The sequence below is a fragment of the Oncorhynchus mykiss genome, chromosome 9 (assembly GCF_057628025.1).
Source record: "Oncorhynchus mykiss isolate SJ-2025 chromosome 9, ASM5762802v1, whole genome shotgun sequence".
NCBI classification, from domain to species: domain Eukaryota; kingdom Metazoa; phylum Chordata; class Actinopteri; order Salmoniformes; family Salmonidae; genus Oncorhynchus; species Oncorhynchus mykiss.
Genome location: NC_143030.1, coordinates 60,746,128 through 60,818,216, shown reverse-complemented (window position 1 = coordinate 60,818,216; position 72,089 = coordinate 60,746,128). Strand labels below are relative to the sequence as shown.

The window sequence follows — 72,089 nt, the reverse complement described above, 5'->3', positions numbered from 1 at the left end:
TGATAAGCAATGCCCACTTTGTCAAAGCCAAATATTTTGATTGTCCATTCCCGCCTTTCCAGGGTGCTGTTGGAGAGACCCATCACTGTGGTGTCCACCAACGTTTAGTCCACAAATGATCTAACATAAATGGTGTAGCAGATACTGTATAGGATATGGTATAAAGAGTAGGTGGCTTTTTCTGTAGCCTATTCTGTAGGAGATAAAATGTATGGCAATTATTTGTTTTATTTTCTTATTTTTTTTATTGCAAATAGATTGGGGCTTCTATCAATTGAAATTGTCTGCATCATTTCCAATCCTCCAAATATATATATATATATATATATATATATATATATATATATATATATATATATATATATATATATATATAAATAAATATTATTTTAAATATACAGTTGAAGTCGGAAGTTTACATACACCTTAGCCTGACTCAGTTACACCAGCTCTGTCAGGAGGATTGGGCCACATGGATAAGCATTCATAAAATTCTATTTCGGCTGACATGGTTGCTACACCCACAAGCCAATGTCTTTTGGACGTCTTAATTTGGTCCTGTACGGACGTCTTTTTTTGGTGTTTTACAAATGGTAGGCTTACCAAATAGACGGGCATTCCTAAAATTATATTTCAGGGAACACTGTAGGCTACACCTCAGTAAGCTTGGACCGACTCCAACGTCTTTTTTGGTGCACTCCGGACTGGCCTTGATTTCCACATTGTTTTTTTAGTCCAGTCCGGACCAAATCTTAACCAATCATAGATGTCTATGTTTGGATCAGATTTGGTTCGTTCCAAACTAGAGCTTTGGCGGTCATGAAATTTTGTCAGCCGGTTATTATCAAAAGACTGCCGGTCTCAAGGAAATTGACCATAAATTAACATAAACACGTTTAGCATCTCCAAGGTCTCCACACATACAAGCTGCATACAGTGCCTTGCGAAAGTATCCGGCCCCCTTGAACTTTGCGACCTTTTTCCACATTTCAGGCTTCAAACATAAAGATATAAAACTGTATTTTTTTGTGAGGAATCAACAACAAGTGGGACACAATCATGAAGTGGAACAACATTTATTGGATATTTCAAACTTTTTTTAACAAATCAAAAACTGAAAAATTGGGCGTGCAAAATTATTCAGCCCCTTTACTTTCAGTGCAGCAAACTCTCTCCAGAAGTTCAGTGAGGATCTCTGAATGATCCAATGTTGACCTAAATGACTAATGATGATAAATACAATCCACCTGTGTGTAATCAAGTCTCCGTATAAATGCACCTGCACTGTGATAGTCTCAGAGGTCCGTTAAAAGCGCAGAGAGCATCATGAAGAACAAGGAACACACCAGGCAGGTCCGAGATACTGTTGTGAAGAAGTTTAAAGCCGGATTTGGATACAAAAAGATTTCCCAAGCTTTAAACATCCCAAGGAGCACTGTGCAAGCGATAATATTGAAATGGAAGGAGTATCAGACCACTGCAAATCTACCAAGACCTGGCCGTCCCTCTAAACTTTCAGCTCATACAAGGAGAAGACTGATCAGAGATGCAGCCAAGAGGCCCATGATCACTCTGGATGAACTGCAGAGATCTCTGCAGAGATCTATGGACTCTGTCCATGGGACAACAATCAGTCGTATATTGCACAAATCTGGCCTTTATGGAAGAGTGGCAAGAAGAAAGCCATTTCTTAAAGATATCCATAAAAAGTGTTGTTTAAAGTTTGCCACAAGCCACCTGGGAGACACACCAAACATGTGGAAGAAGGTGCTCTGGTCAGATGAAACTTTTTGAACTTTTTGGCAACAATGCAAAACGTTATGTTTGGCGTAAAAGCAACACAGCTCATCACCCTGAACACACCATCCCCACTGTCAAACATGGTGGTGGCAGCATCATGGTTTGGGCCTGCTTTTCTTCAGCAGGGACAGGGCAGATGGTTAAAATTGATGGGAAGATGGATGGAGCCAAATACAGGACCATTCTGGAAGAAAACCTGATGGAGTCTGCAAAAGACCTGAGACTGGGACGGAGATTTGTCTTCCAACAAGACAATGATCCAAAACATAAAGCAAAATCTACAATGGAATGGTTCAAAAATAAACATATCCAGGTGTTAGAATGGCCAAGTCAAAGTCCAGACCTGAATCCAATCGAGAATCTGTGGAAAGAACTGAAAACTGCTGTTCACAAATGCTCTCCATCCAACCTCACTGAGCTCAAGCTGTTTTGCAAGGAGGAATGGGAAAAAATGTCAGTCTCTCGACGTGCAAAACTGATAGAGACATGCCCCAAGTGACTTACAGCTGTAATCACAGCAAAAGGTGGCGCTACAAAGTATTAATTTAAGGGGGCTGAATAATTTTGCACGCCCAATTTTTCAGTTTTTGATTTGTTATAAAAGTTTGAAATATCCAATAAATGTCGTTCCACTTCATGATTGTGTCCCACTTGTTGTTGATTCTTCACAAAAAAATACAGTTTTATATCTTTATGTTTGAAGCCTGAAATGTGGCAAAAGGTCGCAAAGTTCAAGGGGGCCGAATACTTTCGCAATGCACTGTACAAGCCACTGATGTGTGCCTTTGGAACATATACACTTAAAAAAGTATAATAAATACATTTAATATACACCATCACAATAAATACATTATTTATTTTGTCAGGTCTGAAGAAACATGATATGACAAAAATGTATTTCAGAAGAATAGAATATGAATTGTTATCTCGCTCTGCTCCATGCCATAGGCTGTAGGCTTGTTAATTTAGCAGACAAGATATGCTTATAAGTCCCGTGCCCTTGTTTTATTTTATCTGATTTTATAGTAAGAAGAACATAATTGAACTTAGCTGAATAAAAAATCAAGTATATTTTTACCATTCTGGAGCGAGTGCACATATGAAATGGTTATGTTTGAGCGTAGAAGTGATCATTTGAAATAGGTCAATTTAAAGTTATTTGGCAACTTTGGTTGTGAATGATACAACATTTAGAATGTCTTAGAACTCAAAAAATATATGGGCTGCATGATGTGACAATAGGCTATTGATGGTTTGAGAAAGTAGCAAAAAAAAGCTTGGGCTCTGTTCCTTGCCTCTGGCTGCACAGCTGGTCTCTCATCAAGGGATCATATTTTCACCCATCATACTATTCTCAATTGAATCTTGTCTTTACTAATACAGTAACAGTCAAAAGTTTGGACACACCTATTCATTTCAGAGTTTATCTTTATTTGTACTATTTTCTACATTGTACTCTCTGTTCATCATATATGCATAGTCACTTTAACCATATCTACATGTACATACTACCTCAATCAGCCTGACTAACCAGTGTCTGTATGTAGCCTCACTACTTTTATAGCCTCGCTACTGTATGTAGCCTCGCTACTGTATATAGCCTCGCTACTGTTATTTTTCACTGTCTTTTTACTGTTGTTTTTATTTCTTTACTTACCTATTGTTCACCTAATACCTTTTTTTGCACTATTGGAGCCTGTAAGTAAGCATTTCACTGTAAGGTCTACCTGTTGTGTTCAGCACATGTGACAAATAAACTTTGATTTGATTTGATTAGACTAATAGTGAAAACTATGAAAAAACACACATGGAATCATATAGTAACCAAAGATGTGTTAAACAAATCAAAATATATTTTATATTTGAGATTCTTCAAAAGCCACCCTTTGCCTTGATGACAGCTTTGCACACTCTTGGCATTCTCTCAACCAGTTTCATAATGTAGTCACCTGTAATGCATTTCAATTATCAGTTGTGCCTTGTTAAAAGGTCATTTGTGGAATTTCTTTCCTTCTTAATGCATTTGAGTCATTTGTGTTGTGACAAGGTAGGGGTGGTAAAAGACCAGGTCCATATTATGGCAATAACAGCTCAAATAAGCAAAGATAAATGACAGTCCATCATTACTTTAAGACATGAAGGTCAGTCAATCAGGAAAATGTCAAGAACTGTCAAAGTTTCTTCAAGTGCAGTCGCAAAAACCATCAAGTGCTATGATGAAACTGGCTCTCATGAGGACCACCACATGAAAGGAAGACCCAGAGTTACCTCTGCTGCAGAGGATACGTTCATCAGAGTGACCAAACATGAGCAATTGACATTAGGCTGGTGGAAATTTGTCCTTTTTTCTGATTAGTCCAAATTTGACATTTTTGGTTCCAATCACCTTGCCTTTGTGAGACACAGAGTAGGTGAATGGATGATCTCTGCATGTGTAGTTCCCACCGCAAAGCATGGAGGAGGAGGTGTGATGGCGTGAGGGTGCTTTGCTGGTGACACTGTTTGTGATTTATTTAGAATTCAAGGTATACTTAACCAGCGTGGCTACCGCAGCATTCTGCAGTGATACGCCATCCCATCTGGTTTGCACTTAGTGGGAGTACAATTTGTTGTTCAACAGTACAATGACCCAACACACCTCCAGGCTGTGAAAGGACTATTTCACCAAAAAGGAGAGTGATGGAGTGCTGCATCAGATGACCTGGCCTCCAAAATCACCTGAACTCAACCCAATTGAGATGGTTTTGGGATGAGATGGACCACAGAGTGAAGGAATACCAGCCAACAAGTGCTCAGCATATGTGGGAACTCCTTCAAGACTGTTGGAAAAGCATTCCAGGTGAAACTGGTTGAGAGAATGCCAATGATTTGTTTAACTCTTTTTTGGTTACTATATGATTCCATATGTCATTTCATTGTTTTGATGTCTTCACTATTATTATACAATATAGATAATAGTTTTAAAAAATAAAGAAAAACCCTTGAATGAGTAGGTGTGTCCAAACTTTTGACTGGTACTGTATGTGAAAGTTTTGATTTAGAATGGCCCATTATCAAATGGGCAGGAACCGGGCAGGGGGAAAAGTACATGTCATCTGTATGCACTCCAATAGCAAATGGAGGCTGCGCACTTTCTGCTGGTCCATTTTTGCCAGGTAGGCTACTTCGGTTTTATACAGTAGTGGAGCATGTGCTTAATATGAGCAGCTGAGAAATAAATATAAAAACACTTATTTCACTCCATGCATCAACCACTGTTTGAGGAGCATTCTCTCCCTGCGCGACAGGTGATATTCCCCCCAAACTCTGTATGTCATGGGCTCTCAAACCTTGTTGTTGCAGCTACCCAATGCTTAATTTGGGAAACGAAGTGAAATCTGTTCGGGAACATCGACACTAACATGTTTTCACAACAAAAAAATATTTAACTCAAGTGTTGGCAGCCGCTCTGCGGGCTCGAGAAAGGAATAAAGTAGAGAGAGGAGATAGAAATGCATAGTGGTGAGATACTCTGTTTTGCTAAAAATGTGTCACCCAATTAATTATGACAATATGAAAAAAATCCCTATTACTAGGCTATTCAAAATTGCCCTGCACAATCTATGAACCAACAGCATGGCCTAGGGCTACACATTCTCTCCAAGACTCCTAGATCGACATTTTGTAGCGTAGCATATTGTAACCAGTCCATCCAGTATGCATAATAATACAGTCCACACTCAAAGGCAATTACTCAAATTAGTTTAATTTTGGAGTATAGGCTAGACCAATTATGTACCAAAGACATATTAAATCAGTTTTGTTTTATGTTTTAATTAAATGCGTAATGGAGGGACAATAGAGCCCTGAGTACCAGGCCATTAGGACCTAATGGACGGACAATAGAGCCCTGAGTACCAGGTCATTAGGACCTGATGGAGGGACAATAGAGCCCTGAGTACCAGGCCATTAGATCCTGATGGTTGTTAGCCTGAGTACCATGCCATTAGGACCTGATGGAGGGACAATAGAGCCCTGAGTACCAGGCATTAGGACGTGATGGAGGGACAATAGAGCCCTGAGTACCAGGCCATTAGATCCTGATGGTTGTTAGCCTGAGTACCATGCCATTAGGACCTGATGGAGGGACAATAGATCCCTGAGTACCAGGCATTAGGACGTGATGGAGGGACAATAGAGCCCTGAGTACCAGGCCATTAGAACATGATGGTTGTTAGCAAGTTGGGTACTACCAAAGCATGTCCAGAGTGCATAACAGCCATAGTCCAGACAGCCCTAGTCCAGACAGACCTAGTCCAGACAAACCTAGTCCAGACAGTCCTAGTCCAGACAGCCCTAGTCCAGACAGCCCTAGTCCAGACAGCCCTAGTCCAGACAGACCTAGTCCAGACAGACCTAGTCCAGACAGACCTAGTCCAGACCGGCACTTACATATTTTGTCTTGCCCATGAATGGCACACATTCACAATCCATGTCTCAATTGTCTCAAGGCTTAAAAATCCTTCTTTAACCTGTCTTCTCCCCTTCATGTACACGGATTGAAGTGGATTTAATAGGTGACATCAATGAGGGAACATAGCTTTCACCTGGATTCACCTGGTTAGTCTATGTCATGGAAAGAGTAGGTGGTTTAATAGTTGTACACTCAGTGTATATCAATATGCAAACTAGACCAATATCAGATCTATGCTTGTCCTAACGTCATCCCCACCACATGTCGTTAAAGATCAAAGCCATGTTCACTATTCAGACTGTATATTTGTCTTGGACGGAACTGTTATCAATGGTTTCAACCACTCAACCACTGCAGAGATTATGATCTCCCTCCTTTCACTCAGCTGCTCTGTAACAACATGTACAGTGGTATTGGAGCACCACTTCACAGGCAGGTCGTATGCCAATATCCATTCTCAGAGTGGTAAAGCACAGCTAAATTGATTGTCTACTCTACACTCATGAAGATCAATGACGCTGACAGGCTTCCATGACGACCGTGATGTATTGATTAGGAAGAAGAAAAGGACAGCAAAGAGAAAAACATACACAACAGCAGCAAATATCTTAAGAGATGTAAATGTAATTTCATACACCCATTTGAATATGTGACCTGGAGCTATATTGAGTAAATAATAAAGAAAAAGTATTCTGAGTGCCAAATAGATATGCCAAAACCCCTGAATCCCTAATACCTTGGCAAACTGAAAGGGACTTTGACATCAGTGCGCTTTTGAAGGCACATATCAACTCTGTGAGTAGATAACAATACTGTAATAGCACAACAAATACCACGGCTGTCTAGACAAATGAATGCTCACAGCCAGCACCTAAGAGTGAATGTGATGAGATGAGTGCCAAAGTGGGAAAGGACTGGCCATGGTCCACGATGATCACAGAGAATAGAATGTTGTCTCCACAATAGTTGCATTCTTCTTCTGCGGTGTTCTTAGGGTGGTCCAAGCCCAGAAAGCTGAGCAGGAAGAAAAGCACCATTTAAACAGATATTTCCATGTGGCTTCATATGTGGTTACCAGGAACCATTACCAAGAGATCACAAGAGATGTCGGTATTTGACATCTTCATTAATTGTACAGCTTTGACTTTCACAGGTGAATGCCTGCAATATTTGCTAAGAAAAGCAGTGCAAATCTATTAACTTCTTCACCTTCCACGACAGAGAATGTATGAGGACCAGACAGATCTAATGATTTACAACTAGAGGATAACAAAATGAGGAATAGGAGCCCCATTAAATAGAGCTTGTGCATGCCTGTAACACACACACACAGCCATAGCCTATGGCAGACGGTGGAATCAGACATGACTAATTAATTTAGTATAAAGGAAAGAAAAAGAAGACAAAGCAAACAAAGAAGATGAGGGATAAAAGCAGAAGGGGGGGGGGGGAAACCTCTGGCCATCCTTCCATCCCATTCTTTGTGGAAGACACACCACTTCTAGGCCTCCCTCCCTCGCTCCACTTGGGCCTCATTTTGCTGAGTCGCTCCCTCCAGGCCAGGGCTGGTTGGTTCCCACATTGTGGCTCAGGGCTGAGGGCTGCTGCCTCTGGCTCCCTCCCTGGCTGCAGTAGGAGCTCTGCCTTCCAGAGAGACCCTCGGGCCCAGGAGCAAAGGTTACACCAACACAGCCAACGCTCTGCACCGCACCACAGCATGTCAGGACATCACCAACGGTTGCCTTGGCGCTGTATTAGCTAGCCAGGAACTTCCGACTTGAGGTTAGCTCAAAGACTCAGTGATTTGCCTTGTCCGAGGCCCTTCACTATTTTCCTTTTTCCTTTCTCGCTCGCTTTCTCTCTCTCCACCAGCACCTCTAACCAGTCTAATTTCCCTTCTTCATCTTCCTCTTTTTCTACCTGTTCTTCACCATATCCTCCACAATATTCCTTAGTTCATTTGATGAAGGACAAAGGGGCTTGTCACCAACATCTTTGTTGAATCAATATTGACCTGACAAATTGTACCTTTTATTGTTCCAGTATCTGTCTCTCTCTCTTTCTCATCTCTCCTCTCTCCTCTCGATCTCATCTGTCTCTCTCTCTTTCTCATCTCTCATCTGTCTCTCTCTCTTTCTCATCTCTCATCTCTCTCTCTTTCTCATCTCTTCTCTCGATCTCATCTCTCTCTCCCTCTCTCTCTCTTTCTTTCTCTCCTCTCGATCTCATCTCTCTCTCCCTCTCTCTTTTTCTTTCTCTCCTCTCGATCTCATCTCTCTCCCACTCCCTCAATCTTTCTCCCTCTCTCATCTCTCATCTCATCATTTCATCTCTCCTTCTCCATCTCATCTCTCCATCTTATAGATGTCTAAAGATAAAAAGCCATACAAATATTACTAACTGCACATTATTCATAGACTATCCTCCCACTCTTAAGACTTCTGTATTCACAGAGTTCATTCTCTGCCAGGCTACTGTATGTCACTTAGGCTGCAAACAGGTGCATGCCATTACTGAGTGATAACACTGTTCCGGTAACATTCCACATGACAAGCAAGTGTGTAATCGATGTTGTGGGAAATTAAGTTAGAAAAAAGTAATTATAATTGCAAAATGTAAATATTCGGTTTTCTCACAAGTGGGGGCCGACCACCCAGGATGCTAAATAGTCCCCCCCCCCCCCCCCCCCACACACACACACACACAACACACACACACACTCCTGGCCCAGGGATGTCTTTTTGTGTCTATCTGTGTGTGAAACATAACCAAACATAATCAAAGCTGCTGAGGCTTGCACACACACACTGTGCTCTGTCCCTGGCATATATAGATGTGGTTGCTACAGATTGACGTGAGTAAGCATATTCTTATTATTCTTATTATTTAAAGAGAGAAACAGACAGAAGAGGGGAAATAGTAAATAGGTAAGAAAACAGCACCTAGGCAGCAACTTATTTCAGCCCTTTTATTGTGTGGATGGATGACTTATAACTGCAAGTAAAGTGTTGTCCTATGATCTGCATCGTGCTCGCATTTTCATTGACTTTCATTACCCTAATCCTCAACATCTTTAGTCTGAGTGCTCAATGAGGATTTGGAGTTTTTCACCTTAACGCCTTGAGGCACAATCTGTGTATGAATCAAACAGAGGAGGCAGGACATGAAAGCATCCTGGGTGCAGTACTGTAGCCTAGCTCAGTGGAGGCTTTGACAGAGAGACTAGGGAGAGCCCTGCTGCTCCATGTGAGTGTTACAGAGGGTTTTCAAATACTTGGCTTGGTAGTGATAAATACATATTGATGGTCTCTCTCTCTTTCATTAACAACTATTCTGTTCTTGAAGTTCTCAACAAACCTGTTCTGTTCACACTGTTGCTGTTTGAAGTGTCGCCAGTTTATCTCCATGGTGAGAAAATGGGAGTGTCAGGGGGATTTAAACATTGATTAACGGTTTTGGATCAGACCTATAAAACAGGTTAATTTGCCACTTTTGTGCCAGTCTCAGAAAAGTGCAGCAGTAGCTTAACCATCATGGGGAGACAAATATAGTCTGGGCATGCAACAGAATAAATGATTTCCTGATCTCAGGACACATGCCAGTATAAAACAATATTTAAACAGAGTGGAATTTCCTAGGTACTTAATACATAAACATATTTTGCATCAGCCTTCTAAAATAGTTTTCCATTTGCTTACCAGTGTGCCTGTTCATTAAATATAATATAATGCTGAATAGGATTAATGAGGCATACTTTGTTTTTTTTTATATTTTATTGTGAGATGCTGAATTTATTGGTGTGTGTGTGTGTGTAATCTTTAAAACATTAACTAATTTGTAACTCAATGGTCAGGCATTAGCTTACAAATTCACAATGCACAGCGGATTGAGGTAATGAAATCTGCACTCAATAACCATAGCTGCTCCCCAGGGTCTGAAAGATAAAGCCTGGAGAAATAAAGGTATTTTGATGGGAAAACTTACCTTGAGTGGATTTGCCTCCTGAAGCGCAAGCTGGCTGTTGGACAAAGGCAAGCAGACAGAAACCGACTAATCCAATGCTAGCGCGCATTATAATGTGCAAATGCATGGCTATTTTATACTGTAGTTGGACTGTTATAGTTAAACACCCACTTTAAAACGCTTAACACGCACAAACGGACGGTATTTTTTTTTTATAAGAAAAACGTGTTCTACCTTTAAAAATATATTGTGGTAATATGTCCTTTCCTTTGTGTCTGTTTATTGTGTTTCAAGTGATCGGGTTTTGCGGAATGCCCGACAATGTGCAGCAATAGAGAAGCGGTGTTCTGTGATCCTGTTCGACCCAGACCAATTTCAATATAAGAGAGAGGCAGAGGGACGTTTGAGAGAGATGGAGTGAGGCAGAGAGGAGGAAAGGGGTGGAGAGATGAGGATCCGCGCATTGCTCCTGCTCTCGCTCTCCCACACGCGCACTCGCTCTTTCTCCAACTACTTGCAAGTATTTATTTTTCTGCAGGAATTTACAATCAGCTGCTGGTTGGAACGAAGTCGCGGGTTGTCATGGAGGAGAAAGGTCAAACTCTGGGTGCAATCTATGGACCGCGCGCCACACCACAACCAACTTGGACACTTTCCCCACAGACAAGGAAAAAGAGCGGTGCGGAAGAAAAAAAATGAAAACCTGCAACTGACACATACAATGACAAATATAAGGAGTTGTGTTGATAGCACCCGATGCACAATGATCGCGAACAGGTTGTAGTCTCAGCGTGTGCTACGCGAGCTTTCGTGTACACTCTATCTCCCATGATTGCTTCTCATACAAACTTATTATTACCTATTTTTGCCATCTCACAAAAAGCCAGGAGCAAATCGCATTCAAAAAGATCTAGAGAGCAATAAACACCATGACATGATCTGCTATTTAGCAATAGCTTGCAGGAGATTCAGTTTAATTATCACACCTTTCTCATATATTTATTCTGCTGGACTTACATGCTGGCTTTACATAAATGAAAAACACAAGTCATAGGCCTACTCCTTTTTCAAATGAGTTTGTAATTTGTCTGCACCACCACTTGAATTTGCCTATTGCTGTACCCATGTGTAGGCTACACAAGGCAGACACAGAACAAGTATTACATTTCCCTGGCCACACCTCACACATAGGTTTTCACATCTTCTAAAACCCAGCAATGGATATCTCCAAGCAGCCGGCATTTCACATCACCTGCCTGTTAACATCCCTCAAATGATACATTTCCTTTTTATTTACAGCAGGCCAAGCCTATACTGCTTGCCTCCTAGAGGATAAGTGTCCCATTAATGAATATGTCTTTGTGTTGTGCAGCTAGTCTCTACCTCCTTGTCTCTTTTAAATAATCAATAAAAGCTGAACAAAAGGAAATGCAAACAAGAATCAGCATGTTCCTGTTCTTTCGTTGTGGCAGTGCATCATGGGTGCTTTTCAACTTGAGTTAAAAGAAGCCTGGAGATTGGAACATGGAGATTAGATTCAGCACTGAATCAGTATTAGACAGAATATATGCTTATTATATTTCATCTCCTCTAGGATTTAATCTGCTGTACTGATGCATTACGCTTTCAGTTCACTTTTGTTTTGAGAAAGATAATGCTGAATAATGATGTTCTCTAGCTCCCCTGTTTTATTTCTCTTTAATCAAAAATGCAATTAGGGTCTCGCATTAAAATTGATTTGGAGATTTAAAAAAATCTATTTTCTACAGGCTTAGTAAGATAACGGAAACTTTTGATAGCAAACAATCTGATAAAAGCTTTGCCCATAAAGATGGATATCTCTGTGGCTGATAAAATGAAAACATTTTTCAATTGTTCAAAGGTACAGAGGAACATTAAGGTTTCTTTCTTATTCTTTTTTTTTTTACCCAAGTTTAATCTTCGATTAAGTATTTGTTCTTTGTTTTTGTCTTGCAGGATGGAAGACACTTTCTGGCAATGTCTAATGCTCCATATTAATATTTGGGTGGTAAAATGAAGCCTGATCATATACTATTTTATGGACGTGCATCTAATTTTGAAGAAAAAAATCAACATGGATGGTACTCCTCTGTTGTGAACCTTCATGTCGTGAATCTTAATGGTTTCCCTAGAGTTGTTTTTATAACCAGGAATAATCAGACAAAGTATAAAAATGCCATTTAAAAGAAATCCCTCTTGGTTTGTAACATACATAATTTGAAAGGATTCATAGTAATGACCATTCAGATCCAAATTATGAAGTCTGGCAGCCTGGCCTGTGTAATTATAATAACATCTGTCAGAAGAAATATGTAAATATCCATATCCCAAACCCCAAATCTCCAGGTAATTGTGAGCCCCTGTATAACCAAATGAGCTGAGAATCACTGGGGAGCCAGAGAAAGTCAGGCCACAGTGGCAGGGGGGCCTGAGCCTGGGAGCTGTAAGTGATGCATAGTTTTTCAAATAGGTACAGCAGTAACACTTACTTCATTAATGGTAGAGGGGTGTGCATGGGCATCACTCTACACACAAACATACCTATTTTTACTTGAACAGACGCATAAGAGAAGCCCAGGTAATGTTTAATTTATGACCCTAGTTGTCATGAAAGGACTTCAGTTACACTGTGAATCCGGAGGAAAAGGAATGAGTGTGCCGGTAGGGTAAAGAAAGAGACTGGGAAAATACAGCTGCAGGCTGCAATACAGGCTTCTCCTATTAGATAAGCACACAGCCACACTATGTAACCAAATGGCATCATATACTTCAGCAACGGGACTCACTCCACCATACCATTTTACATGTAGTAGTGCTTGCTTAAATTTACAGTAATGCTTGCTTACATTTTCCTACAACACTGATGTTGCAAACGCCATGCTCTAGCAATTGAGCCACACAGGACCAAGATGGTACATTACTCATTCCCCATCTTCTCCCTCCAAGCAACACAGCAGGGTATTTGGGCATTGACCATGCTAGCTCCACAGGGGATCAGATGGGGGGAGGTAAACTTAGAATCGATTGAGGGTTAGATGATTTGGAACCTTTGCATGAGTAGGAATGTCAATCTCCCACATGTTTTGGTGGTGACCTATTTGAAAGAGCTAAATAGGCTGGGTAAGAGCTGCATACTCAGTAGTGGCTTTACTGTACAGACTGCAGAGCATCTCCACGAATCCCCCTATGATCAACTAAGTTCCAGCCTGAGGCAGACCTTCCACACAGGTACAATCAGAGGATGAGACCTGCCAATCTCCCACACAGGTACAGTCAGAGGATGAGACATGCCAATCTCCAACACATATACAGTCAGAGGATGAGACCTGCCAATCTCCCACACAGGTACAGTCAGAGGATGAGACCTGCCAATCTCCGACACAGGTACAGTCAGAGGATGAGACCTGCCAATCTCCAACACAGGTACAGTCAGAGGATGAGACCTGCTGCAAGAGCGACCAGGGATTATGGGGAAGTACCATGACCTCAGTGTCTAGCTATACGACACAACGTGTATGCCTTTATCCCAGTCAGCATTTAACAAGGCCTACAGTAGATGAGGGTCATAGATTTCTGCTAGGTTTGTATCTTAACCAAGTAGAAAAGCTCACAGTAGAATGACATGAAACTTTTCTCCTTTTGAAGAAAGACGTTATTTGAAAATACATCTCTAAGGCGTTCATTCACTCCTCTCCGTCTGATCCCTAGAACTTAACCTTGACAAGCAAACCGACGAGAGAAAACACAAATGCAGAGATGGTGCAGAGATGCTTTGTTGAGTAAAAGTTGTCATACAAAACATTCAGACTAAGTGGCACAGGTCAAGATCAGTCCAAACATCTTTTTTTTACTCTGGAGAAAATAAATGATTCCTCTGAAAGAGATTTAAACAACCATGCCACTCTGAGCTCTCTGGGTCACTCTCCCATATGAAAAAATACTATAGGTGTCACGCCCTGATCTGTTTCACCTGTCCCTGTGATTGTCTCCACCCCCTCCAGGTGTCGCTTATTTTCCCCAGTGTATTTATCCCTGTGTTTCCTGTCTCTCTGTGTCACTTCGCCTTGTATGTTTACCAAGTCAACTAGCGGTTTTCCCGTTCTCCTGATTTTTGCTATTCTCCTTTTTTTGGTCCTCTGGGTTTTGACCCTTGCCTGTTTCTGGACTCTGTACCTGCCTGCCTGACCGTTCTACCTGCCTTGACCACAAGCCTGTCTGCCACTCTGTACCTCCTGGACTCTGATCTGGTTTTGACCTTTTGCCTGTCCACGACCATTCTCTTGCCTACTCCTTTTGGATTAATAAACATTGTAAGACTCCAACCATCTGCCTCCTGTGTCTGCATCTGGGTCTCGCCTTGTGTCATGATAATAGGATACTATGGTATAAATACTATAGTATTCACTGTACTGTAGTATTTACAGTTAACTATAGTATAAATACTGTAGTAAAATAACTGTATTATGTACTATAGTAATTAATGTGCTGTTTTTGCAGAATGTAGGGGGTTTCTAGAGTTTTTCCTAGCCACCGTGCTTCTACACCTGCATTGCTTGCTGTTTGGGGTTTTAGGCTAGGTTTGTGACATGAGCTGTTGTAAGAATGGCTTTATACATTTACATTTGATACATACTTAGTATATACATAGTATACTATCAATACATTTGATTAATAGTATACTGTTGTATTTACTGTAGAGTTTTTGGAGAATGTAGTATCCTGCAGTATTTACTGTAGTGTTTTTGCAGACATTACTGTATTTACTGTAGTTTTTTTGTTTTACTATCTTTGACATGAAAGAGGAGGCTTCCTCCTTCAGAAAACCTACTGAAGAAATACTAAAACAGAACATTTCCATAACCTGTAGGTAGGATTGGAATCTGAACAGAAAGTTCAGCACTTCTGCTCTTTTCTAGGGAACACAATATGGTCTTGTAGGTTTCTCACTTAGGGGTGGGACAAATTACAACATGGGGGAGGGGAATGGGCAGGGTACATGCAAATGATGTACTGTAGTATTTACTATAGTTAAAAAAGTGTAGGGTTTTTGCAGACTGTAGTGTTTTTGCGGACTTTACTGTAGTATTTCGTAGTTTTTTTCCTTCCAGATAATACTGTAGTATTTACTGTAGTATTCAACAGTATACTACAACATTCTATAGTAAGTACTACACATGATAGAGGGTTACTACAGTGTGTAGTATAGTATTCTACAGTAGCTTATACTACAGTTCATTATAGAATTCCACAGTAAGTACTGAAGTATTCTACAGTATACTGTAGTATTTTTTCAGGTGGGCAGGGTCAGCCAAGGTTTCACTTTTTGAGGCTGCAAAACAAATTGGTTTTTGTTACTCAGCTTTAAGACTTAATTTTAAACCTCCAGTGGAAGCAGGTTGACGTTTATACAAGGCAAAATAAAACACAATTCAACAGTTCAACATTTATACTGTTAACTGGATGCATCTGTTAATTTAAGTGGAGGCAATTCCTCTTATTAATGAGGTACAAATTACCAACATTTTGTACACAATTAATTACTCAATGGCTTATGATAAATTGTATGGAATATGAAACACATTAAACACATAATATTGACATTACATTAGTGGACATTAGTCATTCATTCACTACTCATGTATTGCTCTGTGCAATCGCCAACAGCCTACAGACGGAGAATTCTAATGGCATTATATAAATATAATTCTAATGGTATTATATAAATATAATTCTAATGGCATTATATAAATATAATTCTAATGGCATTATATAAATATAATTCTAATGGCATTATATAAATATAATTCTAATGGTATTATTGAAATATAATTATAATGGCATTATATAAATATAATTCTAATGGCATTATATAAAATATAATTCTAAAATATAATTCTAATGGCATTATTGAAATATAATTATAATGGCAATATATAAATATAATTCTGATGGTATAATATAAATATAATTATAATGGCATTATACACTGCTCAAAAAAATAAAGGGAACACTAAAATAACACATCCTAGATCTGAATGAATGAAATATTCTTATTAAATACTTTTTCATAGTTGAATGTGCTGACAACAAAATCACACAAAAATTATCAATGGAAATCAAATTTATCAACCCATGGAGGTCTGGATTTGGAGTCACACTCAAAATTAAAGTGGAAAACCACACTACAGGCTGATCCAACTTTGATGTAATGTCCTTAAAACAAGTCAACATGAGGCTCAGTAGTGTGTGTGGCCTCCACGTGCCTGTATGACCTCCCTACAACGCCTGGGCATCCTCCTGATGTGGGATGGCGGATGGTCTCCTGAGGGATCTCCTCCCAGACCTGGACTAAAGCATCCGCCAACTCCTGGACAGTCTGTGGTGCAATGTGGTGTTGGTGGATGGAGCGAGACATGATGTCCCAGATGTGCTCAATTGGATTCAGGTCTGGGGAACGGGCGGGCCAGTCCATAGCATCAATGCCTTCCTCTTGCAGGAACTGCTGACACACTCTAGCCACATGAGGTCTAGCATTGTCTTGCATTAGGAGGAACCCAGGGCCAACCGCACCAGCATATGGTCTCACAAGGGTCTGAGGATCTCATCTCGGTACCTAATGGCAGTCAGGCTACCTCTGGCGAGCACATGGAGGGCTGTGCGGCCCCCCAAAGAAATGCCACCCCACACCATGACTGACCCACCGCAAACCGGTAATGCTGGAGGATGTTGCAGACAGCAGAACGTTCTCCACGGCGTCTCCAGACTCTGTCACGTCTGTCACGTGCTCAGTGTGAACCTGCTTTCATCTGTGAAGAGCACAGGGCGCCAGTCTTGGTGTTCTCTGGCAAATGCCAAACGTCCTGCACGGTGTTGGGCTGTAAGCACAACCCCCACCTGTGGACGTCGGGCCCTCATACCACCCTCATGGAGTCTGTTTCTGACCGTTTGAGCAGACACATGCACATTTGTGGCCTGCTGGAGGTCATTTTGCAGGGCTCTGGCAGTGCTCCTCCTGCTCCTCCTTGCACAAAGGCGGAGGTAGCGGTCCTGCTGCTGGGTTGTTGCCCTCCTACGGCCTCCTCCACGTCTCCTGATGTACTGGTCTGTCTCCTGGTAGCGCCTCCATGCTCTGGACACTACGCTGACAGACACAGCAAACCTTCTTGCCACAGCTCGCATTGATGTGCCTTCCTGGATGAGCTGTACTACCTGAGCCACTTGTGTGGGTTGTAGACTCCGTCTCATGCTACCACTAGAGTGAAAGCACCGCCAGCATTCAAAAGTGACCAAAACATCAGCCAGGAAGCATAGGAACTGAGAAGTGGTCTGTGGTCACCACCTGCAGAACCACTCCTTTATTGGGGGTGTCTTGCTAATTGCCTATAATTTCCACCTGTTGTCTATTCCATTTGCACAACAGCATGTGAAATGTATTGTCAATCAGTGTTGCTTCCTAAGTGGACAGTTTGATTTCACAGAAGTGTGATTGACTTGGAGTTACATTGTGTTGTTTAAGTTTTCCCTTTATTTTTTTGAGCAGTGTATAAATATAACTAATGGCATTATATAAATATAATTATAATGGCATTTTATATATATAATCCTGACAGTAACAGGGAGCATTCTTTCCCATGAGAGAGCAACGTTACAGACTGTTTATCCCCCCGTAGCTTTTGTTTTTCGATGACTGTGCTCACATCACCTCATTCCTCGGCAACAATAGAAAATACATAAATAAATCCTCATTAAATCCGCACCATATGCAGCATAATCCTGTTTGAAACACTCTGAAGCAATTTGGTCATTATGAACATCTAACAGGGGGCTATGAAAGAGGATGACGGTAAAGCCCATCAATTTGTTTTGAAGTCTGTTTGTTCTGCCTGCCTGTTTGTTCTGCCTGCCTGAAATTATTTCAGATCAGTGCTTGTCGGGACATTATGATTACAACAGGCAGTTAAGTGCAACAGCTGTTAAGTGAGTGAAGTGGTAAAGCTGTAAGTAGACCTGTGTAGCTGTGCACATGAAAATAAGGGCAACGCCAGCAGTCCTTCATAAAGTGGTCCGTAAACAGTACGTTGTCTTCTATCAGCACATGCCGTTACAGCCTCAATCATGACTGTGCATTACCGCATCCCTCTATAGTCTCACTGTACCAGTCTGCATATACATCTGCTGTGAGGAGAGACTAGTCTGCATAGGTTTACAGACGACTGCCTACACAACTATTCAGCAGAAACCATCCAGCACAAACCTGGACTGCCCTCTAGTGGCAGCATGGTGCTCACACAAGCTCTGAAGGTTGACCACCTGTTTCTGACCATGTTCAATATGAAAACGTTCTTTATTAACGTTGCAGACAGAAATATCAATAATAGAGCTGATGGGATTCCTTATTCTACATGTCAGACATGCATGTTTGTTATAAATAGCATATTTCGATCATCATGTCACCATCATCAAGGCTGTATCACATTCGGCCGTGATTGGGAATCCCATAGGGCAAAATTGGCCCAGCGTCATCTGGGTTTGGCCGGGGTAGGCTGCCATTGTATATAAGAATTTGTTCTTAACTGACTTGCCTAGTTAAATAAAGGATATATAAAATAAATCAAACATAATAATCATGTCACAGAGAAGCACGAAGCACTCTTATGTCTGCATTTGCTCATCAATGATTCCCTTTAAAGCAGCAATCAGCAGTTGAAGCAATAAAGTGTACAACACTGTTTCAGTAAAAAGCTGAGGGATGGGGTTGGAGAAATGTAACCACTCTTACATTAATAGACAGAGCTCTGGATGCAAGGACTAACCATCCATTGATATAACATGTGTAGTTTAACCATGTTTTGAGGCTATATCGTGTTTGTTTACATTTACTTCGTTTTCAAACATTGGAGGAAAACAAGCTTATATTTTGGGTTCTGATGGGGTACAACAGATGAAGTATGCTCATAAGGCATTTACAAGTTATATTCTTTAAGAATCAATGGGTACATATCGTTAATTTATAAGTAAAACAATTATGTAGCAACCCCAGATTACCCCTTTATCTGGTCCTCCTGCTCTAGGCCTGAACAGTGAAGGGAGGAAGTGCCTTAGGCTGGGCTCTCATTGGCACAGAGACAGACAGTGCCACTGCATACTGTCAGTTTGGCACGGACTCACTCATTCACTCCTGAAGCAACATGCACATCAAAGCTGCCCCACCTCTCAGGGAATGTGAGCCGAATTCCACAGAAAAAGTTTAACAAACCATACAACTCTATGCACAAGGACTACTTTGAACAATTTACACAACACATTTCACAGAAACACATTTACTGGAAGAACTGTGCAGATGCAACGTTTGGATACAGAATGACGGTCAAATCTCCCTCAGGTTTTTATGTGACCACGTTTTCCAAAAACTAAATATCTACTCCGAGTTAAGATTCAAAGATGTCTGCAGAAAGAATTGGATGTCAGCTACAGAAATGCATAATTATGGATATGAATATCGTTCTCTTCATGGTGATGCATCCCGAAGGGCGGCAGGTAGCCTAGCGGTTAGAGCATTTGGCCTGTAACCGAAAGGTCGCTGGTTTGAATACCCAAGCCGACAAGGTGTAAAATCTGTCGATGGGCCCTACAGCCAAGCACTTACCCATAATTTGCTCCAGGGTCATCCCGATACTATGGCTGACCCTGTAAAACAATCCATTTCATTGCACTTATCTGGTGTATGTGGCAATTAAACAGATTTTAAAACACTATAACTAATTGGTAAGTTTACCTTTACTTGTTACTTCTTTTAACTTGAATTATCCTCCACACGAGGGAGAGAAATGAGAAAATATATTAAAGATGTGTGGGTTTTTAGTAACAGAATTACAAGTTACAAGGCAATGTTTCTTAAACTTTCTTAAACTAAATCATTTCTCCAAAACTAAATATGTGTTTATATTAGTTGGCAGGGGTCTTCAGTTCAATATTAATGTGTTTGATGTATTTCGAATAACTTTTAAGACTTTTTCTGGTAGATGTCGAAGACCCCTTTTCCATATATTGTACCAAAATTCAAAAGGCACTCGCACATCTGAGCTATCTTTGGTGCAGGTTCATGGTCACAGTTGAACAAGATGAGAAAAAAATCAGAAGCCTGCACACTGCTCGTGATCCTATCACTGCTCTTTAATAAGCTTTATATATCAGACTCAAGGCCTTCGTCAGAGCTTTTGTGAGTAAAAAAAAAAGAAGAGCACCCTTGTGTAGACATAGCTCCACCCACATCCGTACCATGCTTCGAATGGGTTTGGAGTCGATGGAGAATAAGTAAGTGTTACCAAATATAACAATGTGAATGTTATAAATATTCTACTAGTGTACATAAAATGTATTAAACATGTCCGTAAAACCACAATGAGGACATCGAACCACCAAGCAAGTTTTCATAAATCATTGGGTACAATGCAAGAAAAAGGTCAGAGTAATTTGAAACGGGGGTATTCATTCATGTGTTAACTAACCTCCAAACGAGCTTCAATGCCATACAACACTCCTTCCGTGGCCTCCAACTGCTCTTAAACGATAGTAAAACCAAATGCATGCTTTTCAACCGTTCGCTGCCCACACCCGCCCGCCCGACTAGCATCACCACCCTGGAGGGTTCTGACCTAGAATATGTGGACAACTACAAATACCTAGGTGTCTGGCTAGACTGTAAACTCTCCATCCAGACTCATATTAAACATCTCCAATCCAAAATCAAATCTAGAATTGGCTTTCTATTTCACAACAAAGCCTCCTTCACTCACTCCGCCAAACTTACCCTAGTAAAACTGACTATGCTACCGATCCTCGACTTCGGCAATGTCATCTACAAAATTACTTCCAATACTCTACTCAGCAAACTGGATGCAGTCTATCACAGCGCCATCTGTTTTGTTACCAAAGCCACTTATAGCACCCACCATTACGACCTGTATGCTCTAGTCGGCTGGCCCTCGCTACATATTCGTCGCCAGATCCACTGGCTCCAGGTCATCTGTAAGTCTATGCTAGGTAAAGCTCCGCCTTATCTCAGCTCACTGGTCACGATAACAACACCCACCCGTAGCACGTTCTCCAACAGGTATATCTCACTGGTCATCCCCAAAGCCAACACCTCCTTTGGCCGCCTTTCCTTCCAGTTCTCTGCTGCCAGTGACTGGAATGAATTACAAAAATCACTGAAGCTGGAGAATTACATTTCCCTCACTAACTTTAAACATTAGCTATCTGAGCAGCTAACCGATCACTGCAGCTGTACATAGTCCATCTGTAAATAGCCTACCCAATCTACCTACCTCATCCCCATATTCTTTTTATCAATCCAGTGTTAATCTGCTAAATTGTAATGAATTCAATTGTAATTACTATGGCCTATTTATTGCCTTCCTCCTCACGTCATTTGCACACACTGTATATAGACTTTCTTTTTTTCTATTGTGTTATTGACTCTATGCTTGTTTATTCCATGTGTAACTCTGTGTTGTTGTTTGTGTCGCACTGCTTTATCTTGGCCAGGTCGCAGTTGTAAATGAGAACTTGTTCTCAACTAACCTACCTGGTTAAGTAAATGTGAAAAAAAAAATGAAAAAAAAGAATGTTCACATTTACAACATAACATAACATTTCATCATTAAGACCTTCAGGAAAGAATGTCTGGAGGGTGAACATCCCAAAACATTCTCTTTTGTTCAGAGTATTATTTATATCACCTCCCCTGCCTGATATCATAACTTTATTCATGCCACAAAATCTAAAAAGGTAGAAATGTCACGTTTTTGGTCATTAAAATGTACTGCAATTGTATAATCGCTGTCATTTCTCCTGATTGAACTTTAATGTTCACTAATTCTCTGCTTGAAAGAACAAGAGGCTTTACCTACATACCACAGCCCGCATGGACATTTAATCATGTAAATAACATGGGTGGTAGAGCACGTAATAATGTAATTAATTTGGAACCGTTTTCCTGTATGTGGGTGGCAGATATATTCACACTTCATCATGTTGTTACACTGTGCGCAACCTCTGCATTTATGGCTACCATTCGGGCTAATTGGCATGGACCAATTTGATTTATTTTTTTACCATATATTTGACCAGAAATCAAAGCCTTTGCTTATATTACATTTTTAAGATGGAAAATGGCTGTATATATGTCACAATGTGAATAATAATAATAGACTCTTAGCTTTCATTTGACACACAATTTGACATGCTCCTATGAACTTTGTACTCATGGGTCCTTTTACATGGAAATGCCCTAAAGTAAAACCAGTGGTGGAAAAAGTACCCAATTGTCCTACTTGAGTAAAAGTACAGATACCTTCATAGAAAATGACTCAAGTAAAAGTGAAAGTTACCCAGTAAAATACTACTTGAGTAAAAGTCTAAAAGTATTTGGTTTTAAATATACTTAAGTATTAAAAGTACATATAATTGCTCAAATATACTTAAGAATCAAAAGCAAAAGTACAAGTATAAATAATTTCAAATTCCTTATATTAAGCAAAACAAATGGTCAGGTACACACTCCAACACTCAGACACCATTTACAAACAAAGTATGTGTTTAGTGAGTCCGCCAGATCAGAGGCAGCAGGGATGACTAGGGATGTTCTCTTGAAAAGGTTGTGAATTAGACCATTTTCCTGTCGTGCTAAGAATTCTAAATGTAATTAGTACTTTTCAGGTTCAGGGAAAATGTATGAAGTAAAAAAGTACATCATTTGCTTTAGGAATGTAGTGAAATAATAGTTGTCAAAAATATCAAAAGTAAAGTACAGATACCCCAAAAAACAACTTAAGTAGAACTTTAAAGTATTTTTACTTAAGTACTTTACACCACTAGATAAAATGGATTGAGTTGAATTATTATGGTAAAGTTGTTGAGTTAGTGCCATTCAGGATAATGATCAATTGTAGCTGACTTTCATTTCTTCCGGTCTGTAAAACAAGATTTTTAAAAATACAATTTTATACAATGCACTGGAGTTATGTATCAACCAAGCCTACAAAGTGTTATATTGTCAGTGAATAGAACATTCAGAATTACTCACATTTTCATGTGGTAAGGGCAGGAGTCCATTTCCCTTCCAGGCCACATGTGATGGTGCCTGGTCCATCCATCACCATGCCCCTATCACAGACAAATGCCACAGTCACCAAACTTAAGAGACATTCTTGCTCCTCTTCTCAATTGAGCATTTAAATGACAACATATGTTTTCATTCTATTGTTTTTAAAGGGGATGAGCGGTTTGTTCCCTAACATTACTCTCGGGGCCAAGTTCTCAACACCTAAGGGGTGTTCCTAGTTTGCTAAAAAACATTGCAAAATAGTGCAGCTGGAGAAGCTATAGACTTGAAAAGGATTTGGAACCTTTGCACTCTGGAGGTGGATCACTCCATGTCCCATCTTTGGTACAGTAGATCTCTCTCGCTCCAATCAGTTTCCCTACGCGACATCGATAGCCAATCACAGTGCTGTACAAGTAAGGTGGTTCCAAATAGCCATTTGTTACTCCATTTACCACCGTAGGAGGTTCAGCACACTGCACAGCTGAAAGACACACATTTACATGATTTTACATGATTACATTACAACAATTTAGAAAATATTATGGTGACAGTATTGGAAGTTCAGGGATGTTATAAACTAAAACAATGATACCTAAAGCAATTTACCTATGACCCAGATACTGTGTGGTGCAATAGGGCGATTCGGTTCCACGCCAGCGAGAGCAGAAAATATTTTTGGTATCTCAGACTGTTCTGGCAAATCTCACATAAAAACTTCATTGGGAGGAAGGATGCTTGAAAAGCTTTTTCCATTTGTATCACATACCATTTTTGAGAAAATCATAATGAAAGTGGACATTTTAGGCCCTTTTTAGAGCTATACATACCTCCTGTAAGGCCCTGTGATCTGTGAACCGTACACAATACAGACAACATCTTGGTGTCATTATACTCCTTACAGTGTTCTCTACAATATGGAGTATGTCTAGATTCTGAAATACACATTTTCACATTCATTTATTCAACATTTTGCTTATTTGTAGACATATTGTTTGTAACAATATACTCTTCAAACATGTCAAATTTCTAGAATGGTCTCTCTGGTACTTTTAATGACATGACCCATTTTATACATAGAAATGTATATTATAGGTAATTAACCAATCACAGCCCTCCTTTAGGATTGCACATTCAGCAAGTCACCAGCAGAGGAAATTTCCCATTCACTGTGTTGATGGTGCTCATAAAATGTATAATACCTTCAGAATTAGCAGAGTGCCAACTCTGGAAATTGTATGTATATACTTGTACAGTATATATTGTTACAAATAATATGTCTTAAAATGAACAAAATCAAAAAGAGTAGTTTTGAGATATTAATATTTCAATGTTGAATAAATGAATGTGAATCATTATATTTCAGAATCTAGACATACTCCATATTTTAGAGAACACTATAAGGAGTATAATGACACCAAGATGTTGTCTGTATTGTGTACGGTTCACAGATCACAGGGCCTTACAGGAGGCATGTATAGCTCTAAAAATGGCCTAAAATGTCCACTTTCATCATGATTTTCTCAAAATTACTTTGTGATACAAATGTAAAAAAAACATGTCAAACATTCTTCCTCCCAATGAAGTTGCTATGTGAGAATTGGCAGGACAATCTGAGATAGCAAAAATATTTCCCGCTCCCGCTGGTGTGGAATCGCCCAGTAGCCTATGTAAAAAATGTATGTGACAGCCTACCTTCACAGACCGGAACACGCCCATCCCAGCCATCAGCCATGCAATTTCTTACATCCCGTCCAACCAGTTGATACCTGGTTAAAAAATGGGCACAAAAAGTGATTTAATCTGGCAATGCATAATTTTATTTGTACACTGTAACAATGAGGGTTAGGTAGCCTCGAGAGAAAATAGACATAGTAACAGAATACTTACCCCTCATTACAAACCCCTGTAGCTGTATCCCCAAACTGTACACCGGTATAAATGAAATCACCATAAGAGATCTCTCCAGCAGATCCACATGATTTGCCTTTGGACAAGAAACTTTCACAATAAACTTTTTGGGAAAGAACAAAATAGACAAACCTTCACTCCCACAGAGTGATATAATATAGACTAGCTATGGATCTGCTGCCACCTAATGGTTAAACAAGATAAGTGCAACCTCCTTAACACGCTACCTATGAGACAGAGCAGTTGCATTTTGTTGCATGTTCTTTATGTACTATATACTGTTTATATACATTTAATATATTCTGAACATCATTAATACTTCTCCTTATGGGTTCTTACGTTCACATCTCAGAGTTACTGGCGTCCACTTCCCACTGACACAGGTACTATAGTAAGCGCCTCCTGCTCTCACGTATCCCAAGGCACAACTGTAACGGACCCGTTCACCAGGACCAAAGTCTGTCTGTGTTATATAGCGGTCAGAAAGGTGTGCGTTGGGGAGGTACGGTGGCCCTCTACATCTGCCTAAAGGAAAGGGAGATGGACCATTTTGACAAAAGATAGAAAGTACATCTAGTATAATACCAATGCATCATAACATGTATTATATTTTTCAATGATCAAAGAGAGAGATCTTGGATGGTGTTATGTTTACCATCAGGCTTGGAGCTTTGAGTTATATCAGAGGAATGACAGAGTGGGAGCTGGGGCTGCCACTGGCCATCTGGTCCACAGGTAAGCTGCTGGGCTCCAGTCAGGAGGAAACCCTCAGAGCAGGTGAAGGTCACTGAGTCTCCGACCCTGTACACTGAGTCAGCCTCACTCAGCTTCACACCATTGGCCACAGAAGGATCAGGGCAGGTCACTTCTGCTGGAACCACTTGTGGTTTACCTCCTACTATAATGAGGACATTTAAAATGTTAGTGGTTTTGTTTAATTCATTGTTGCATCAATAATGACAATTGTTAATGTGGCTCATTTTGGAGATGCCTCCATGGAGACAATGAGCTTATGCTTTGGTTAAAAGCATTGCAGTACAGTAGATAGGACATTAGCCATGCTGTAGTAGCCTAAAGAAACGTTTGTTTATGTGATATTATCATGCTTTTGAGATAATGGGACAACTACGGACTGAATGTCCAAGGCCAACATGGTCAAGTCTCAACAGGAGTATCTTGGTGTGTGGTGCCTACAATCTCTTAGACAAGTACAGGGTCATGCCAGTCTGGTATTTCATACAGCAGGGCCTACTACATTGATTAGGAGGTGTGTTATGTATCCTACTTAGAAAGGGATAGATCTTATTGCTGCATATTACTGTAAGATTTGGTCATTGAATGTTGCACACCTTCACAAGTGGGAATCTCTCCACTCCAGCCAGACTCTTTACACATTCTGTATTCCATCCCCTTCAGTGTAAACCTGTTCCAATATCACAGAGAGGATGAAAACAAATCTCAGGCTATATAATGTGAATTCAACGTGAAAACAACAAAAAATGTCACTACTTCATTTAGTTTAAAAGTTAGGTGAAAAAAAAGATGAAATGCCCTTCTAGATGACTTTTTGCAAATCCAATCAGTTTTCCACATTGATTCAATGTCATCACATAGATTTTTGGGGTTAACATTATGTGGAAAACACATTGATCGAGTCAGTTTTTGTCCAGTGGGATACTTACCCCTCATTGCACACTGCATATGCCTTGTCCCTGAACGAAGCCCCTGTGTAATCATAGTGTCCATTGAACAACTCCCCAGCAGATCCACACGTTTTCTCTAAGGAGAGGACACATTCAAAAACAGCAGAGCAGTCAGGGAACGAATCCAGGGTGGATGCGCCAAACTCAACATAAAGACTCATAGAGAGAGGTGTTAAGACAGCGACACTGCAGCCCTCAACGACTGAAGAGAATATACATTCAACTTCCCAAATTTCCTCTCTTTGCAACCAGCAGAGTAGTGTCAAATGATAGCTCCTTGCCACAAAAGTCTCATCCCACACATCACAGACTCAGACAGAGAGACACTTATCATAACCATAATGATATGATGACATGACATTCATTGAACCAGTGTTATGCACAACAACAATACACTGAGCTAAATGCTTAGCTGTAGCCTATTACTTACTTTCACACTTCATGGATAACATTGTCCATTTTCCAGCTTCACACATGATAGAACGAATGCCTTTGTACCGAGTGTAGCCCTCAGCACATCTGTAGAGGACTTTAGCTCCTTCGCTGAATACGTTTTTCTGTCTCAGGTATTTGTCCCTGACTTGCATGTGTGGAAAGGACGGCGGCGTACCACATTTTGATGGAACTTCAGCTGTTTACAAACAAATGAGCCACACCAGAGAGGTAAAGAAGAATCAGAATCAATCAAGAGTTAGCTAACGTTGTTGAATTTTTTTATTTTTTTAAATAACTATTGACTTTCTGCTTCATTACGAAATAAACTTCGATGTGTTTTTGGTTGTTGAGACAATTACACCATGTCCATTCCAAGCTTATCTTTCAAAAAAAAAATTACAAAGTTATTTCAATATATTTAGGCAAGTTAGCTGGTTAACTCATTTATCCTGCTTTGTAGTACTCATCAACAGGGGCAATTTCAATCACCGCATTAATAAAGATTAATAACAATTCTAGAAATTACATTGTCGGTGTTACAGTGGTCTGTGCAATGTTATGTTTACGAATATAATAATCTTACCTGAGGGATGTATGGCAATTGATAAAAAGAACATGATTTTATATCCCAGATTCATCATTTCATCCACGTTTATTGTGCATTCGGATCTGTAGGCCTACCCGTTGAAATGTTATTGTGCTTAATAAAATACTATCTAGAGTAGGCTGTATTTTATAGTTGGAGGGTGGAGTAGACATGTAATTAGGCTTATTTCTATTCAGATGTTTATTTACGTCAGCTACTTAGGCTTTACTCACGGGGCGTGTTCGTTTTGCATGGCCTGGTGCCCCGGGTGGGCGGAATTTGCACATTTCAGACCATTCCATTGGCCTTAAGTGTAATCTCCACCCAACTGGGTCACTGGGCCATGCTAAACAAACTGGCCCATTAGTAAGCTACATTGTTTAGTCTACAACCTGTGTTTTCCCACTGATATTTGTAAATCACGTATGATTTGTGGACTAAGATGCACTCCAAAATAGGAGTGAGTCAAAGTTGATATGTTTTACATATCAAATTTCTTCCTGAAATTCTAGTTGCACACGTCTGTTAAGATAAGAGTGGAAAGCTCTATGGCCCATTTCCCTTTGGGGACAAATCTAAGGGCCAAATACATAGGACCAAGATTGAAAAAAAAGCTTGACAGAACATGATTTGTTTACACTAGCATTGTCTGCCTCTTCACTGATTTCCCCTCCACTCCTGATCCTCCAATTTCACCCACATTTCTGCTCTAGCCTGTATTCATGTTGCAGAGCAGATCCACAGAGAGAAACACTCCCATTTTAGTAAGATTATACAATTCTAACTTCTGCACACAAAATGCAGTGAGGCAAGATCATGCCACTGAACTTGTAATGGGAGCACTAGATTACCACACCCTCTGTTCTGTACATGCTTTGGACAGACAAAATATGTTTCCTATGATGGTAGTTAAACTGGCAGGGCAACCCAGTTTCCACCCAACCCAGTTCCCATAAAACTTCTTATTATCAAAACATAATTAATAAAAGTCTAGCTTGTCAACTTGTTTACTGTCCCCAATTGTATTTGTATAAAACTGAACTACACTGAACAAAACTATAAACACAACATGTAAAGGGTTGGTGCCATGTTTCATGACCTGAAATAAATGATCCCAGAAATGTTCCAAGCGCACAAAAACCTTACTTCTCTCAAATGTTGGGCAAAAATGTGTTTACATCCCGGTTAGTGAGCATTTCTCCTTTGACAAAATAACCCATCCACCTGACAGGTGTGGCATATAAAGAAACGGATTAAACAGCATGATCTTTACACAGGTGCACCTTGTACTGGGAACAATAAAAAGGCCACAATGCCAAAGATGTTTCAAGTTTTGAGGGAGCATGCAATTGCCATGCTGACAGCAGGAATGTCCACCATAGCTGTTGCCAGAGAATTGATTGTTAATTTCTCTACCATACGCTGCCTCCAACATCATTTTTGTGAATTTGGCAATATGTCCAACTGGCCTCACACCCTAAGACCACGTGGAACCACACCAGCCCAGGACCTCCAGAGCTGGCTTCTTCACCTGCGGGATGGCTGATGAAACTGTGTTTGCACAACTGAAGAATTTCTGCACAAACTGTCAGAAATCATCTCAGGGAAGCTCATCTGCGAGCTTGTCGTCCTCACCGGTGTCTTGACCTGACTGAAATTCTGCGTCGTGAACGACTTGTGGGCAAAAGCTCACCTTCGATGGCCACTGGCACGCTGGAGAAGTGTGCTCTTAAGATGAATCCTGGTTTCAACTGTACAAGGTAGATGGCATTGTGTTGTGTGGGTTTGCGGTTTTCTGATATCAATGTTGTGAACAGAGTGCCCCATGGTGGCGGGAAAGGCATAAGCTACGGACAACGAACACAATGGCATTTTATCTATGGCAAATTGAACGCACAGCAATACCGTGACCAGATCCTGAGGCCCATTGTCGTGCCATTCATCCACTGCCATCACCGTGACCAGATCCTGAGGCCCATTGTCGTGCCATTCATCCACTGCCATCACCTCATCTTTCAGCATGATAATGCACAGACCCATGTCGCAAGGACCTGTACACCATTCCTGGAAGCTGAAACTGTCCCAGTTCTTCCATGGCCTGCATATTCACCAGACATGACACCCATTGAGCATGTCTGGGATGCTCTGGATCAACGTGTACAACAACATGTTCCAGTCCTTGCCAATATCCAGCAACTTCGCACAGCCATTAAGAGGAATGGGACAAAATTCCACATGCCACAATCAACAGCCTGATCAACTCTATGCGAAGGAGATGTCACGCTGCATGAGGTAAATGGTGGCCACACCAGATACTGACTGGTTTTCTGATCCACGCCCCTAGCCTTTAAACATTTTTTATTTTTAAAGGCATCTGTGACCAACAGATCCATATCTGTACTCCCAGTCATGTGAAATCCATAGATTAGGGCCTAAATCATTTATTTTAATGGACTGATTTCCTTATATGAACTGTAACTCAGTAAAATCTTTGTTGCGTTTATATTTTTGTTCAGTGCATTTGTGTAGACTAGCCATGTTATCAACATTTGATTACTGATGAACCACTCATCCAAGGACAGGATGCCTATAGGCGGAGTACTGATTTATTTTGGTCCTCGGTCTGTCATTGGTTTATAGCAGGGGTGTCAAACTAATTCCATGGATGGCCTAGTGTCTGCTGACTTTTGTTTTTTCCTTTCAATTAAGACCTAGACAACCAGGTGAGGAGAGTTCCTTACTAATTAGTGACCTTAATTCATCAATCAAGTACAAGGGAGGATCGAAAACCCACAGACACTTTGACACATTTATAGAAAGCACCATTTAAGTTCCCTACACATCAGAAAACCCAACAATTTATTATTTCTATTCCAACTATAGTTCAGAATTGTCCTAATTTATAAGTACAGTAAAACAAGTTAATATATGACTCATAAGGTTTCATTACAATGTCTCCACACCTTAAAGTGTTGTTGGTTTAGGTAAATGGTTGCCTCGAGTGTAGTACAATGCAGTCTTGCGAAAGATGCCCACTGATACACAAACAAGGCTGTGAAAGCGGTAATGCGTGACAAGGACATTACTGCGTCCAATAACAGAAATGAAAAAAATAATAATATAGTCAAAAGGAGGCACCCCTGCTGATTGAAGCAAATAAATACTTCCTGTGAGAATAATGTACTGTATGCTTCAGTAGTTCATGCTATACACAGACAAGTTTCAGATGGTAGTATAACAATGAACCAACCCATTTCCCTATGACACACCAGTCTGGAAACATTTGAACATCCCCAATCCCCTGCTGCCACCTTCCCTTTATGTCCTTGAGACACTTATTGTATTAGTCCTCTTTCACAGATACTGTAGGTCAAATATGAGAAGATTGAGTCATCTAGGTTATTATTCCCAGGAAGCCACTCCCAGTCTTGCCCCATAGCCAGGGTTCTGCCACAGGCTTGCCCTGGCTTGAGAGAGACAGGGAGTTGTAGTGGAAACATCTAAACAGGATGACACCTCCCAATGAGCTCAATACATCTGGCCACATTATGTACCAGAGAACCAAGTCAAGTCAAACTGCCATGAGCAAGACGTTCTGACAGAGTACAACATAATTTCTTCAATAATTTACACTTACATCAGATAATTCTAGTGATCTAAAAATATCTTACAGCATCATACCATTATGTCATTCAGTATGTTGTAGTCTTACAGGCTACTGACTGACTGCCTACTTATATAATAACATTGTCTTGTAACAGCCACAAAAGTAATGTTGCTAAACACCAGCACAGAAGCACTTTAGAGCAGCATTGAATTTAACATTATCAATGTGGCAGTAATAAACAAGATGCACATGGTTGGACACAATCAGTGAACTGTAAGTATGAAAGTACCCATCTTCGATTACGCTGTGCTTTTTCAAATGTCAGTATAGCACATTTAAGAATAAATATTCCAAAATGTTGATGGCATGGCATGTTGACTGTAACTACAGTAGTACTGTCTAAAAAGAATTTGCCCCCTTAAATCATGTTGCCATTTTAGCTGAGGACATGCAATTGATACATTGATAATGCAAAGACATGGGTGTTTCATAACATGGCCATGAATATGTGACAGAATTGCAGTGTGAAATGTGAACTCTATACACACACAGTAATGTAACATGTAAAAGTAACATGTGACTAACTAATAACATTAACTCTTAAGCCAAAATGTTAAATCCTGTATGGTGGTCTTTCAGCATTTGTACTCTCACTGAGGAAACAAGGCTGGTCAAGTATGAGAATGTTCAAAAGAGATGATATTCAACTATCCAATTAAAGGGGTACATATACTGAACAAAAATATAAAAAGACAACATGTAAAAGTGTTGGTCCTATGTTTCATGAGCTGAAATAAAAGATCCCAGAAATGTTCCATACGCACAAAAATACATTTCTCAAATGATGTAAACAAATGTATGCACATCTCTGTTAGTGAGCATTTCTCATTTGCCAAGACAATCCATCCACCTGATGGGTGTGGCATGTCAAGAAGCTGATTAAACAGCATGCTCATTACACAGGTGCACCTTGTGCTGGGGACAACAAAAGATCACTAAAGTGTGCAGTTGTGTCACAACACAATGCCACATATGTCTCAAATTGAGGGAGCGTGCAATTGGCATGCTGATTGCAGGAATGCCCACCAGAACTGTTGCCAGAGAATTTAATGTTAATTTCTGAGGACTATTTATGTCTGTAATAAAGCCCTTTTGTGAGGAAAAGCTCATTCTGATTGGCTGGGCCTGGCTCCCAAGTGGGTGGGCTTATGCCCTTCCCAGGCCCCAATGGCTGCAACCTCGCCCAGTCATGTCAAATCCATAGATTAGGGCCTAATTTATTTATTTAAAATGTACTATTTTCCTTATATGAGCTGTAACTCAGTTAAACCATTAAAATTGTTGCATGTTGCATTTATATTTTTGTTCAGAATATATTATTCATAAGATCTTAAGTAATTGTTTATAAACTACATTGTAGAATTAAAGGATAATAATTTAAGGATAAGACAGTGTTTGTAGTCAGTGCTTTGTTTTTGATAAATTTTTCAGTGTGGCAACCCTCTCCATTAGTTAGTGTAAATTAAATACATTGTAATAGACAAATCACTGAATGTCTCAAATCTACTGAGACAAATAATCTCAAGGATGTCCTCTATTCAACATTCTAAAGTTCTGTTCACAATAAATTAAACGTTGACTGTTGATAAGTGTGTGTGCGCAAGGTCATGTTTGTCTCAAATCACATCGCTCTTCACCCACACACACCATCTATCTAACAGATGGCAACAGAAATGGAACTGTAGAACAAATTCTGGCCACTACAACAACCACATTCCATACCTAATTTGCTGCTAAGACAGTGTGCTTGAACTCCTGCTTGACAATCAAATTGGTAAGGCTGGCATGGTATGAAGCAAGCCTGAGCAGACAGAGGGTACCTGGGTTCAAATAGTATTTGAAATAATAAAAAATAATTTAGCTGTGCTTTATAGCGCTTCACTGTTGCAATGGAATCAGCGGAAAAGTCCCCAAAGTGCAAACACTACCCACCTGGCACTCCAGGCAAGCTAAAGCAAACACTACCCACCTGGCACTCCAGGCAAGCTAAAGCAAACACTGCCCACCTGGCACTCCAGGCAAGCTAAAGCGAACACTAAAGGTATTTAACAAGATTTCTAAATTGTATTTGAACCCAGATCTGATGGCAGCGAAAATGTGGGGGAGTGGAGACACCCTTCTCAGTCCTCTTCAACTGTGGACAGCATCTTCTGCATCTCCTGGGCTGAAGCAGTTGAGAGACTCCTTTAAGAGGCAGAAGGAGGGGGAAACAGAGTGTTACATCCATGCAAAGCTGTGCCAAGGCCAGGGGCCATCCTCATAGTTTGTTTTGACTGGCCTCTGCTACACTTGAGCTCAGACAGAGGAGGGTGAGGTCAATCACAAGACACAGCTTACTCTGTTTTTATAATAAGCTGTTTTTAGAAATTATCAACTTTAATGAGGCAAATGGGGAAACTAAAACTGCAGATTAAAAAATAAATAATTTTAAGCCTAAAAGCACCAACAGGGGTAAACGGTGAGGTCCTTCTGATCCTTCTGAAAATGTTAGGGCTTTGTCAAGCAACTAGTTACAGACAACAACAAAAAACAATTTAGCATAATTTACATGTTAAAAGAAGATGAATGAAAAATATATTTTGTATAGTAGTGGTGTGCGGCGAAACAAAAAATGTGGACTCAATAGTAAACTTTGTGACAAAAGCACCAAATTTAGCACAGAAGTAGATGTATGTATCCTGAAATTACAGTCGTGGCCAAAAGTTTTGAGAATGACACAAATATTAATTTCCACAAAGTTTGCTGCTTCAGTGTCTGGATATTTTTGTCAGATGTTACTATGGAATACTGAAGTGTAATTACAAGCCTTTCATAAGTGTCAAAGGCTTTTATTGACAATTACATGAAGTTGATGCAAAGAGTCAATATTTGCAGTGTTGACCCTTCTTTTTCAAGACCTCTGCAATCCACCCTGGCATGCTGTCAATTAACTTCTGGGCCACATCTGATGGCAGCCTAGTCTTGCAGAATCAATGCTTGGAGTTTGTCAGAATTTGTGGGTTTTTGTTTGTCCACCCGCCTCTTGAGGATTGACCACAAGTTCTCAATGGGATTAAGGTCTGGGGAGTTTCCTGGCCATGGACCCAAAATATCGATGTTTTGTTCTCCGAGCCACTTAGTTATCACTTTTGACTTATGGCAAGGTGCGCCATCATGCTGGAAAAGGCATTGGTCATCACCAAACTGTTCCTGGATGGTTGGGGGAAGTTGCTCTCGGAGGATGTGTTGGTACCATTCTTTATTCATGGCTGTGTTCTTAGGCAAAATTTTGAGTGATCCCACTCCCTTGGCTGAGAAGCAACCCCAGACATGAATGGTCTCAGAATGCTTTACTGTTGGCATGACACAGGACTGATGGTAGCGCTCATCTTGTCTTCTCCGGACAAGCTTTTTTCCGGATGCCCCAAACAATCGGAAATGGGATTCATCAGAGAAAATGACTTTGCCCCAGTCCTCAGCAGTCCAATCCCTGTACCTTTTGCAGAATATCAGTCTGTCCCTGCTGTTTTTCCTGGAGAGAAGTGGCTTCTTTGCTGCCCTTGACACCAGGCCATCCTCCAAAAGTGTTCGCCTCACTGTGCGTGCAGATGCACTCACACCAGCCTGCTGCCATTCCTGAGCAAGCTCAACTGTAGAAGACAGTCCTGGCGCTTGCTGGACTTTCTTGGGTGCCCTGAAGCATTCTTCACAACAATTGAACCGCTCTCCTTGAAGTTCTAAATTATCTGATAAATGGTTGATTTAGATGCAATCTTGCTGGCAGCAATATCCTTGACTGTGAAGCCTTTTTTGTGCAAAGCAATGATGACGGCACGTGTTTCCTTGCAGGTAACCATGATTGACAGAGGAAGCACAATGATTCCAATCACCTCCCTCCCTTTGAAGCTTCCAGTCTGTTATTCGAACTCAATCAGCATGACAGAGTGATCTCCAGCCTTGTCCTCGTAAACACTCACACCTGTGTTAAAGAGAGAATCACTGACATGATGTCAGCTGGTCCTTTTGTGGCAGGGCTGAAATGCAGTGGAATTTTTTTTTGTGGGGGGGATTCAGTTCATTTGCATGGCAAAGGGGGAATTTGCAATTAATTGCAATTCATCTGATCACTCTTCATAACATTCTGGAGTATATGCAAATTGCCATCAAACAAACTGAGGCATCAGACTTGGTAAAAATTAATATTTGTGTCATTCTCAAAACTTTTGACCACGACTGTACAGGGCCTTCAGAAAGTATTCATACACCTTGACTTTGTCCACATTTTGAGTTACAGCATGAATTCAAAATTAATTAATTAAATTAAAATTAAAATTAATTAAATCTATTGTTTTCTCTCACCCAGTTACACACAATACCCCATAATGCCAAACGAAAACACGTTGCAATTTTTTTAGAAAAAATTAAATCTATAAATATCTAATTTGCATAAGTATTCTCATCCCTGATGTTAGAATCATCTTTGGCAGTGATTAAAGCAGAGACTTTCAGGGTAAGTTTAAGAGCTTTCCACACCTAGATTGTGCAACAGTTGCCCATTATTCTTTGCAAAATTCTTCAAGGATTGTCCAATTTGTTGTTGATCATTGCCAGACAACCATTTTCAAGTAGATTTAAGTCAAAACTGTAACTAGGCCACTCATGAACATTCACCATCTTCTTGGTACTGTAATCAACTCCAGTGCAGACTAGGCCTTGTGTTTAGGTTATTGTCCTGCTGAAAGGTGTATTCATCTCCCGGTGTCTGGTGGAAAGCAGACTGAACCAGGTTTTCCTCTAAGACTTTGCCTGTGCTTAGCTCCATTCTGTTTATTTTTTACCCTGAAAAACCCAGTCCTTAACAATTACAAGCATACCCATAACATGATGCAGCCACCACTACGCTTGAAAATATGGAGAGTGGTACTCAGTAATGTGTTGTATTAATTTTTTGCTGTATTACTTTAGTGCCTTGTTACAAACAGGATGCATGTTTTGCAATATTTTTAGTCTGTACAGGCTTCCTTTTTTTCACTGTCAATTAAGCGTCCTTCCTAACTCCAGCATCTGAGTTAGGAAGGACACCTGTATCTTTGTAATGACTGGGTGCATTGATACAACATCCAAAGTGTAATAAGTTCACCATGCTCAAAGGGATATTCAGTGTCTGCTTTTCAAAAATGTGTACCCATCTACCAATAGGTGCCCTTCTTTTCGAGGCATTGGAATACCTCCCTGGTCTGTGGTTAAACCTGTGTTTGAAATTCACTGTTTGACTGAGGGACCTTAAAGATACTTGTATGTGTGGGGTACAGAGATGAGGTAGTTATTCAAAAATCATGCCAACCACTATTATTGCACACAGAGTGAGTCCATACAACATATTACATGACTAGTTAAGCAAATTTCTACTCTTGGAACTTATAAAAAAGGGGTTGAATACCTATAGACTCAAGACATTTCAGCTTTTCAATTTTAATTAATTTGTTTAAAAAAAATGAAAAACATAATTCCACTCTGACATTATGGGGATATTGTGTGCTGGCAAGTAACAAAAAAATATATAATTTTATCCATTTTTAGAGAATCTTGTTTCTCATGGTCTGAGTGTCCTTTAGGTGCCTTTTGGCAAACTCCAAGTGGGCTGTCATGTGCCTTTTACTGAGGAGTGGCTTCCGTCTGGGTCTGATTGGTGGAATGCTGCAGAGATGGTTGTCTTTCTGGAAGGTTCTCCCATCTCCACAGAGGAACTCTAGTGCCCCGTCAAGAGTGACCATCGGATTCTTGGTCACCTCCCTGACCAAAGCCCTTCTCCCCCTGCTCAGGTTGGCCGGGTGGCCAGCTCTAGACCTGATATAGACAGTGTGTTCTTTTCCAAATCATGTCCAATCAATTATAATTACCACAGGTGGGCTCCAATCAAGTTGAAGAAACATCTGAAGGATTATCAATGGAAACAGGATCCACCTGAGCTCAATTGAGTATCATAGCAAAGGGTCTGAATACTTATGTACATTTTTATTTTTACTCGCTTTGTCATTATGGGATATTGTATGTAGACTTTATTTAATCAATTTTAGAATAAGGCTGTAACGTAACAAAATATGGAAAAAGTCAAGGGGTCTGAGTACTTTCTTAATGCTTTCTAAAAGGCTGATGGCATCGGCACCCACATTGCCCATATCGGTGGCCATCTTAGGTCATACCGGTATGTCAGATTAGCTCTAAATCACCAATTTCATAGCTTCTGAGTATCACAGAAATACAACACTTTGAATGAGTAACAGACAAAATGTTCATAACATGTGGCTATGGATGAAATGCATCAAATTAACAACTTAAATTAAAAATATATATTTTGAAACATTAAACTTGTGTGGGACAAATTGTGTGGGACCGTCCCGCATTTTGGCCCTTTGTTCCACGTCCCCCAACCAAACAATCATGTCCCGCATTTTATTAACAAATTCAAACACCACTAATTTAGAAAAAAAAGGTTGATTTGTCCCATATTTCAGTCACACATTCCAACCGGTCTCTTGCAGTCATGTTGCGCTTACATATACAGTTGAATTGGGAAGTTTACATACACTTAGGTTGGAGTCATTTAAACTTGTTTTTCAACCACTCCACAAAATTCTTGTTAACAAACTATAGATTTGGCAATTCAGTTAGGACATCTACTTTGTGCATGACAAGTAATATTTCCAACAATTGTTTACAGACAGATTATTTCCCTGTATCACAATTCCAGTGGGTCAGAGGTTTACATACACTAAATTGACTGTGCCTTTAAACAGCTTGGAAAATTCCAGAAAATTATGTAATGGCTTTAGGAGCTTCCGATAGGCTAATTGACATGATTTGAGTCAATTGGAGGTGTACCTGTGGATGCATTTCAAGGCATACCTTCAAACTCAGTGCCTCTTTGCTTGACATTATTGGAAAATCAAAAGAAAATCAGCCAAGACATCAGAAAATAAATTGTAAACCTCCACAAGTCTGGTTCATCCTTTGGAGCAATTTCCAAATGCCTGAAGGTACCACGTTCATCTGTACAAACAATAATACGCAAGTATAAACACTGTGGGACCACGCAGCCGTCATACCGCTCAGGAAGGAGACGCGTTCTGTCTCCTAGAGATGAACGTACTTTGGTGCGAAAAGTGCGAATCAATCCCAGAACAACAGCAAAGGACCTTGTGAAGATGCTGGAGGAAACAGATACAAAAGTATCTACATCCACAGTAAAACGAGTCCTATATCGACATAACCTGAAAGGCCGCTCAGCAAGGAAGAAGCCACTGCTCCAAAACCGCCATAAAAAAGCCAGTCTAAGGTTTGCAACTGACATTTTTTTAGAAATGTCCTCTGGTCTGATGAAACAAAAATAGAACTGTTTGGCCATAATGACCATTGTTATGTTTGGAGGAAAAAGGGGGAAACTTGCAAGCCAAAGAATACAATCCCAAACGTGAAGCACGGGGGTGGCAGCATCATGTTGTGGGGTGCTTTGCTGCAGGAGGAAAATTATGTGGATATATTGAAGCAACATCTCAAGACATCAGTCAGGAAGTTAAAGCTTGGTCACCAATGGGTCTTCCTAATGGACAATGACCCCAAGCATACTTCCAAAGTTGTGGCAAAATGGCTTAAGGACAACAAAGTCAAGCTATTGGAGTGGCCATCGCAAAGCCCTGACCTCAATCCTATAGAACATTTGTGGGCAGAACTGAAAAAGCGTGTGCGAGCAAGAGGCCGACAAACCTGACTCAGTTACACCAGCTCTGTCAAGAGGAATGGGCCAAAATACACCCAACTTATTGTGGGAAGCTTGTGGAGGCTACCCAAAACATTTGACCCAAGTTAAACAATTTAAAGGTAATGCAACCAAATACTAATTGAGTGTATGTAAACTTCTGACCCACTGGGAATGTGATTAAATAAATAAAAGCTGAAATAAATCACTATTATTCTGACATTTCACATTCTTACTATAAAGTCATGATCCTAACTGACCTAAGACAGGGAATTTTTACTAGAATTAAATGTCAGGAATTGTGAAAGTGAGTTTAAATATATTTGGCCAAGATGTATGTAAACTTCCGACTTCAACTGTATATATAATAAGATGTTGTACTGGAGATGTTAAACACTTCTCAAATCATTACTAAGATCTGATATTCTGCACAGACATAGGCCTATCGTCAACCAATAACATTTCTCAAATACTTTCCAGCAAAATTCGAGCTAAACTTGGAGAGGACAGTTGCCTAACTACTTACAAAAATGTTGCTTCTGACGAAGTGCTACAAAAGTAAATAAATAGCCGCGTTAGACTGAAATAAGGTAATTTGATCTAACTTGTGAGGCTCTACATGCTCATTAGTTGCTCATTTAACATATTTGCTGTATAGCCCCTTTGGAAAATGTAAATTTATTGTTGAAAATGTGAAGACAAAAACATTTTTTTTATGTGAATCACATTTTTATGTGAATAACAACAGCATTGCCCCCAGTTTGGGAATATCTGCTCAAGTAGAATTCACTCTTCTCCTACTCAGGTGTTTTAACAGTTGATAATCAGATAGAATTGACATGCTGTACCAAAATGAACGAATGGCAGGTGTCAACACTATCGCGCATTAGATGACACATTCAGAGTACTACATTTCACATACTATAAAAACCTTTTTTTTTTTTGCATACTATTTAGTACGCTAGTATGGGTATTCAGAAACACCCAGTGTCTTGGAAGATCACAATGATTAATTAGTATTCTACATAACCAAATTTAACAGCATAGTATAATGTTACCGTTTTACAATGGTTAGCTGAATAGACAAACAAATACACGCTACTGTTCGAAAGTTTGGGGTCACTTAGAAATGTCCTTGTTTTTCTGTGAAGGGAGTAGCACACGGTGTTGTATGAGATCTCAGTTTCTTGGCAATTCCTCGCATGGAATAGCCTTCATTTCTCAGAACAATAATAGAGTGACAAGTTTCAGAGGAAAGTTATTTGTTTCTGGCCATTTTGAGCCTGTAATCCAACCCATAAAATGCTGATGCTCCAGATACTCAACTAGTCTAAAGGTGGCCAGTTGTATTGCTTCTTGAATCAGCACAACAGTTTTCAGCTGTGCTAACATAATTGTGAAAGGGTTTTCTAATGATCAATTAGCCTTTTAAAATGGATTATCTAACACAGCGTGCCATTGGAACACAGGAGTGAAGGTTGCTGATAATGGGCCTCTGTATGCCTATGTAGATTTTCCATAAAAAAATCTGCCGTTTCGAGCGTCATTTACAACATTAACAATGTCTACACTGCATTTGTGATCAATTTGATGTTATTTTAATGGACAATTTTGTTTTGCTTTTCTTTCAAAAACAAGGACATTTCTAGGTGACCCTAAACTTTTGAACGACAGTGTATATTGTGGACAAAATACAAAGGCATTTGCCACTATGCAGAATATGCTTGTATTGAAACTAAATACAGGAAGAATATATCGGTTGTTAACACAAATCGGCTCTAATTTGCTCACGTAAAAAATATTTGAAAATCAAATGAAGGGTTTACAGGTGGACATTTAATCTGTAAAATTCTGCCAACATTTTTTATTCATGTAGTCGCCCCTCCCCCGCGATTTTCCGCAAAATCCTGCTGTTGGTCACCCTAAATTGTACAATAAATGTGTGATAATAAATAAATATCTGGTTATTTGGGGGAATTTTAATGTTTTACTGCTTGAAAGACAGTGTCTCTTTGCAATCATTACCAATTTGGGGTCAATAATAATAACCTCCGTTGGCGCCCCTTAAGCAAAAAATATGTTGGGTGCTTTTAGGGTTAAAAGGTAGAGTCAGTGATGCACATAGAGAGCAGAATCGGGCCGACTTCCGCAACAACTAAGACTGCGAAGCATGAGACAAAATAGTTTTGGTCCTGTAGCTATTGCCATGCAGCAGCGTGAAGCACACCCGTGCAGATTCTATGAGTGCATCATCGTCTTGCATTGTGCTCTCCTGCAGTAACTGACGTTTATCCTACTGCTTGTGGAAAGGTCATATCACCGAGTCTCAGTTGAAGGACATAAGTAACATCATAAACATATTTAAAAGAGCGAGACATTCATACAGAAAGACAACACTAACTTGGCTTTGTGCCAACTCTGCTCCCTCAGGGTCCTCAAAGGACTGCATGCTGGGTAGAAAGGGGGCCAGGGGCCGTCGAGATTGAGGTAGGTTGCCAGCGCTGTAGAGGCGCGGTCGCTTCACCTGGTCGTGACTGGACAGCGGGGTGAAACTGTTCCTCCGTAGGAATGTGGCAGGAACGACGTCATTACGGACTTTATCCTGGTGAGACAAGATTAAGGAAAGAGAATCAGAAATGAGAGAAATAAAGTATGTTTCACTGTGTGTGTGTGTGCGTGCGCGTGTGCACACGCCTTGCTTGCTACACTTCTTGTGAAAACAATCCAGCTGGAACAAACAGAAGATTGAAGGCGCTTTGCGGTTCCTTTCCCAGACATGTTATTCTCCCTCCATTTAACAGGGCTATTCTCAGGAAAAGGCAGTGTGGTCATTTTTATGAGTGTGACGCCCACACCACCAGGGACATCTGGTTAACACACTGTACTGGGGACAGCACTGAGGTCTGTTCACACCAGAACTACAATCCCATCAGAAAATATTCATACCCCTTGACTTATTCCACAGTTTGCTGTGTTACAATTAAAACATGGATTAAAATATGTTTTTTTCTCATCCATCTACACACAAAACCCCATAATGACAAAGTGAAAACAATTTTAGCAAATCTATTGTAAATAAAATACAGAAATATCTCATTTACATAAGTATTCACACCCCTGAGTGAATACTTTGCCGAAGCACCTTTCGCAGTGATTACAGCTGTGAGTCTTTCTGGATAAGTCTAAGAGCTTTCCACACCTGGATTCCACACCTGGATTGTCCATTATTCTTTTCAACATTTTTCAAGCTTTGTCAAATTGGATATTGATCATTGCTTGACAACCATTTTCAGGTCTTGCTATAGATTTAAATAGATTTACAGAGTACCAGTCAAAAGTTTGGACACACCTACTCATTCAATTGTTTTTATTTTCTACAATGTAGAGTAATAGTGAAGACAACAAAACTAATAAAATAATGTTAAATATATATATATTCTTCAAAGTAGCAACCCTTTATCACAGCTTTGCACACTCTTGGCATTCTCTCAACCAGCTTCACCTGGAATGCCTTCCAGTCTTGAAGGAGTTACCACATATGCTGAGCACTTGTTGCCTGCTTTTCCTTCATTCTGCGGTCCAACTCATCCCAAACCATCTCAATTGGGTTGAGGTCCGGTGACTGTGGAGGCCAGGTCATCTGATGCAGCACTCCATCACTCTCCTTCTTGGTCAAATAGGCCTTACATAGCCTGGAGATGTGGTGGGTCATTGTCCGGTTGAAAAACAAATTATAGTGGGACTAAGCGCAAACCAGATGGGATGGTGTGTCGCTACAGAATGCTGTGGTAGCGATGCTGGTTAAGTGTGCCTTGAATTCAAAAGAACTTACTGATAGTGTCACCAGCAAAGAACCCCCACACCACCTCCTCCATGCTTCTCGGTGGGAACCACACATGCTCAGCGTCTCACAAAGACACGGCGGTTGGATCCAAAAATCTAATTTGGACTCATCAGACAAAAGGACAGATTTTCACCTGTCTAATGTCCATTGCTCGTGTTTCTTTACCCCAAGCAAGTGTCTTCTTCTCATTGGTGTCCATTAGTAGTGGTTTCTTTGCAGCAATCCGACCATGAAGGCCTGATTCACGCAGTCTCCCATGAACAGTTGATGTTGAGATGTGTGTTACTTGAACTCTGAAGCATTTATTTGGGGTGCAATCTGCGGCTGGTAACTAATGAAATTATCCTCTTCAGCACAGGTAACTCTGGGTCTTCCTTTCCTGTGGCGGTCCTCATGAGAGCCAGTTTCATCATAGAGCTTGATGCTTTTTGCAACTGCACTTGAAGAAACTTTAAAAGTTCTTGACTTTTTCCGGATTGACTAACCTTCATGTCTTAAAGCAATGATGGACTGTTGTTTCTCTTTGCTTATTTGAGCTGTTCTTGCCATAATATGGACTTGGTCTTTTACCAAATAGGGCAATCTTCTGTATACCACCCCTACCTTGTCACAACACAACTGATTGGCTCAAACGCATTAAGGAAATCAATTCCACAAATGAACTTTTAACAAGGCACACCTGTTAATTGAAATGCATTCCAGGTGACTAACTCATGAAGCTGGTTGAGAGAATGCCAAGAGTGTGCAAAGCTATCATCAAGGCAAAGGGTGGCTACTTTGAAGAATCTCAAATATATTTATTTGTTTAACACTTTGTTTGTTACCACACGATTCCATTAGTTATTTCATTGTGTTGATGTTTTCCCTATTATTCTACAATGTAGAAAATAGTACAAATAAAGAAAAACTAACTTTGCCTCTCAGGAACATTCACCGTCTTCTTGGTAAGCAGCTCCAGTATAGATTTGGCGTTGTGTTTTAGGTTATTGTCCTGTTGCAAGCTGAATTCATCTCCTAGTTTCTGGTGGCATGCACATTAAACCAGGTTTTCCTCTAGGACTTTGTCTGTGTTTAGCTCCATTCAGTTTATTTTTTATCCTGAAAAACTCTCCAGTCCTTAACGACTACAAGCATACCCATAATATGATGCAGCCACCACTTTGCTTGAAAATATGGAGAGTGGTACTCAGTAATGTGTTATTGGATTTGCCTCAAACATAACACGTATTCAGGACAAAAAGTGAATTGCTTTCCCACATCTTGCAGTATTACTTCAGTGCCTCGTTTAAAACAGGATGAATGTTTTGGAATATTTGTATTCTGTACAGGCGTTCTTCTTTTCACTCTGTAAATTAGGTTAGAATTGGAGAGTAACTACAATGTTGTTCATCCATCATCAGTTTGAGCCATTAAACTCTGTAACGGTTTTAAAAAGTTACCGTTAGCCTCATGATGAAATCCCTGAGCGGTTTCCTTCCCCTCCGGCTACTGAGTTAGAAAGGAAGCCTGTATCTTTGATGTGAATGGGTGTATTACTAAACCATCCAAAGTGTAATTAATAACTTCACTATGCTCAAAGGGATATTCAATGTCTACTTTTTATTTAAAAAATTCACATCTGCCAATAGGTGCCCTTCTTTGCGAGGCAATGGAAAACCTCCCTGGTTTTTGTGGTCGAATGTGTGTTGAAATTCACTTCTCAACTGAGGGACCTTCGATAATTGTATGTGTGGGGTACAGAGATAAGGTAGTCATTAAAAAATAATGTTAAACACTATTATGCACACAGAGTGAGTCTATATTGTGACTTGTTAAGCACATCTTTACAACTGAACTTATTTAGGCTTGTCATAACAAAAAGGGGAAATACTTACAAGACATTTAATCTTTTCATGTTTAATTAATTGGTAAAAATGTCTAAAAACATAATTCCACTTTCACATTATGGGGTACTGTGTGTAGGCCAGTGACAAAAAAACAAATATTTAATCAATTTTAAATCCAGGCTGTAACAACAAAATGTGGAAAAAGTCAAGCGATGTGAATAATTTCTGTATGTACTATACTGTATAACCAGAACAGATTACATGACATGAAATAGGCTGAGGGTGGAGAGGGTGTGCTGGCTTTTTATAAGAACAATTTCATTACAAAATAGAACGCTTCAAACCACACCTCCACAGCTCAGCCAGGTGGTAATGACTCGGCTGTTTACTGTCAAACTGACCCTTGAGGGAAAGTCTTCGGATCAGTGATCAGAACTGGCTACATCCGTTACCGAGAGGGAAACAGGAAATAAACCTATGAAATTAAGAAGAACGCACAGTAGATTGAACAGAGATATGGCAAGGAGAGCAACTCACTAATGGCCTATCCCGGTGAGTGTTCACAGCCTTCACTTTCAGGTCAAACATGTCCACTTTGCAACCTGGCCGAGAGATGGAGAGAATAACAGTCCATGTTAACCTGAGAGAGGGAGGAGAAATATGTGGATTCTGAGACAGGGTAGTCTTGGATGAGATATCCTACCATAAGCCACAGGGGTGAGCTTTAGAACCGTGTGGAGGGGACACTTCAAGTAGGGCAGGTCATCTGTGCCAACAGAAACAAGAATGCCAATGACTTCACTTAGAACATTACACGTGAGATCTATGCATCATCTCAAGACAACTCAATCTTATGCATTTCAATGACACATGACAGTTAATGATACATATTTATTTTTCAGGGATTATATTTAGATTAGATGATATCATTACTCAATAGTTTGCATTACTTCCCTTTCATGACATCTGGGATGAGGCAGTGACAGACAGAGGTGCCCAATGCCCAGTTACAGACTTTACTAGCATTTAAAATGCTCTTTTAGGTACAAACCACTTTTGCTCCTGACTTGACAGACCTTTAAGACCTTGACATTGTTTAGCCTCAACTTAATTACCTCGACTAACCAGTGCCACCGCATATCGACTCTGTACCAGGACCCTCTGTATATAGCCTCACTATTGGTTACACAAAACATGCCGTTTAAATTTTTTATTTTTTTTCCATTGTTGGTTAAACGCTTGTAAGTAAGCATTTCACTAAGTATTTGACACATACACATACAGTTTTATTTTACTTTTATTTCTGTCCTGTTTCATCCAGGATGAACATGAGCAAGTGTTTTTTCACTCAAAACAAGCAGCTGTAAATTAAGAGGAGTGTGTTTGTATCCTAGCCAAAGTAAATTAGTTTCCTAACACAGGGCTGTGTCTATATGCGAATCTCCATGTTTATATAAATGAGATTGTGTTTGTACCTGCACTCTTATCCAGGAAGTAAGCGAGCAGGCATCGCATGACAGCCTGGTGGCAGATGACCAGCACGTTGCCTTGTCTCTCCAGTTCCATGATGACCGGCTCTAACCTCTGCACTAGGTCCTGGTAGGACTATGGAGGGGGGAGGGACAAACTGAGCTCAATGACTCAGATGAATAGGCCAGATAGATCTCTGTAGAGAAGAAAGAAAGAATTACCTCTCCCCCTGGGTAGCGGTAGTGGTACTTGTCCTGGTCTCTCAAGGAAAACTCCTCAGGGTAGGTTTTCTCGATTATATCATAGGTCATCTCCTCACACACACCCTGAGACACAGAAATATGTCATTTTAAAAGACAATCATGATTTAACAATGTAACCACTACCATGTTTTGTCTAGGGGTCATTAGTGCACTGTGGTACTGACTGCATCGATCTCGTTGAGTATCTTCCACTGCTCGTAGGGCACCCCAAGCTCCTCAGCAGTCTGGATGGTCCGTCTCAGCTGGCTGGTCCACACCTTTAGGTCCGACAGACCATGCTCCTCCACAAAACCCTTAAGCGCTCCAGCAAACTGAGGATTAGAATAGGCATAGTAGGTTTAATAGTGTACGTAAGAGGGAGATGTCATATAGTGATTTAAGAACACCTTCCTAATATTGAGTTGCACCACCTTTTGCCCTAAGAACAGCCTAAATTTGTCAGGGCATGGACTCGACAAGGAGTTCCACAGGGATGCTAGTCCATGTTGACTCCAATGCTTCCCATAGTTGTGTCAAGTTGCTTGGATGCCCTTTGGGTGGTGGACAATTCTTGATACACACGGGAAACTGAAATCCAGCAGCGTTGCAGTTCTTGTCACAAACCGGTGCGCCTGGCACCTACTACCACACCCCATTCAAAGCCACTTCAATCTTTTGTCTTGCCCATTTACCCTCAATGGCACACATACACAGTCCATGTCTCAATTGCCCAAAGGCTTAAAAATCCTTCTTTAACCTGCCTCCAACCCTTCATCTACACTGATCGAAGTGGATTTAGCAGGTGACATCAATAAGGAATCATGGCTTTCGCCTGGTCAGTCTGTCATGGAAAGAGCAGGTGTTTCTAATGTTTTGTGCACTCAGTGTACATACAGTGCCTTGCGAAAGTATTCAGCCCCCTTGAACTTTGCGACCTTTTGCCACATTTCAGGCTTCAAACATAAAGATATAAAACTGTATTTTTTTATGAAGAATCAACAACAAGTGGGACACAATCATGAAGTGGAACGACATTTAGTGGATATTTCAAACTTTTTTAACAAATCAAAAACTGAAAAATTGGGCGTGCAAAATTATTCAGCCCCTTTACTTTCAGGGCAGCAAACTCTCTCCAGAAGTTCAGTGAGGATCTCTGAATGATCCAATGTTAACCTAAATGACTAATGATGATAAATACAATCCACCTGTGTGTAATCAAGTCTCCGTATAAATGCACCTGCACTGTGATAGTCTCAGAGGTCCGTTAAAAGCGCAGAGAGCATCATGAAGAACAAGGAACACACCAGGCATGTCCGAGAAACTGTTGTGAAGAAGTTTAAAGCCGGATTTGGATACAAAAAGATTTCCCAAGCTTTAAAACATCCCAAGGAGCACTGTGCAAGCGATAATATTGAAATGGAAGGAGTATCAGACCGTTGCAAATCTACCAAGACCTGGCCGTCCCTCTAAACTTTCAGCTCATACAAGGAGAAGACTGATCAGAGATGCAGCCAAGAGGCCCATGATCACTCTGGATGAACTGCAGAGATCTACAGCTGAGGTGGGAGACTCTGTCCATAGGACAACAATCAGTCGTATATTGCACAAATCTGGCCTTTATGGAAGAGTGGCAAGAAGAAAGCCATTTCTTAAAGATATCCATAAAAAGTGTTGTTTAAAGTTTGCCACAAGCCACCTGGGAGACACACCAAACATGTGGAAGAAGGTGCTCTGGTCAGATGAAACCAAAATTGAACTTTTTGGCAACAATGCAAAACGTTATGTTTGGCGTAAAAGCAACACAGCTGAACACACCATCCCCACTGTCAAACATGGTGGTGGCAGCATCATGGTTTGGACCTGCTTTTCTTCAGCAGGGACAGGGAAGATGGTTAAAATTGATGGGAAGATGGATGGAGCCAAATACAGGACCATTCTGGAAGAAAACCTGATGGAGTCTGCAAAAGACCTGAGACTGGGACGGAGATTTGTCTTCCAACAAGACAATGATCCAAAACATAAAGCAAAATCTACAATGGAATGGTTCAAAAATAAACATATCCAGGTGTTAGAATGGCCAAGTCAAAGTCCAGACCTGAATCCAATCGAGAATCTGTGGAAAGAACTGAAAACTGCTGTTCACAAATGCTCTCCATCCAACCTCACTGAGCTCGAGCTGTTTTGCAAGGAGGAATGGGAAAACATTTCAGTCTCTCGATGTGCAAAACTGATAGAGACATACCCCAAGCGACTTACAGCTGTAATCGCAGCAAAAGGTGGCGCTACAAAGTATTAACTTAAGGGGGCTGAATAATTTTGCACGCCCACTTTTTCAGTTTTTGATTTGTTAAAAAAGTTTGAAATATCCAATAAATGTCGTTCCACTTCATGATTGTGTCCCACTTGTTGTTGATTCTTCACAAAAAAATACAGTTTTATATCTTTATGTTTGAAGCCTGAAATGTGGCAAAAGGTTGCAAAGTTCAAGGGGGCCGAATACTTTCGCAAGGCACTGTAGAATACAGAGCAACATAGCAAGAGCTAGCACAATTTGACTCTACTTGTATTGATGTACTTAAAGAGAAGTCGGGGTACCTTTTTCCCTTGAACAGACAGCATTGCGTCGCCCCCGATGCGTCCCTCCACGTTGTGGTCGCTCTCTCCGTGCCGACACAGGTAGATAGAGTGAGAGTGCACGTGGATGTTCATGAGGTAGTACACGATCTTGCTCTGGATGTAGTCCTGCACCCTGTTGACCAGGAAGCTCCGGCCCACATTGATGACCTGGATGAAGGACAGGTCCCTAGGGGTCAGAGGTTAGACTGGAGGTCAAGATGTGTGACCTGATAGCATCTTTATCCCATGCAGACTGATCATGAAGATATACTCATCTGTAAAATGAATTCTCAATAGTTGGGAGCAATCAAAGAAATTGAGACATACGAACATTCAATAAAATTATACTGAACATGTTTCATGAGCTGAAATGAAAGATCCCAGACATTTTCCATACCGCACAAAAACACATTTCTCTCAAATGTGCAAACATTGGTTTACATCCCTGTTAGTGAGTATTTCTTCTTTGCCAAGATAATCCACCACCTGACAGGTGTCGCATATCAAGAAGCTGATTAAACAGCATGATCATTGTCTATTGATCATATTATTTCAATGTAGAGCCTCTAGCCCTGCTCAATATACCTTATCCAACCCTTTAGTTCCACCTACCACACATGCGATGACATCACCTGGTTTAAATTATGTTTCTAGAGACAATATCTCTCTCATCATCACTCAATGCCTAGGTTTACCTCCACTGTGTCCACATACTACCATATCTTTGTCTGTACATTATGCCTTGAATCTATTCTATCGTGCCCAGAAACCTGCTCCTTTTACTCTCAGTTCCGGACGTACTAGACGACCAGTTCTTATAGCCTTTAGCCGTACCCTTATCCTACTCCTCCTCTGTTCCTGTAGAGGTTAATCCAGGCCCTGCAGTGCCTAGCTACACTCCTCTTCCCCAGGTGCTCTCCTTTGTTGACTTCTGTAACCGTAAATGCCTTGGTTTCATGCATGTTAACATTAGAAGCCTCCTCCCTAAGTTTGTTTTACTCACTGCTTTAGCACACTCTGCCAACCCGGATGTCCTAGCCGTGTCTGAATCCTGGCTTAGGAAGACCACCAAAACCCTGAAATTTCCATCCCTAACTATAACATTTTCCGACAAGATAGAACTGCCAAAGGGGGCGGCGTTGCAATCTACTGCAGAGATAGCCTGCAGAGTTCTGTCTTACTATCCAGGTCTGTACCCAAACAATTTGAGCTTCTACTTTTAAAAATCCACCTTTCCTGAAACAAGTCTCTCACCGTTGCTGCTTGCTATAGACCACCCTCTGCCCCCAGCTTTGCTCTGGACACCATATGTGAACTGATTGCCCACCCATCCATCTTCAGAGCTCGTGCTGCTAGGTGACCTAAACTGGGACATGCTTAACACCCCGGCCATCCTACAATCTAAGCTTGATGCCCTCAATCTCACACAAATTATCAATGAACCTGCCAGGTACAACCAAAGCAGTAAACACGGGCACCCTTATAGATATCATCCTAACCAACTTGCCCTCCAAATACACCTCTGCTGTTTTCAACCAAGATCTCAGCGATCACTGCCTCATTGCCTGCATCCGTAATGGGTCTGCGGTCAAACGACCACCCCTCATCACTGTCAAACGCTCCCTAAAACACTTCAGCGAGCAGGCCTTTCTAATCGACCTGGCCCGGTATCCTGGAAGAATATTGACCTCATCCCGTCAGTAGAGGATGCCTGGTTATTCTTTAAAAGTGCCTTCCTCACCATCTTAAATAAGCATGCCCCATTCCAAAAAATTTGAACCAGGAACAGATATAGCCCATGGTTCTCTCCAAACCTGACTGCCCTTGACCATCACAAAAACATCATGTGGCGTTCTGCATTAGCATCAAATAGCCCCCGTGATATGCAACTTTTCAGGGAAGTTAGGGACCAATGTACACAGGCAGTTAGGAAAGCTAAGGCTAGCTTTTTCAAACAGAAATGTGCATCCTGTAGCACAAACTCAAAAAAGTTCTGGGACACTAAAGTCCATGGAGAATAAGAGCACCTCCTCCCAGCTACCCACTGCACTGAGGCTAGGAAACACTGTCACCACTGATAAATCCACTATAATTGAGAATTCCAATAAGCATTTTTCTACAGCTGGCCATGCTTTCCACCTGGCTACCCCTACCCTGGTCAACAGCCCTGCACCCCGCACAGCAACTCACCCAAGCCTCCCCCATTTATCCTTCAGCCAAATCCAGATAGCTGATGTTCTGAAAGAGCTGCAAAATCTGGACGCCCTACAAATCAGCCAGGCTAGACAATCTGGACCCTCTCTTTCTAAAATGATCTGCTGAAATTGTTGCAACCCCTATTACTAGCCTGTTCAACCTCTTTCGTATCGTCTGAGATTCCCAAAGAATGGAAAGCAGCCGGGGTCATCCTTCTCTTCAAAGGGGGAGACACTCTAGACCCAAACTGCTACAGACCTATATCTATCCTACCCTGCCTTTCTAAGGTCTTCAAAAGCCATGTTAAACAGATCACAGACCATTTCGAATCCCACCATACCTTCTCCGCTATGCAATCTGGTTTCAGAGCTGATCATGGGTGCACCTCAGCCGCGCTCAAGGTCCTAAACGATATCATAACCGCCATCGATAAGAGACAATACTGTGCAGCCGTATTCGTCGACCTGACCAAGGCTTTCGACTCTGTCGCTCACCACATTCTTATTGGCAGACTCAACAGCCTTGGTTTCTCAAATGATTGCCTTGCCTGGTTCACCAACTACTTCTCTGATAGAGTTCAGTGTGTCAAATCGGAAGGCCTGTTGTCTGGACCTCTGGCAGTCTCTATGGGGGTGCCACAGGGTTCCATTCTCGGGCCGACTCTTCTCTGTATACATCAATGACGTCGCTCTTGCAGCTGGTGATTCTCTGATCCACCTCTATGCAGACGACACCATTCTGTATACCTCTGGCCCTTCTTTGGACACTGTGTTAACTAACCTCCAGACGAGCTTCAATGCCATACAACTCTCCTTCCGTGGCTTCCAACTGCTCTTAAATGCAAGTAAAACTAAATGCATGCTCTTCAATCGATTGCTGCCCGCACCAGCCCGCCCTTCCAGCATCACTACTCTAGACGGTTCTGACTTAGAACATGTGGACAACTACAAATACCTAGGTGTCTGGTTAGACTAAACTCTCCTTCCAGACTCACATTAAGCATCTCCAATCCAATATTAAATCTAGAACCGGCTTCTTATTTCGCAACAAAGCATCCTTCATTCATGCTTCCAAACATACCCTCGTAAAACTGACCATCCTACTGATCCTCGACTTCGGCGATGTCATTTACAAAATAGCCTCCAACACTCTACTCAACAAAATGGATGCAGTCTTTCACAGTGCCATCCGTTTTGTCACCAAAGCCACATATACTACCCACCACTGCAACCTGTACGTTCTTGTTGGCTGGCCCTCGCTTCATACTCGTTACCAAACCCACTGGCTCCAGGTCATCTACAAGTCTTTGCTAGAAGTCTACAAGTCTTTGCCCCGCCTTATCTCAGCTCACTGGTCACCATGGCAGCACCCACCCGTAGCACGTGCTCCAGCAGATATATCTCACTAGTCACCCCCAAAGCCACTTCCTCTTTTGGCCGCCTTTCCTTCCAGTTCTCTGCTGCCAATGACTGGAACGAACTGAAGAAAAAGAAATCACTGAAGCTGGAGACACATATCTCCCTCACTAGCTTTAAGCACCAGCTGTCAGAGCAGCTCACATATCACTGCACCTGTACATAGCCCATCCAACTACCTCATCCCCATTCTGTATTTATCTTGCTCCTTTGCACCCCAGTATTTCTACTTGCACATTCATCTTCTGCACATCTACCATTCCATTGTTCAATTGCTATATTGTAATTACTTCACCACCATGGCCTATTTATTGCCTTTACCTCCCTTATCTTACCTCATTTGCACACAATGTATATATACTTTTTTCCCTGCTGTATTATTGACTGTATGTTTGTTTATTCCATGTGTAACTCTGTGTTGTTGTGTGTGTCGAACTGCTTTGCTTGATCTTGGCCAGGTCGCAGTTGTAAATGAGAACTTGTTCTCAACTAGCCTACCTGATTAAATAAAGGTGAAGAAAAAAAACAGGTGCACCTTGTACTGAGGACAATAAAAGGCCACTAAAATGTGCAGTTGTCTCACACAACACGTCTCAAGTTTTGGCAGTATGTACAACCCGGCCTCACAACCACGTGTAACTGGCTTTGCACAACCAACACCAACTGTCAAAAAACGTATCAGGAAAGCTCATCTGCGTGCTTGTCATCCTCACCAGGGTCTTGACCTGACTGCAGTTCGGCGTGGTAACCAACTTCAGTGGGCAAATGCTCACCTTCAATGGCCACTGGCACGCTGGAGAAGTGTGCTCTTCAGGGATGATTCCTGGTTTCAACTGTACTGGGCAGATGGCAGACAGAGTGTATGGCGCCATTATTTTGCTGCTTTTACTACACTGCTCAAAAAAATAAAGGGACCACTAAAATAACACATCCTAGATCTGAATGAATGTTCTTATTAAATACTTGTGCTGACAACAAAATCACACAAAAATTATCAATGGAAATCAAATTTATCAACCCATAGAGGTCTGGATTTGGAGTCACACTCAAAATTAAAGTGGAAAACCACACTACATGCTGATCCAACTTTGATGTAATGTCCTTAAAACAAGTCAAAATGAGGCTCAGTAGTGTGTGGCCTCCACGTGCCTGTATGACCTCCCTACAACGCCTGGGCATGCTCCTGATGAGGTGGCGGATGGTCTCCTGAGGGATCTCCTCCCAGACCTGGACTAAAGCATCCGCCAACTCCTGGACAGTCTGTGGTGCAATGTGGCGTTGGTGGATGGAGCGAGACATGATGTCCCAGATGTGCTCAATTGGATTCAGGTCTCGGGAATGGGCGGGCCAGTCCATAGCATCAATGCCTTCCTCTTGCAGGAACTGCTGACACACTCCAGCCACATGAGGTCTAGCATTGTCTTGCATTAGGAGGAACCCAGGGCCAACCGCACCAGCATATGGTCTCACAAGGGGTCTGAGGATCTCATCTCGGTACCTAATGGCAGTCAGGCTCCCTCTGGCGAGCACATGGAGGGCTGTGCGGCCCCCCAAAGAAATGCCACCCCACACCATGACTGACCCACCGCCAAACCGGTCATGCTGGAGGATGTTGCAGACAGCAGAACGTTCTCCACGGCGTCTCCAGACTCTGTCATGTCTGTCACGTGTGCTCAGTGTGAACCTGCTTTCATCTGTGAAGAGCACAGGGCGCCAGTGGCGAATTTGCCAATCCTTGGTGTTCTCTGGCAAATGCCAAACGTCCTGCACGGTGTTGGGCTGTAAGCACAACCCCCACCTGTGGATGTCGGGCCCTCATACCACCCTCATGGAGTCTGTTTCTGACCGTTTGAGCAGACACATGCACATTTGTGGCCTGCTGGAGGTCATTTTGCAGGGCTCTGGCAGTGCTCCTCCTGTTCCTCCTTGCACAAAGGCGGAGGTAGCGGTCCTGCTGCTGGGTTGTTGCCCTCCTACGACGGCCTCCACGTCTCCTGATGTACTGGCCTGTCTCCTGGTAGCACCTCCATGCTCTGGACACTACGCTGACAGACACAGCAAACCTTCTTGCCACAGCTCGCATCGATGTGCCAACCTGGATGAGCTGCACTACCTGAGCCACTTGTGTGTGTTGTAGACTCCGTCTCATGCTACCACTAGAGTGAAAGCACCGCCAGCATTCAAAAGTGACCAAAACATCAGCCAGGAAGCATAGGAACTGAGAAGTGGTCTGTGGTCACCACCTGCAGAACCACTCCTTTATTGGGGGTGTCTTGCTAAATGCCTATACATTTCCACCTGTTGTCTATTCCATTTGCACAACAGCATGTGGAATCTATTGTCAATCAGTGTTGCTTCCTAAGTGGACAGTTTGATTTCACAGAAGTGTGCTTGACTTGGAGTTATATTGTGTTGTTTAAGTGTTTCCTTTATTTTTTTGAGCAGTGTATAAGGAAATGTGCAATTTAACCCAGGTCCTGACATTTCTACCCCATCTGACTTTAAAAAGTCAGAATTGTCTGAGGTTTCTGCTCATAAATGTAAGACATTTTCTTCAGGAACATGATTTTGTGAATATTTGGGTAAAACAGCAGACCCAGATGTATTTATGCTTTCCGGTCTGATCGTGGTGGTGTTGCTATATACACATAAAAGACACGTTTTCAGCTACCATTCTGACTACATTCACCAAAATATCCATCTTTTAATTTTAATCCTAGTGCATACTTAAATATTGTTCTCTTTTTACCGCCATCTGCTATTGCTGGCTCTCTGGACTGTATTTTAGAATTATTATCACGTCAAATCAGAATTTTTGCTTATGGATGACCTGAACCTAGACTGGTGGACATCCAACTGATCAACTCAATAATCTATGTAATACCTAGCTAGCTAACAAGCAGCTCATTAGCCTACACACAGTAGCTTGCTGTAACTAGCTAGCTAATAAAACAGAATAGTATACATTTTTTGAATGTACCTACGACAAGCTAGTTAAGAAGCTAAAATGAAGTTCTTGATGAAGGTTAATTTTAAATTAAAAACCTCACTACAAATGCATTGGAAGAGTGTTATAACAGAAGAGGGTGATAGGATGTTCTGCTCCAGCTGTCAGAAAAGAGAATAGGTGTACTAGTTAGATATGGCACGTTGTGGGATGACATTACGCAAATATTCTCCAGTTTTAGTCCCTAGAGAGGAACATTATGAAGACAGACAGAGATGATAGTCAGGGATCTTACTTTGTTATATCTGTTCTCAGATATGGAGAGCTGCAAAAGCCTGTCTGCAGATGAAGAGGTCCCAGTGAATGTCCCAAGAGACTGCTGTCACATTCTTGTATGCCATGGGTTGCATATGTGCTTAGATTAGCAAATGTTGTACACAACAATACAGCTAAAATGTCACACACAATGTAGGCTACAAACTTATTACAACTGTAGCAGGCCAATCCTTCTGCTGGAGGTATGCAGGCTTCTGTTACAGCCCAGCACTAACACACCTGATTCAAGTTATCACACCTAATGAGTTGATAATGTGTGTTATTGCTGGGCTGGAATAGAAGCCTGCTCACCCAGTAGATCAGGGAGTGGAGCAAGGTTGGCCACCTCTGGTATGGACTTTTGTTGTTCACCTGAAATTATGCTTTAATAATAAATTGCCTACAGAATTGTGATCTGTGATGAAAGAACTTTAACATTAGTTCATCTTGAATAATGTTTTTAAGATAACAAGTTTAAACACTTTACTTCAATGAATCAACATTGAATTCATCAAAATATAATTTCAAAATGTACAAACAATTAACCTGTTTGTAAATGTTTGTAACATTTACAAACAGGTTAATTGTTTGTACATTTTGAAATAAAAAGCAATAAAAAGGTGTGAAGGGGATCTGTCTCTAATTTGTCTGTGTTTCTGTTTTGCTTTCACAAATGAACATTATTTTGATGTCCAGTTGTGAGCTCTCCAATCTAAAATTACACCAGTATAAGCTAACCATAAACCAGATTTTCTACATTATTCTTCTGACATGAAATTGTTCAGTGCAAATCCAACCCTTGTATTCTTGGTACATTACTGTACATGAAAATAAGGAGCTGCAAATTTGTTGGCTAATAAAAATGTCAAATAATGTGGTGTGGGGAGCGTTTATTTGCTGAGAATTATTTTAGAACACAGAGACGAATTCTGAAGGGCAATGGCACGGAGGAGGATTGCAGAGATGTTGGTGGGTTGAAAGAGATTTGCACAACAATGTTTGCAAGTCAAAGCCACAATTTCCTTTACCCAAAGTACCCATTGGTGTATTTGACAGGAAGTGAGCTATCAACAATGTCATGACACCAGTATAATGAAGGAACCATAAGCTACAATGAGAATCATAAAGTTAAGATACTATAATCCAATGTGTAGCACATTACATGGAAATTCATGCCTAGTGTATCATTTACAATGTTACATTGCATGTTACTGGCGATTCCCATCTTTTGGTGGGGAAATTTCACAACTGCATCTTTGATCACAGTTCTGACTTCATCTGGTGAATTCGGAAGTGGTTGAAACCTTACGTAAAGGTCTAAGTCATGGAAAACAATATTTTGAGTGGTATGCAATTAGGTTTCAGGTCTGGCCACAGCACTATCACAGCAACTTTGAACGTTTTGAATTATGCTCACTGTGCCCTGGATGAGAAGTTGCATTTTAACATCATTCAACAGAATCTGTCAAATTTGAAGCTTGTTTTGAATTCCTTTAAAACAAAATGCATGGTATTTTCCAATACTAAACACTCTGAAAACCATGTAATTACAACCTTGGAAGGAAGTTATATAGAGCAAGTCAAAACGTACAAATATCTGAGAGTTTGGGTGGTTGAGAAGTTCAGCTTCACAAGCCATGTAGAAAACCTTGTCAGGAAACTCAAACTGTGTATTGGGTTTTATTACACAAAGCTTGCTTTTCCTTTGTCGCCAGAAAATAGTTGATCCATTGTACTTTTATTTCTGTATTGGACTATGGTGATACTATTTATGTGAAAGCCTCAAGCTCTACACTGAAGGCTCTCGACTATCATGAAGCCCTTCGTTTTGTCACCAATCAGAACCTTCTAACTCACCATTGTGATCTCTACAGTGCTGTCGGGTGGACAAGCATTTCGCTACACCCGCAATAACATCTGCTAAACGCGTGTATGTGACCAATACAATTTGATTACTAGCAACACGTAGTCTCAAACACGGGTACATTCTTATTTATAATGCCGTTTTATGAAAACTACCATTTTATCTACCCTCTTTTCTTGTTTGAAAAGAAAACATACAAGCTCAGATCTCAATCTTCTTGTTTTATGCTAAGAGTCCCAAAAATGTGAACTGAGCCTGGAAAAAAAGGACCTTTCATTAGGCCCCTCCAAGCCAACCTAAAACTCCAGGGCCTGGTGTCACAGGAAGAGTTAAAATGACAAATAGATGAACAGATTGTTGAAACATATTGTTTCTAGTTGTCACTAATTTGCTCTGAGTTGTTTAACTTTTCATGCACGCACACACCACATCCACCCACTGTTTGTCTGCTGTTGTACTTGCACTGTTGCCAGTGTCTTCTCTCTGTTGTCAGTTTTTATTCTATCACAGCCCCCGTCCCCACAGAAGGCCTTTTGCTTCTTGCCAGGCATCATTGTAAATAAGAATGTTCTTAATTTACTGGTTGGTTAAATTAAACATTGAAATTATAATAACATCGTATAGTCTCGAAATGAGAATTCTCTGGATCTGCGGGGGTTAGGAATTTTATGAATAATGACTAAACAATATCTACATTTGAAATAGAACTATAACTACTTAAACTTATACTCTGTTTTATCATATCTGATTAATAATGTTAATTCATAAGGAATGGATTGTGGGTTTTAAGTAAGCAGAAAGGATCGTTAATCTATGGTTGAACCGACTCAACTTAGCTCTGGGATGTTTAGATAAGGCAGCGAGTGTTTTCCTGAGTTTTCCATTATCTGGAACTGTCTTCTAAATAGTGATGGATGAAGGTGAAGATTCCAGAAGTTGATCTTGATAAGTGTGTGCCTGGAGTGAGCGAGCGAGGGGGTTGGAATAAACTTTTGAACCTGTTTTGCCCTGGTCGATAGGAGGAAGGACATTTTATAACCTATGACGTCATATTTTGTATATAAACTGTTGTTTTTGGTTCCATGGCAGGGAGCTCCGAGAATAAATACTATTATCTAATTTTGATAAGACTGGTCCCTGTCCATTTTATACAAATAAGAATCTTACAAATTCTTAAAAATTATGAAATTCCTGTGACAAGTAGGAAGGTGAGAATGAACAAAATTATGGAGCTTGAAAAACAGCAGGAAATATTCATTTGAAGCAGATTATATTTAGCTAAAAATACATATTTGAAATATACTAAACCTCTCTCCTGCCACAAAACAAAAGTCTGGTCAAGCTTGGATGGTAAAAATGTATGGTTGTTTGTGTATCGTTTCAGAAGGGATCTAAAAGAAATACTATGGTGGAAAAGCAATAATGACCAACGAACAAGAAACGGTTTCTGTCAGGAGGATCAGAACTGGAAATCAGACCAATGATATGATGAGTCAATGTAGCCACCAAGCAGGCCATAACAGAAAAACAACCTTTGTCAATCTTGCGCGTCGTCTCCACCTACTGGACAAACTGGAACTCTTGAAAAATGTTTTTGAATGCAAATGCATGACTGACAAAATTAATCAATTAACCATTTAAAAGAGAGAACTAAGCAGAATGTCTTACCTGTCATTTTCATCTGGGTCTAATGGTTGGTACGTGACTTTATAACATTCTATTCTCTTCAGGAAGTCCTCCATCACACTCTCTCTGTGTCTCTCTGGGTAGTCTGGACTGGATACCTTCACATCCTGGGGAGGAGAGAGTGTGGTGCACAAGACTTAAAGTGTGGAAATACCTTGAAGATTATAAGAGAATGTTTTAACGAGAAGTAGTACTCATATTTTTTAACATTCTAGTTAATTTACCATAACATTAGCAGCAATGACATCAGGGTCGTCACACAATGACTCCACAAAAAACACCTGCAAAAGAGACCAATCTATGAAGACCCACTTCAACAAACCATTGACAATAACAATTGAGAATAGTTTCTATACCCAACCCTAGTAACATGTATGAAACTGACTTTGTAAGCATGTTCCTTTGCAAAACTAAGGAGTAATTCTCTCCTCTCTCGGGTGGTGTTTGTGGCATCAAAGACCTGAAATACATAAGACAGTAAACACGTTAAATACATCAATCACATGTCACTGATCTCTAAAATTAAGCTTGTCTTTCAGTTTTATATCACTATTTTATCTCCAATTACTCAAAACAGAAAGAGCAAAGAGTAGATCCTCACAGCGATCTGGCCCCCCTCAGTCAGATAAGCTTTGACATCCCGCAGAGCTACCAGAGCACACCGCCTGCAGGAACACAGTGACCCACTTCAGTAATCCACATCAATAACAATTTAAATGAAAAATCTGTAACACTTCACTTAAAGCCAATAGATATTATGCACTATGTGGCTATAATGAATTGAAAGAGGACCCAATTACGCCTTAGTAACATTTATGTTCAATCTGTTAAAATGTACAGCATAGAAATACATAACATATTACAATCCCTATTATAATATATTATAGGGTTCATATAAATGCTTGTAACAGTTAGTCTAGCAGCCAGCACTAAATACTAAAATGAGAGACTATGAAAATGACAGTCTGCCAGGTGACTAACAATGTGCACTACTTAAAACGTAATTACATAATTTTTTTTATATCAGGTCGGGGCCTTGTAAACCTCCGCAGGTTTTGTAAATACAGAAAACACCTGCCTGGGGCTGTGGAAAACATGGAGGGCATATTCTAGAAAAAAAGGGTTACTGCAATACTGTTTAACTCATCAAAACAAACAAATTATTCTGCCACAGGTCCCAAAAAACGGAGGGGAGGAGGACCACTCACTTCCTGATTTCCATGGCCTCCTCGTTGTCATGTCTGAAGAAGTCATAGGATTTGTAGGCTTTTACAGCCTCTCGCCTGTAGACCCCCAGGTTGAACACTGCAACACAATACAGGACCATCATCACAAGCCTCAGGTGATGAAAGGCACGACATGTTCCTGTAAATCATGTGACATTCTACTGAACAGTGGAAGGAAGACAAACAGGTTCTGCAGCATTGCAGTTCAATGACATCCTCCACTATAAATAGTTCTACACAAAATAAATCCTTTGTTAGTGGTCTACACAAATGAATTATTTTACACATCGTAGAGAGTAGTGGTTCCCAAACTGTTTATTTTTTTAACAGTGACACACCTTGATGGGATAACAAAAATATTGTGGCACACTTAAAATGTCCCTATTAATGTATTTAGTGGTCATGACCTCCATCTCATCTGATGCACACTGTAAATGATCCATTTCCCATAAAACATTATATTTATAGATTAATTAGGGTTTCCTTGAAGCATTTTCAGAGTTCCTTACTCATGATTAATTTGTGTGTATCCCTTTAAGAGCATTAAAATAGGTCTTTAGGTTTAAACGGTTTGGGATAGAGACAAGCTGTTTTCTGCATTTTAAAGGTTCAACCACGGACATAAAGCTATGCTCTGTTTGTTTCTATGCTAGAGCCTGTGGTAAAATTAAGCCTAGTCCGACTTGCCTGTGCTAATGGTTCTCACAGGCAAAGAAAAATGATACAAATGACTTAGCTCATGATGCGCGCTCCTCAAACTATACAAATGTATAAGCCTGTAACAGCCTGAGCGTACAGGCCTTGAAAGAATGATACAGATGTACTATTTGAGTGACACTGGTGCCCCCAATTCAAAAATCCATGTTCATTCCACAGGTCACACTTCTAAGTGAGTGTTTCAAACTGGAAAGTTCCTCACGGCACACCGGTTGAAAACCACTGGTATAGAGGATTATGATTGGATTGAATAGTGACATGAAGAATGAGGAAGGTGTTGCTTCAATGCATATCTTCCGGTTGGAAGGTTCTGGAACAAAATGTAAATACAGTGATGCCTTTATACTAACCCTTGGTTGGCACTCCTATCCAGTTGAGGTAGCGGGTTAGCTTCTTGGACATGTAGGTTTTCCCTCTGGCAGGAAGACCAATCATGACAATCACAGTGGGGGAGTTGGTCATATAAGAGGCCCATGCTGTTCACAAAGACACATCACTCACAACCAAACTACTTACTTTGAAATACCATTAGAATGTAGGCCAAGGTATAAACAATAAGTCCATCTTTAAAAATGAAAGTCAAACAGTTTATCCATTTTCAGTTATTCCTGTTCCCCCCCCCCCCCCCCCATTCAGATGTTATCACTAGTAGCTGCTTAGCAACTGACTGTCCACAGACACTGTTACATCCTTGCCCAGAAAAGTACAAATATAGCCTGGCGTTATGAGGGTTATTGTCTCTCTTCTTTAGTATGTTACTGTAGATTCAAGAAAGCCCACTAACACCCATCCTCAGTCCATTGCAAACAAACCCTTGCTATGCTTAACAAGGCCATGCAAGACGGTCACATGTTACATTTCTAGAACCAGCAAGGCGGTTTAAAAATCTAGATGTTATCGAGCAGCCAATGAATATGTTTGTGTGAGTATGAAGTATGAGTCTCCAGATTGCGCAGAATGGACTGGAAAGTTAATGCCAGACTTGTTTAACTGGGGATGACATTTTGTTATTGCCAAAACACACTCACTGGTGACAAAATACATCACATATAAATCTACAGGTAACTGCCAAAATAAAGGAAACACTTGAGTAAATGAGGGATAAAGTGTATTGAAAGCAGGTGCTTCCACACATACTTAGGGCCATGTATAAAAATGCCTATTTGCCCATTATTTTGACTACCATGGAGACAAGAAATATTAGTGACTTTGAAAGAGGGTTCCCAAAGGAGCATAGGGGGTTAAAGGTGTGTGTTTGTGTGTCCCAGTCACCAGATCTCAACCAAATTCAACACTTAAGCGACAGTGTTTTCCACCACCATAAATAAACCAAATGATGGAATTTCTCATGGAAGAATGGTGTCGCCTCCCTCCAACAGAGTTCCAGACACTTGCAGAATCTATGCCAATGCGCATTGATGCTGTGCTGACGGCTCGTGGTGGCCCAACGCACTATTAAGACACTGTTGGTGTTTCCTTTATTTTGCCAGTTAAGATATATCTATCGAGCACCTTTCACACGCTATAGAGGCAGGTAGGGAGACAAGAGATGCCTAGTGTCACGTTGCATCACAGGGGAGGGAGGTTAGTGACATACGATCGCACATGCACCTGTTTTCGCCTTTTGAAAGCCAGCGAGACAAAAGAATAGGACTGATTACTATCTAAAAAAGGGCACTTTGTATTCATTTCTAAATGTAAAATTTGCACAGCAGCCCAAGACCAATTCAATGCACTTAATCAACACAATTGCATTATATCGTGACAACAAAAAAAAGGTCTGAATGGTTCTGCATTTAGAGGAAGACAGCTTACACTGAATACCCAAAGATCAGATTGATGCATCTGGCAATGAGTTAACATTTAACCTAATTGGGTTAACACAGGAAAGAGACCAGACTAGAACATGATACTGGAAGACCCAGACACACAGTACTTACAGCATTTCTTCAGTACTTCATTGGCCCTGAGCTCTGTTCGCTTTCCCTCTGTTGAAGTTTCCAGCACTGCAGTGCCTTTCTGCTGGCTGGCAGCCATGATGCTAGTAGAAATTGAACACTGTCACTGTGGGACCACCCATACGTAAAATGTATGCACAGATGAGTGGCTTTGGATAAAAGCGTCTGCTAAATGGCATATATATTATACTATTGTGCTGTCCAATGACTGGTTCTGTCACGGCTGGGTTGCCTGGCTGAGGATGATCTGGGACTGGGAGGTCAGGTCACTAGCTGAGTGAGGTCATCATCATCTCTCTGCAGAGGATTTTACAGATAGTCGATGTTGAAGGTTTTACTTTTTAAAACAATGGTACACTGGGAGAGTACAATACGCTTTAGTAATGTACAGAGATGACAACACTTGGCTGACAAGGCTTGTAAAAGATCAGTAACGCTTAACATCTCAAACTTCTAGGCTAAATCAAATTACTTGAGAAATCCCTGCATCAGCATCTAGCTAGCTAGTTGTTTAGTTCATCTTCCCACATTAATTTGTTTACTTTCAATCATAGCTAGCTAGCTGAGTAGATATACACGACATGGTCAAAAGTATGTGGACACCCCTTAAAATTAGTGGATTCGGCTATTTCAGCCACACCCCTTGCTGACAGGTGTATGAAATTGAGCACACCTTCATGCAAACTCCATATACAAACATTGGCAGTAGAATGGCCTTACTGAAAAGCTCAGACTTTCAACATGGCAGCGTCATAGGATGACACATTCCCATCAAGTCAGTTCATCAAATTTCTGCCCTGCTAGAGCTTCCCCTGTCAACTGTAAGGGCTGTTATTGTGAAGTTGAAAAATGTCTAAGAGCAACAACGGCTCAGCCGTGAAGTGGTAGGCCACACAAGCTCACACAACAGGACTGCCGAGTGCAGAATTAATAAAACTAAATTAATTGCCTCTGGAAGCAAAGTCAACACAATAACTGTTCGCAGGGAGCTTCATGAAATGGGTTTCCATTGCCGAGCAGCCACACACAAGCCTAAGACCACCATGCGCAATACCAATTGTTGGCTTGAGTGGTGTAAAGCTCGCCACCATTGGACTCTGGAGCAGTGGAAACACGTTCTCTGTCAGTCCGACAGAATCTGGGTTTGGCGGATGCAAACCCTACTTACCCCAATGCATAGTGCCAACTGTAAAGTTTGGTGGAGGAGGAATAATGGTCTGGGGCTGTTTTTCATGGTTCAGGCTAGGCCCCTTAGCTCTGGTGAAGGGAAATCTTAACACTACAGCATACAATTACATTTTAGACGATTCTGTGCTTCCAACTTTGTGGCTACAGTTTGGGGAAGGCCCTTTCCCGTTTCAGCATAACAATGCCCTGTGCACAAAGCGAGGTCCATACGGAAATAGTTTGTTGAGAACGGTGTGGAAGAACTTGACTGGCCTGCACAGAGCCCTGACCTCAACCCAATCGAACACCTTCGGGATGAGTTGGAACACCGACTGCGAGCCAGGCCTAATCGCCCAACATCAGTGCCCGACCACACTAATGCTCTTGTTGCTGAATGAAAGCAAGTCCCTGCAACAATGTTCCAACATCTAGTAGAAAGCCTTCCCAGAAGAGTAGAGGATGTTATAGCAGCATGATTTTTTTAAAACGAGATGTTCGACAAGCAGGTGTCCACATACCTTTGACCATGTAGTGTATTTCACAAGCAGTTTAGCTAGCTAGTTAACGTCAGCTTTAGCACTGTAACAGTAGGCAAATAGGCTAAGTAGCTAATGTTAGCTAGCTAAGCATGTTGAGTCCCACTTTACATCTGAAGAAAGTGACCCGTTGGTTTATTTTTTTTTACATGTCCATAGCTATGACTTGTTTTATACAATAACTTGAGGACTTAGCTTTATTTTCACTGCAACAACATAGCGATTCACCTACGCAAGGCAGATAGTATTCAGCAGCACTTACCAAAATGACGATAGACGAGTCCACACAAATGTAGCTATCTCTTTGGTGAGTCACTTTTGATTCAGTACAGTATTTAATTAGTTCGTTCCGAGGTGTTCCTCATCCTCTTAATGTTTGGCTCCTCCCGGCGTCCGCAGGAAACGAATCAATATGCGCGCTGACAATGCACACACGAGTAATATGATATTATGGTCTCCATTTAGGAATGAGAAACGCTCTGTTTTATGTCACACACACATTTTATTGGTATATCTAAAAAAGAAAAGAAAATAGCCTTTAATTTTCTAGTTTGTCTACGGTCAGTTAGGCCTACCATCTTGAAGCCAGTAGGGGGAGCGCTATGATACGTTTCATTCATTTAGTTACTATACATTGTTTTGCTTACTCAACTGTATTCACACACTTGAAAACGAATAGGACATTTTACTGGTAATTACAATTCTTTATTCTTTCAAAATAACTAGTATACCATAACATATGAACAACCCCGTATCAGTAGAATATGTGCTTGATTTGTAAAATAATGACCGGTAGTTTCTTAAATGGCCCTCTGTCTAATTTGTTTATGCATGTTTCACTATTTGCATCTCTCAAAGAGGAGTTGGCCAATGGGGATGGTGTAATCACCTGTGACAAGTCTAAGGAGGTATATCCACAGTCAGGTAGGTGAGATTTTCTACTACCATAGAAAAGTTCATCAGGGAATTTATTTAGTGTCCCATCATTACCCCAAAAGTGATGCATGGCAAAATGTTTTTGACATTATTGATACAATCCAGACCATTAGTTCAAAGAAATCCAAGCCAGATGGCTGAAGTGTTTTGTATTGTCCAAAGTCACTGTCTCAACAGGGTATATGACATCAGGGGTTGCCCCTTCATATGCCCATTATAGCCCTTTATAACACAAAACATACTGTATACAAACTGCCTGAATATCCCTGATCAGGCCATTTTCTCCTGAAGGTTCCATTCTTCCAGGCTCCTGATTCTGAAGGAAACAATGTTCTAATCTAGGTTCAGATCTAGATTCTATGCTATGCCAGTACCATGCAGAGACCAGTCTAACACTTCTGACTGTATGGTTGAAGAGGAGAACATGCAATCTGAGACCAATTCACCAACCCTGAATGACATGAGACTGAATACAGACTAGTCTTCATCCCCAGACAGACAACACATTGTGATTGGTGCTATGATCTCAGTAGGATCTTTGCATGACTCTTGTTCTAAGCTATGAGGAAGGCCATTCAAAAGAGAGATAACCTTAAAACATGAGCTAACATACAGCTAAATATCATTGAAGACAGCGATTTTATCTGTAATATTAACATCTCAGCTAATATTACATATAGCAATGAGTAGAATAATGTTGGTGACAAGGAGATGTAACAAAGGGATGTTTAATGATTTCTTTGGACAATGAAATGTACACATCCATATGATGTATTACAAATAAACAATAATTAACATACTGGTGCCCCTGCATCAGCTGCTTTCCCAGTTCTACTAATTGCCATATTTTACATTATGAGATAAAAATACAAATCTGACTGTGGATCACACAAGCACTTTGAGGGCAGCCTTGTTGTGGCACAGGTGTTAGCCATTTAGGAGGAGAGCCAGCTCTTCAAGGGGACAAGTTGCATTGAGATCCTGAAATTGCAGATCTTTATCAAAATTCCAAATCAATCCCTCACATAGCTTTGCGCAAAAACGTAATCGCGGCACTTTGCCTTCTGATCAGAGGTTATTTGCTTCTGACAGAGTGGGTGGATTTTCTCCATACCTATCCAATCATTTCAGATCTAACAGGAGTGCCTAGGCTAGAGGGTTGATTTGGAATTCAGCGAATGAGTGGAACACGGCGAATCATGAGAAAAAGAAATGCAAAGCTGAAAGCTCATATACACATGTATGCTGTAGCGTGATAGTGTGAATACACCTATTTTTCAGTGATGCTGACATGTTTCTCTAGGAAGGCATTCAAACTCCACACCATCTCAGTACAATCCTATACAGCACCATCAATTCTCTCCAAATCCAGAAAAATACCAATATAACCTGTGGCACAGGTCAAAACAGTCTAGTGTGTTTTGGCTGACTGCATGGTCAATTCAAACCAGTCACAGAAAATGTCTCATACAAAATGTTTTTAAAAATTATCTCCACAATGTGCCTCTATCTGTACACAGGAATAAGAGGTCAAACTGCCAGCCAGACACCATAATAAGAGTACATTAATTCAGCTTGAGCATAGTCTGAAATATTTAGATTCTTAGACCTTTTCAATGCACAGATAAGTGATACATAGCAAATGCATTTCTTAGTTTATAATGTATGCTATGTTGTCATTCTTTTGGATCATTATTCATTTGACAGTTGGTGGTAAGGCTTTGACCAATGAAGTAGTGGTTATTAATGGTGTATGACGACCAAAGCGCTGTTATGGTTCGTTTGACTGTTGGCTTGTTTAGTGACTGAGGGCTCACCTGGAGAAAACAGCTCATAGCCTAAGCATTAGACAGGAGGAAGAAGAATAGTTGAAGCCCCTCATGGAACATTGTAAGACAAGGTAGACTCATCACATATTGTTTGACTTTCACCTATCACTTCAGATCTGAGAACACTGAAAGTTTAGGGGCTAGGGGTTGTTGCTTTTTGACTGGGCATCGGAATCATTTTTACATTGCTAGTTCAAACTTGCCATTTTACTTATTGCTTATACGAGTTCTCTCCCAACACCACTGGCAGAGCTCTGGCATATGCCACTTAAAATAAACTAGTCTTGGTAATCAGGAAAAAAGGAGAGCTTATAGTTGATTCCACTTTATGATTCAAATGTACTGGAGGTTGAGTAGGAAACAGGGAATGTTGTAATTAAGTGGTGCACAATACCTCATGGTCCCCTGCAACAAATATGGGTTAAGTAACCAGGTAAACAAGTGGCATGACAGGTGCAGTTATCAAGTAAATTTCAATGCGTGTTACATTCCTACCTTAGCGCACATCAACTGGCCCTGGTAATCTCTCTTCTTCCCTCAAAAGGGCATAGAAGATGTAAAACATGAGTCTGCACAGACACCGACAGACAGCATATTGCGTGTTTATGAGAGAGAATGATTGCATCATGTGCGAACATCATCACGACAGTACATGTACTTGGTCTATAGAAAAACTACCTTAGTACTGAACACTGGACCTTGTCTAACAATCTGGTAAATAACATTTACAAAACTATTATGGTAACCACTTTGAGATAGATAGAATGCTACGGTCTTCCTTAGTACACGATAACACCATCTCATATATATTCCATACAGAGTAAAGCTTATCGTCCACAACCAATGGAGTGGCAGCCTAATACAAAGAGAAAATAGGAAGACTGTGTGGACAGTGAATGAGTACACCTGTGTGTATCCTGAGTGTGTGTGGTAAACGAGAGAGGCTGCCTGGACTAGCCCAACCCAGCTCGCAGACTCAGAAGAAGTGAGGGGATGAGAAGAGAGTAAACTTCTGGGATACCAAGATTCTTCAGCTGACAAGGAATAAGGATGTCCTTTTATCCCAGATGCACATTTAAGACAGTCTTGATGCATTTCAGGAGGAGATAATAATAATAATAATATTAATAGTAATAACAATAGTATTAAATGTCTGTTGAGGTCTCCATCTCCATGGCAGCCAGGAAAGAAGTGGTTTTGCATTGTTCTGTATTTTTAGCATGCCTGTGCTCTCCTGGGTTCTACTCTGATTGTATGCTGCGCTGCCATTAGGGGACCAGGCTCTGTACCCTGGGGTGTGTCTAGTGCATGTGTGAGGCTGTTCCTTCATGGGGAGCAGTGTGTATGTGTATGTGTGTGTGAGTGTATATGTGGGTGAGAGAGGCCGTTCCGTCATGGGGGAGCAGAATGCCGGTGGCGGTCTGTTCTCAGAGGCGTGTCTGGGCCTCGGGGACGTAAATCTCAATGCTGTCTGAGCTTTCCGTGGCAGAGTTCTGTCGTACCGACGCCGCGCGTTTGGCCGCCATCAGGCGTTTTCTGGCCTCCTGCCGCTGCTTGTCCACCACAGAGTCCACGCTCCGGTCCTTCCCAGGGGTCAGCTTAGACGTCTTCTTTGGCACAGAGGGCGGAACAACCTTCCTCTCCACCTGAGGATGAGACAGAGATATTAGGATGAAGAGACATTGGAATTGTTGGACTCAAACCAATTAAGAATATGTAGGATGTGTTTGTGCGTAAAGTGTCTTTTTAAAAATTAAATAGAAAGCTGTTTGGATGATAATAATAGTAATAAGTCATCAGGATCTATCAAGGTGATATGTGGTGTGAGTCCAATACCTTATTCTCTGGCAGCTGCCAGTTGTTGGCCTTGAGTTGCCAGAGCTCGTCAAACTTGACACTGATGTCCTCTACAGAGAGCTGCAGGAGGTCCCAGAACCCCGCCAGATCCTGGGCTGTGGGCCGAGGGTTGGCATTCACATTCTAACAGACAGGATGTGACAGGAAGGACAGTTCTAGTTGGCTTGTCTAGACACACTGACATTACAGAACATTATTCAGTCCTTTCCAGCCATGGCTCACTTTCAGAATACAGATTTAACATCAATATTAGCCATCCGTTACAGAGATGGATGTGTGTTGCCTCATTGCTTAGAAGAAGTATGCCTCCATTTGGTATGTATGTATTTTGACACCAGGGGGAGCTCTAAACCAACTCAACCTGCTGAGACTGAAAAAGGTGCATTGAAATGTGCCAGGCTAAGAGGGCATTGTAGGGTTAGTACTACTCACCAGGTTCTCATCACAGAGTCCTCTGAACTGCTGGAACTTCTGGGCTATGAGGAGCTGGGCACTGCCCACTGCACTGCGGACCGTTCCCATCACTACACACAGAAAACAACAGCCAGTCAGCCATCACAACAACATGCAGGTTCTCTAAAATGGGCACAGAGCGCAATATTTTTTAATGGCAAAATAAAATGTCCTTAAAATTGTATGGTTATGTGGCATTTCTGACCTTTGTCCTTAATTACCATTGTCATTACAGCGTACAATTTACATTGCTGGTGACACACTTCATCCATAGAATAAATGACTAACCTTTATTCCCCCAAAAGTTATAAAAATGATTTTTTTATACACCTTTATTTCATTATTAACATTTGCATGAGTAAGATCATACAATACAGGTCTGCTGAGGAATAACCTGATGTGGGAGTCAATACTGTTCATTACACATTCAATAACTGCAATGCAGAGGTAGATTATCTACCTGCCTGACACACTACCTGCCTGACACAGAGGTAGATTATCTACCTGCCTGACACAGAGGTAGATTATCTACCTGCCTGACACAGAGGTAGATTATCTACCTGCCTGACACAGAGGTAGATTATCTACCTGCCTGACACAGAGGTAGATTATCTACCTGCCTGACACAGAGGTAGATTATCTACCTGCCTGACACAGAGGTAGATTATCTACCTGCCTGACACAGAGGTAGATTATCTACCTGCCTGCCTGAGCCAGATCTTGGAGGATCAAAGAGTCTGTCTGCAGTAGTGCCATTAAACTGAAGGAGGTAATGAGCAGCGTTTGCCGTTAACTATTAGCATTGAATGAGCCTGTCCTGCCTTCTCCAATCTCCACAACAGACAGGAGTTTATATGGACTGTATTGTCTTAGGGCTTCAGGGATGAGGACATCATCTCAATACCAATTCCACATGTCATAGAACTGACAAGACATTCACTGATAGGAGATTGTATCTCTGTCTAATGTATAGAGGTCTCCTGTTTAGAGTGAGTATGATAGACTGTCTCTTACTCCATGAAAAACCTCTATGTCTATCAGAATGAGTAGTCTACGGTCTTGTATACATTTAGCTGGTTAGTGTGAGTATGGTGTACTGTGTCTTACCCTCCTCTGAGATGTCCTTGTCTTTGGTCTCCTGCTCCATCTGTTGACACCAGCCCTCCATACGTGCAGTCTCAGCCTGTAGTAGTTTGAGGAACCAGTTGCCATCCCGGAGGCAGGTGGGCGTGCCGGGCTGGGCTGCATCTCCCTGGACACTGCCATTGCCACTCTCCAAGCTGGGGTCTGGAGGGGGCAGGGAGGAGGGGTCCAGGGCCGGGTCCATTCTCTCTGGGAGGGAGGCAGACACTCTCGCCGGGACTGGGGCATGTTTGGGAGGATGCCATGCCATCGCGCTGTCCTCACCGTTGGAGGCAGTGAGGGCGGGATCTACCGGCTGGCTGTTGCAGTTGGCTCTACTGTTGTTTTCTGAGGGATGGGTGTCTTGTTGAGAGTCCTGAGGCTCTGTCTCTGTGTTCTGTCTGGAGGCCATGCTGCTGGCCCGGCTGAGTCTGGACGGACACACACACACAAATTAGTATTGGTGCAGTTCGGAAATCATTTACTGT

The 72,089-nt window shown here is 41.0% G+C and overlaps 4 protein-coding genes across 21 annotated transcripts in view; all 4 read right to left on the bottom strand.

Moving 5' to 3' along the window:
- The window catches only part of LOC110532416 (signal peptide, CUB and EGF-like domain-containing protein 3), a 118,399-nt gene extending 107,661 nt beyond the window's left edge, over nucleotides 1–10,738 (bottom strand). For 6 of the 7 annotated variants that reach the window (XM_036988361.2, XM_036988364.2, XM_036988363.2 and 3 more), the window contains exon 1: nucleotides 10,238–10,713. In XM_036988361.2, the coding sequence (XP_036844256.2) occupies nucleotides 10,238–10,343 (106 nt within the window). In that variant the 5' untranslated portion in view covers nucleotides 10,344–10,713. Of the gene's footprint in view, nucleotides 1–10,237 lie in introns of all 7 variants that reach the window. The other variant, XM_090184801.1, reaches the window with a different exon arrangement.
- A 9,651-nt stretch (nucleotides 10,739–20,389) lies between these two features.
- On the bottom strand, nucleotides 20,390–28,056 carry LOC110532415 (complement receptor type 2). 2 transcript variants are annotated; one of them, XM_021616304.3, is made up of 11 exons: nucleotides 27,975–28,056; nucleotides 27,387–27,587; nucleotides 26,936–27,032; nucleotides 26,603–26,676; nucleotides 25,909–26,151; nucleotides 25,593–25,778; nucleotides 25,233–25,329; nucleotides 25,038–25,111; nucleotides 23,647–23,826; nucleotides 23,325–23,404; nucleotides 20,390–23,211 (listed from the first exon to the last, which is right to left on the bottom strand). In XM_021616304.3, the coding sequence occupies exons 1-10, from the start codon at nucleotides 28,030–28,032 to the stop codon at nucleotides 23,394–23,396; spliced, it is 1,221 nt and encodes a 406-aa protein (XP_021471979.3). In that variant the 5' UTR covers nucleotides 28,033–28,056; the 3' UTR covers nucleotides 20,390–23,211; nucleotides 23,325–23,393. The 2 variants fall into 2 exon arrangements, with proteins under 2 accessions (XP_021471979.3, XP_090040926.1); XM_090184800.1 differs by having other exon boundaries at nucleotides 25,909–26,148.
- Nucleotides 28,057–30,561: 2,505 nt separating this feature from the next.
- Nucleotides 30,562–65,890, bottom strand: LOC110532413 (6-phosphofructo-2-kinase/fructose-2,6-bisphosphatase 2). 10 transcript variants are annotated; one of them, XM_021616300.3, is made up of 16 exons: nucleotides 65,667–65,890; nucleotides 63,684–63,998; nucleotides 62,094–62,219; nucleotides 61,009–61,105; nucleotides 60,402–60,465; nucleotides 60,186–60,260; nucleotides 60,025–60,081; nucleotides 59,783–59,907; nucleotides 49,357–49,564; nucleotides 46,947–47,093; nucleotides 46,741–46,845; nucleotides 46,525–46,654; nucleotides 45,753–45,815; nucleotides 45,587–45,651; nucleotides 41,781–41,981; nucleotides 30,562–33,828 (listed from the first exon to the last, which is right to left on the bottom strand). In XM_021616300.3, exons 2-16 carry the CDS (start codon nucleotides 63,778–63,780, stop codon nucleotides 33,775–33,777), a joined length of 1,614 nt encoding a protein of 537 aa, XP_021471975.3. In that variant the 5' UTR covers nucleotides 63,781–63,998; nucleotides 65,667–65,890; the 3' UTR covers nucleotides 30,562–33,774. The 10 variants fall into 10 exon arrangements, with proteins under 10 accessions (XP_021471975.3, XP_090040924.1, XP_090040922.1 ...); XM_090184798.1 differs by having other exon boundaries at nucleotides 62,094–62,158; nucleotides 65,667–65,785; XM_090184796.1 differs by having other exon boundaries at nucleotides 63,684–63,784; nucleotides 65,667–65,785.
- Nucleotides 65,891–67,052: 1,162 nt separating this feature from the next.
- Nucleotides 67,053–72,089, bottom strand: part of LOC110532412 (DLG associated protein 4a) — a 125,026-nt gene continuing 119,989 nt past the window's right edge. For both annotated transcript variants that reach the window (XM_090184795.1, XM_021616299.3), the window contains 4 exons: nucleotides 71,587–72,032; nucleotides 70,459–70,550; nucleotides 70,006–70,149; nucleotides 67,053–69,815 (listed from right to left, as the gene is read on the bottom strand). In XM_090184795.1, coding sequence (XP_090040921.1) covers nucleotides 69,597–69,815; nucleotides 70,006–70,149; nucleotides 70,459–70,550; nucleotides 71,587–72,032 — 901 coding nt within the window. In that variant the 3' untranslated portion in view covers nucleotides 67,053–69,596. The remainder of the gene's footprint in view (nucleotides 69,816–70,005; nucleotides 70,150–70,458; nucleotides 70,551–71,586; nucleotides 72,033–72,089) is intronic.

Bases quoted from the DNA above. Each gene is read 5' to 3' on its own strand.
- LOC110532415 (XM_021616304.3), bottom strand. From the start codon at position 28,032: ATGATGAATCTGGGATATAAAATCATGTTCTTTTTATCAATTGCCATA. The intron at 27,588-27,974 runs GTAAGATTATTA...GTTTGTAAACAG, and splicing joins AATTGCCATACATCCCTCAG to CTGAAGTTCCATCAAAATGT. The intron at 26,677-26,935 runs GTAAGTATCCCA...ATATTGGAACAG, and splicing joins TATGCAGTGTGCAATGAGGG to GTTTACACTGAAGGGGATGG.
- LOC110532413 (XM_036988357.2), bottom strand. From the start codon at position 63,780: ATGGCTGCCAGCCAGCAGAAAGGCACTGCAGTGCTGGAAACTTCAACA. The intron at 61,106-62,093 runs GTTAGTATAAAG...ATTGTGTTGCAG, and splicing joins GATAGGAGTGCCAACCAAGG to TGTTCAACCTGGGGGTCTAC. The intron at 59,908-60,024 runs GTAAATTAACTA...TCTCCTCCCCAG, and splicing joins TCATTGCTGCTAATGTTATG to GATGTGAAGGTATCCAGTCC.